This window comes from Hydra vulgaris, chromosome 01 (assembly GCF_038396675.1).
Source record: "Hydra vulgaris chromosome 01, alternate assembly HydraT2T_AEP".
NCBI classification, from domain to species: Eukaryota; Metazoa; Cnidaria; class Hydrozoa; order Anthoathecata; family Hydridae; genus Hydra; species Hydra vulgaris.
This window is the reverse complement of record NC_088920.1, coordinates 53,156,956-53,212,222: the sequence shown is the minus strand read 5'-3', so window position 1 is coordinate 53,212,222 and position 55,267 is coordinate 53,156,956. Positions and strand designations below refer to the sequence as shown.

At 28.1% G+C, this 55,267-nt stretch overlaps 1 protein-coding gene and 1 non-coding gene across 2 annotated transcripts; one reads left to right on the top strand and one right to left on the bottom strand.

Annotated features, from left to right (window-relative positions):
- Positions 1 to 2,453: 2,453 nt before the first annotated feature.
- Positions 2,454 to 11,495, bottom strand: LOC136074542 (uncharacterized). The gene is made up of 4 exons (XM_065786875.1): positions 11,320 to 11,495; positions 6,941 to 7,188; positions 6,661 to 6,835; positions 2,454 to 2,667 (listed from the first exon to the last, which is right to left on the bottom strand). The coding sequence occupies exons 1-4, from the start codon at positions 11,493 to 11,495 to the stop codon at positions 2,454 to 2,456; spliced, it is 813 nt and encodes a 270-aa protein (XP_065642947.1).
- Positions 11,496 to 39,475: 27,980 nt separating this feature from the next.
- trnas-aga (transfer RNA serine (anticodon AGA)) lies at positions 39,476 to 39,557 on the top strand. Its single transcript has one exon. It is a non-coding gene; the product is annotated as a tRNA-Ser (tRNA).
- The last annotated feature ends 15,710 nt before the right edge of the window (positions 39,558 to 55,267 follow it).

Genomic DNA, 55,267 nt, shown 5'->3' with positions numbered 1-55,267 from the left:
GAAATCTTTAAGAGAGTTCTCGTGACTTAGCGTGCTGTGTTTTGTGTCGTTTTGTGTGTGGTTGTGCCAAATTCTGTTTAAAATAAATTGGTTTTAAAATACTTGATTTCTTCCAGTGGCGTCTAAATTTTTTACGGAATCTATTTTATTTTTTGATTAAAATAGATCCAACTTAAATCTAAACAATTTATAAACAAACAACAATTCATTACGAAAACTATTGATTGGTTGGATCATTAACTTTAAGTAAATTAGCCTCTGTATATATCTCCATAAAGTACGTACGCAAAAAATTTAGAGACTTGACACCCCCATCGCCCTCCCCCTGTTGCTATGCGTACTTTTAACCACTGTAGTAGTACATTATAATGCAAATAATTTAACTTGCATTTATGAAGCAATTTGCTACATAATTTATGTAGCAATTTGCTACCCCCGTCCCGGCGATATTTAGCGGAAATATTGCCGAATATAAAAAACAATATTTGTTGTTAAAAAAAAAAAGGTCCTCAATTTTTATTTTAGGCGCCGCCCAATTCCGCGTCAATATATATATGTAAATAAATGGTTACCAGGATCAATGCCGATACATTGGTGCACCCCTACAAATTTTATGAATGAGGATAACAAAGATGAAGGGAGAGAACTCCAAAGAACTGATGTTTGAAGAGAAAAAATTAGACAAATAAGAATTTTTGGAGCACTTAGGAACAGTCAAATAAAAAGGATGACACTTTATTGATTGATGAGTAACACGAGAATGAAATTTTATAGATGGCAAAAGAGACGCTAGCTCTTTAGAACAGTGTCCATTGTAGTATTTATAGAAAAGAGTAAGAGAAGCAACATTTTGACGATGTGATAATGGGTGAAGACCTGCAAGAGCAGGTCCAACCATGTTTACAATACGTCTTTACACCTTTTCTAAAAGAAAAAAGGTATAACTTGAAGATTCGCCCCAGATATGGCAACAATATTCCATACAATGACGGATTTGAGATTTATAGAGATTTTTTTTTTAATTTAAAAACTTTATTTCATGCTGATTTTTACAAGATAGTTTTAGTTAACACTAAAACTAATTTAAACCAACACATTTAACTTTATAGACAGTAGACACACATATGAATGTCATAAAAAAAAAATGTCATGAAAATTTACAATTGTTTCAATTTTAAAAAAATTTATAGTAATACAATCTTAGCTAAAGATATAGGTCAGTATAAAATGCAACAAATTTTAAAAACGACAAATTTTGCAAACGCAATTAATACCATACCAATTCTTGATATGTTTTTTGAAAACTTCAAGACTTTTTGCGGACATGGTCTCACTATTTAGAGTGTTCCAGAGCGAGGTGGCTCTATATAACGTACAGCATGAATCATCATATATGGATCTTTTAGGAGGTACAATGAGTTTTTTGTTACAACGGATTTTATACGTAAGATTTTTTATAGTAAAAAGATTTTTCATAAGTATTGGATTTTGACAATTAATTAGATAAAGAATAGAATCCTGAGTGAGAAAGTGGTGAGCACAATTAAGAGATGCAACCTTGGCAGATTTAACTTTGCAATTTGGTATATATTTTTCAAGAAAGTATTGGATCAAGAGTTAATCCTAGAAGACAAAGGGTAGATGACTCATCAAGTACATTATTGTTCATAAATGTAGAAAGATCTAGATTATTGCGATAACAATTAGCTGCAAAAATTGAATTTTACCTAAGTTACAGTTCATCAGCCAATGAGAACCCCTGTTGCTGTGAGATTCATTTCAAGCCCAAATGCCCCCTCCAACTAACCAGAGGGTGTTGGCTTTTTATCAAGACAAGTGGTAATATTATCATATTATCAGCAAACAATGCCATCTTAGATGTGAGAATTTTGTGGAGATTGTTAATGTAAATTAAAAGAAGTATCGGACCAAGGATAGAACCTTAAGAAATCCCTAAAGTTACTGGATACAAAGAAGAGTGCTGGCCATCGATGACAACTTTTTATACTACGATTGGAAAAGAAAGGTTCAATAATCTTAAAGATTAATATCTTACTGATACATCGTAAGAAGAAAGCTTGTGGAGAAAACCAGCATGCCAAACTTTATTAAAGGCTTTAGAAACGTCGAGAGCAATAACCTTAACCTCTCCACATCTATCTAATGCAAGATAAAACCTATCGTTTATTACCGTAAACAGTAGAACGAGAATACCAAAACCCATATTGATGATTAGAAAGTAAGTTATTAGATTCCAGATGAGAGATTAAATGTTTGTTAATTAAAGACTCAAAATGCTTGCTTATGATAGTTAGAAGACTAATAGGAAGGTAGTTAGACGAGTTAGATCGCTCTCCAGAATTTTTGAAAACATGAATTACAGATGCTGCATTCCAGCAGGCTGGAAAACAAGACTCTGATAAGCGCAAGTTAAATATTTTTGAAAGTATAGACTACAGCTCCGGAGAGCATTTCTGCAAAACTATAACAGGTATATTATCCGAACCACAAGCTGTAGAAGAGTCTAAGCAGGAAATCACTATAACAGAAGCTGGAGTGATACGATGGTCAAGCAATGGATCAACTTGTTGATTGGTTATATCAGGTAGAATGCAACTTGTGGAATCAAGGATAATATTGATGAGAAGGATAATATTGATGAAAAATCTGAACCATAAAAGAAAGTTGGAATAAGAGATTTGCCCTCATTATAGTTACTGTTAAAGATTCTCCAAAAGAGAGCCTAATTTTTGGGATGAAATACGAGATTTCATGACCTAAGAATAGCGGGCTTTGGTATTAGACAAAACCTTTTTACAATGGTTTCTAACAATAGTAAATTGACGTCAGTTTTCTGGAGAATTATTTTGCTGGTAGATATGAAAATAATGGTTTTGATTAAAAATTGCAGCAGTACAACACAATGAGAGGAAAACCATGGATTGAGGTTTAACTTGGTATTGTCGAGAGGGAGTAAAATATTCTTTGCCTGCCGGAATCCAAGAAATTACATAAGAAGCACATTGTCAGCAGAAAAACGAAAAATTTCTACCCAAAAGCCATCACAAAGAAAATCACGGAAAGAGTTCCAGTCAACTTTAGGGTAATTATAAGAGGTACAATAATCACAGATTATGTTGATGAAAAACATAAGTTGAGTAAAGAAAGGTAAATGATTCAGATTGTCTGGAAAACGAGTTGGAAAGTTATCTATTTGTATTAGAGATGGAGAAAGGTAAAAGGTTTGGGCTCTAATTTCTGCATAGTCAATGACATTATTTAGTATGATGAGCATTAAATTTACTAACAACAACGATATTAGCTGAAGGATAAAGAAAGAGGGCTTGGTCAAAAAAGAAATAACATCGAAAAGAGTGCAGTCTTGAGATAGAGGACAGCGAATAGAACATAGAGAAAGGCAGTAGAGTGAAGTAATGCTAAACAAAACCACATAAAAGAATAGTCTGTAGATTTAAACCTAGTTTTCCTACAAATGGATAAGTTCTTACGAATGTAAATACCAAGGCTAGTGATCGACCGAGACCTGTTTTGGTATCGGTTTTGGCCAAAATTTCAATTAAAACTGATACCGAAATAAATTTATAAACTCGGTAAAAACTGAAACTTCGGTTGAAATCATACCGAAAACCGATATTTATCTAATTTAGAAAAACAGTTATTTTTTAGAATTTTCACAAAATCTTTTGAGAATTTTCTCAAAAATAGTGAGAATTTTCACCAAATACCTCGAAAAAATCTTATTTTGCGGAAAAAATCTGCCAAATTTGTTAAATTTCGCTATTAACTTATATCGTCGACTTATGTATTAAATCTCAATTTGGGATACATGTGTAATTAATTTTAACATAATACGAGTATAAAATAAACAAAAAATGTAAAATTGCATTTTTAAATAAATTTTTCTAATAAAATAAATTTTGACTAGCTGACCTATAGTTTTCTTAACTTAGGCCTATAGTTTTCTCAACTTAGACCTAAAGTTTTCTCAAATATAATTCACTATCAACTTAGATCTACAGTCTTAATACAGACCTATAATTCAGTGTATGAAAGACTTTGGTCTATTAAGTGTATGAAAAATACATCCTTGGTTAAACTCTTGCGACTAAGTATAGTTAGCGTGAAATTTCGGCATCGGTTTCTTTAAAATATTTGTCGAAATTTCTGTTTCGGTTTCGACACCAAATTTGAGTACCCGAAATTTCCTTTTCTTTCGGTTTCGGTTAACCCAGGACAAGCATGTGATAGCGTTTGCGGCACAGGTAAGACGTATTTTTTTGAGAATAACTTTGAGCAAGGCGTATTTTTTTGAGAATAACTTTATTTACAATAAAAATAGAAACAAATATTAAAAATATAGAAAAAATTATCACAAACAAACTGGAAGAACAAAAAAAGAGTATGCTAGGAGAAACGGATTGCTTAAAGATCATGAAAAAAACTTCACTTTAAGTTCAAACTTCAAAATAATAACAGCAAGACAGATTGAAACAGCAAGACAGACAAAATGCTAAAATAAACAATAACAAGTTAGATATCCGAATAATCGAAAATGAAGTCTTGAGAGAGCTTACAAAGGTGCATTCCCCGACCAATTAAAAATAGCTAAAACTACTTCAATTTACAAAGACGGAAAAAAATCAAATATTAGTAATTACCGCTCTATCTCAGTTCTTTTAACCTTCTCGAAAATTTTAGAAAGAATTATATACAATAGAACATACAATTACCTTAATCTAAATAAACGTCTATATAAAAATCAATTCGGTTTTAAAAATAAATGTTCAACTGAACAAGCTATTACACAGTTCATTCGTGAAATCTCCAATTCATTTGGTAGATCACAATATACACTAGGTATTTTCATTGATCTATTAAAAGCATACGACACGGTCAATCACAAAATTCTACTTAAAAAACTAAAATTTTATGGAATTAATGACAAATTAATAAAATGGCATAAAAGTTACTTGACAAATACAAAACAATTTGTTTACTATGGAGATTATTTTCAAAATGAAAAATTAATTGACATAAAATGTGTTCCACAGGGTTCTATTCCAGGCCCACTTTTGTTTTAGTCTATATAAATGATTTAAATAAAGCTTCTAACCTTATGAGTATCATGTTTGCGGACGATACTAATTTATTTCTGTCAAACAATAAAATTCATGAGCTTTTTTCAAATATAAATAAAGAACTCAATCACATCTCCAACTCGTTTTAGTGCAACAAGTTAACTTTAAACATTGATAAAACAAAATGGACCCTTTTCCACTCCCTCGCAAAAAAAGCATTTTTTACCAAATAATTTACCTAAACTTTTTATTGATAAAATTGAAATAAAAAAGGAGTTGGTCACAAAACTTTTAGGCATTTACATTGATGAAAATTCTACATGGAAGTATCATATCGACTTTATTTCTACTAAATTGGCTAAAAGTATTGGAATTCTATATGAGGTTAAATACTATCTAAGTAAGCAAAATTTAATTAAACTCTACTACTTGTTTATTCATAGATATGTAAATTATGCAAATATTGTTTGGAGAAGTACCTCTAAAAGATATGTAAATTATGCAAATATTGTTTGGAGAAGTACCTCTAAAAGATATGTAAATTATGCAAATATTGTTTGGAGAAGTACCTCTAAAAGATATGTAAATTATGCAAATATTGTTTGGAGAAGTACCTCTAAAAGATATGTAAGTTATGCAAATATTGTTTGGAGAAGTACCTCTAAAAGATATGTAAATTATGCAAATATTGTTTGGAGAAGTACCTCTAAAAGATATGTAAATTATGCAAATATTGTTTGGAGAAGTACCTCTAAAAGTAAGTTACGAAATCTCTACAATCGTCAAAAACACGAAATGCATTTAATTTGTTTTAAAAATTGTTTTTCTCATTCAAATATTTTATTTAAAAACATTAAAACACTTAACCCTTTAACAGCCCCGTGTATTTTTTAAAATACACGGGACTGTTAAAGGTACTAAAATACGGTTGCATTAGTCCAGCTTTTTTTTTCAAAATGGTCTCTAAATGCTCCGTGTTTTTAAAATAATCGTTTTTTTTTTACTAATAAAAAAAACAAAAAAAAAAGTTTTTTTTACTATTTTTAACATTATTGTTCAGATAAAGGGTAAAGAAACTTTCGTCTCAAAATTTTTAATTGTATAACTTTTTTTTAAATGATCCAAGCGTTTACACCGGTCAAGTCCATATTATTGAAAAAAACAGCTGTCGGCACCCAGATTTGTTGACATTTGTCTACACATTGAATCTAACATATCAACTTCACATTTATTCGCATAGTAACAAAGTATTCCCTCTGGTTTCTTGTTCCCATCATTTTGCTTAGTCGCCCCTCTTAGTCTTCCATTAGTGACATTTTGCTTAGTCGCCCCTCTTAGTCTTCCATTAGTGACATGACCTCATGAGTACCCAAATTTTCTATACGGATTTCATCTTTACCTAGGTGCGGTTTAATACTGAGACAATATTTAGTCTTTAGATCAGCTAAAATCCAGAATTTGATTCTAAACTTGTCCGGTTTATTGGTTAATTTGCACCCATGACTTAAGAGTAAATTTATCACTTTAGAGGAGCTCTCTACATTCTGAACGTATAGCAAACCTAATGTTTTTCATGATGTCTTCAAATCGAGAACGCAGCATAGTTTCGATAAAAGCTTTGTTATCATACTTTTCAGACCATAGGAATTTAACTGGAAAATTTCTTGCGTTCATGCATCCGCAAAGATATATTAAGCTTATGAAAGCATCAAGCTCAATGTCGCTTATATTCCATCCTTAATTTGATAAATTGGCAGATAAAACAGTACATTTTTTGATAAAGCCTGTAAATCCTTTATCCATAATTATTCTAAATGCATCAATATGTGTCAAAATATTACGACAGCAAGAAGTTGTTCCGCTTTTGGCAGTAAACACATTCTGAGTTTGAAATTGTCTAGTTACCTCAACTTTTGACACAATAGTCCATTTTACATCATCTCTACGAGTTTTAACAGTTAAATCATTACTCCCACCACATGAATTTTCTTTTACGTCATCATTGCTACTACTTTCTAAATTGTAAATAAAAGTATTACTTTCATCGTCATCAGAAAGATTATCTTCAACAACATCTGCCTCGTCTTTTCTTTTGTTGAATCTGATTTATCACTACTGTCAATTTCCAAGAGCTCTTGTAATATTTTAAACTTTTAGAGAGAGTAATATACAATAAACTGTATAAATATCTAACAAATAACAAAATCCTAAATGAAAAACAGTTTGGCTTCCAAAAGCAACATTCAACCGAACACGCAATCCTTGATCTTATAAATAATATAAATGACTCCTTTGAAAAAAAAAAAAACGTCCTTGGAGTCTTTGTTGATTTATCTAAGGCATTTGACACGGTAGATCACGCTATCTTAATTAGGAAAATGGAAAAATATGGGATAAAAGGTGTTGCACTAAACTGGTTCAAAAATTTTTTACTAGACAGAAAACAATGCGTTATTGCTCATAGAAAAAAATTTTCAAAATTACTCAAAATAAAATTCGGTGTCCCCCAAGGTTCCATTCTTGCACCTCTTTTGTTTTTAATATACATAAACGATCTTCCTGAAGCCTCAAGTAAATTAGATTTCATAATGTTCGCGGACGACACCAATTTATTTTATGCATCCTCATCAATTACAGAACTTTATGAAACTACAAATACTGAACTTGAAAAAATAAACAGTTGGTTAAAATCTAACAAATTATCGTTAAACACAGAAAAAACCAAATACATTCTTTTTCATTCTAACCTTAAAAAAATACCACCCGATTTACCTTCGCTAAATATAGATACTAAAGAAATAGAGAGAACCCAAGCAACTAAATTTCTTGGGATACTTATTGATGAGAACATCTCATGGAAATCACATATAGATATATTAAATACCAAAATATCAAAAAACATTGGTATCCTCTACAAAGCTAGTTCTATTCTGTCTCCTGATAATTTAAAGTTTCTATACTTCTCGTTTATACAAAGCTACTATATATACGGTAATGTTGCATGGGCGAGCACTCATAGATCCAAACTAACTACACTATATCGAAAGCAAAAACATGCTGCAAGAATAGTTTTTAATAAGGATAGACTCTCGCATGCTGAGCCACTTTTAAAAAATTTGAAAGCATTAAATGTATATCAAATCAATATATTCCAAAATTTGTTATTTATGCTCAAATATAAACTTGGACTTGTTCCTCCTTACTTTTCAAAGAATTTTTTCCAAAATAGCAAAAATAGATACCATACCAGAGGAACGGGAAACTTCAACGTACCTTTTAAAAAAACAAATCTCTCGCACTTTTCCATTTCGTACCGTGGTCCTTATCTATATAATAAATTAATATCAAAAAATACTCAACCGGAAAAATCGAATAACTTAAATACTCTGAAAACGTTATTAAAAGATCTCATTTTAAACACTAACAACTTTATGAACTTTTATTAACCCAAAAACATTTAAAACTATGTATAAATCTAACTTTGTTCCGAAACTAATGTAAACTCTAATAACTCAAAAAACTCTAAATAACCCAAAAAACTCTAAATAACTCAAAAACAACAGCAATAACAAAAACACAAAAGCAAATAATAGGCTTATTTATCAACACTCGAACGACTATATATTACTTATTTAGCAATTTACCTATTTAGCAAATCGTGTACCTAGTTATATTAATGTGTATTGAAATAAAATCAAAAAATTAAAAACTTCTTTTGTCTGCATTCTTTGTTTTTTTGCATTTTGGATTTTTATTCTCATTCTGCCGAAAACCGATAACATTTTTTTTTTCTTTTTTATAACTTATTTAAAAAAAAAGTATCCAAAAATATTAGTAACGCATAGCGGTTTCTTGATGACAAGACCGTTGGTCTTCTGCAAGTTTTCCGTTTTTTTAATTTTATTTACTCTGTAAAGATTCTATTATATTTTACGAATTTGTAAGGATTAAAGAACAAAAAAAATTTGAATAAAAAAAAAAAAAAAAAAAATATGAACAAACACTGTTGCGCTGACACACGTTTTGGACATTGTTATGTAACTGATTGGTCAATTGAAAGCGGATGTGCTGCGACAGAGGTTTTTGATGAATGAGCACTATCAGCGTTTGCTGAACTTAAGCGTTTCAATATAGTATCAATAGCTTTTATAGTATTTTTCCACAGGCCACTATGGTATCAAGTTTCATAGTGTAAACCAGTAACATTAATGTACTTGTGGTGGCAGAATATTTATATCAAATATGCGGAAACAATATTTTATTTTATTCGCTAATACTTTTATTTCATTTCTTTTTTTTCGGTTTAAATAATCTGTATAAATATGCTGGTAATCCAGATTTAGGCAAATCGTGCTACTAAACTTCTACTTAGTAGAACGCGCCGTAATTTGGGCTTAAAACCTATGTATATATATATGTAGGGTGAAAGAAATTTATATATTTTATATAATTTAAATCAAAATTAACAGTTTTAACGATTAGTTTTTTATCTATTTATTTAACTATAAAATATGAAAATTTACAATAATATTTTATAAACTTACATAAATAAGGTTAGGTGTCACTCATATAGTTAAAAACTAGTCTAGTTTCATACATTTAAACAAGAAAATAAGTCTAAATACATATAAATATTAAGTTGGATCAATTGATCCACTTTGGAGTTTCTAGGTATATAAAAAACCTGGGGCTTCTAGTGTTTAACACTACAAAACGTCATTATTTAATTTTAAGAATATATATAAATATATAAATATATAATCATAAAGACAAAAATAATTAGAATATTTTAACTATATTTTGACATTGAAGTCAAAAAAAGGTGAAGGGGTACTTACAGAACCTTTTTTTTCTAATCAACATCAAAGACAAATCCCAATATTCATGAATCCCAGACTCATGATCTGTGTATGGTGGAGCCTTGGGCGTGTATTCATCAAACTTTTTTTATTGCATAAGTTTGACTGTGTTGTAAGTTGCGTAAGTTTGACTGTTGTAAGTTCAAAACTTTGAAATTTGTTTTCCCGAAACTTGCGCGGTTGCATTTACCAAAACTTACACAAGTTTTTTTATAAGTTCAGCGCTTAAAAATTAGTATTTCACCAAGCTAAAACATTTTAAAAACTTGCTCAGCTCAATTTAAACAAGAAAAGTTACTTTAGCTGTGAGCTGCCTTAACTTTGACGTAACGTTAAAATTACTAAAGATTAGAAATGGTGAAATATTATTATGATTCATATATAGCTATACTGTCAGATTGATATAGAATCTTATTATAATATATACAATTTATTTATATAAATTGTATATATTATAATAAAGTTAACAATAATCATAGATATTAACACAAATATAAATGCATCATAATAATTTAACATCTTATAAAACATCGTATAATATAATATTGTTATATTTTTGTATAACATTATCAATTTATTATGTTATAATAGTAATATAAAAACATAAAATAGGATCTTAATATATTTAAATTGTTTGCATTATGTGATATTAAATATTGATATAACATCTTAATGACAACCATTAAGATGTTATATGATTAATTAAGTCAAAATTAATGTATTCAGTTTATATATATTAAGATGTTATTATATTATTAATATAACACAACATCATATAAAATAGTAGTATATTATATACTATTTATAGTATAAAAACATATATTATATAATTTAAAAGATGCTATATTCAGTGGCGGATTTACCATATGCGAGGCCATAGGCAAGTTTTCTATTATATTAGTTGAGTTTTTAATTCTTGTGTTCTATTGTGTTTTGGATATTTATTAGAACGTAACGAAGCAAAAAACGCACATAGGTTTTAAATGTACATTAAGTATTTTTTTTATTTTGGATGAAGACTAATAAGACTACTCAAAATGCGATACCATTTATTTTTTTCGCAGATTTTAGGAGGATCGATTACATTGACTTAAAACTTAACCTTTCTGACTTTTAAAGACGCAAACTCATCAATTAAATCAGAACAGTCCAAGGACCGACTTATTTTATTTTCAATGGAATTTAAAGCTAATGCAGATAAGCGGTCTTGACCCATAGTGGAACGTAAATAGTTTTTTATGAGTTTTAATTTGGAAAATGACCTCTCTGCGCTTGCCACTGAAATATGGGAAGTTAGTAAAATTCGTAGGGCAATAAATAAATTTGGAAAAATTTCGATTAAAGAATTTGCCGTTATATACTTCAAAATTTCCAGTGCATCTTTCGATTCCGCCGAAGCTTCCATTCTTAAAAATGTATTTATTTCCGAGTATAACTCTTCATGGTTCACGTCCGATTCTTCTGTACTAGGATTTCTCAGTGATATTTTTAAATTTTTACAATCATTCAACAATTCATTTGCATCTAAACTTCGCATTTTTTCGGTACTAGTTAAAAAACCTAATATTTTGTTGTATGAATCAAGCATTTTGAGAAAAGCAAAAATCGCAACTAAACGTTGAAAAAGCGTTACATAAAAAGCGTTGTATAAACGTCGCAACTTAACGTTGAAAAAACGTTACTTAAAAAGCGTTGCATAAACGCTGTTAAAGCAGTCTATTTTGCAAGGATTTGTAACGTTGTTAGTAAAACGTCGATTTAACGTGACTCAAAGACGTCGAGTAAAGGTTGAAATATAACGTTGAATCAACGCTTAAATGCGCTGTATAAAATATCGCAAAATATTATTAAACGTAATTAAACGTGGCTATAATATATATTGATTTAGCAAATAAAGCTAAATTGTAATTTGAACTCTGCCCTCGCAATATTTCCAAAATCAATTTTTAATACAAATAGTAATATACAATGATAAATATAAAAAAGCTTAAAATATACAATTTATTGATATATATATATAAAAATATAAATATTTTCTTTAAAATTTTTGTGTGTGAGTGTTTGCATATATATTTATGCAATATATAAAAATACAATTAACAGGATATCGTATGGATAGATCAGGATATCATTGAGATGCAGAATCTAAATCAAAAAACAAAACTTGTACCATTAGTAGTCTGAAAGCAAATGTAAAAAAAAATTGTTATTAAATTAGTATAATTATTATAAAATTTAAAAAGTAAAAATAAATATATATATATATATATATATATATATATATATATATATATATATATATACATATATACATATACATATACATATATATATATATATATATATATATATATATATATATATATATATATATATATATATATATATTTATATATATATAACTTATTTATATATATAATTTATAATTATAGGTTCAGGTATCACTCCATTGACTAGTTTTTAACTATATGAGTGACACCTAACCTTATTTATGTGAGTTTATAAATATTATTGTAAATTTTATATTTTATTTTTAAATAAATTGATTATTATTATTATTATTAAATATAAAATATATAGATAAATTAATTACATATATATATATATATATATATATATATATATATATATATAAATTGTATATATATATATGATTTATATATGTATATAAATTATATAAATATATATATATATATATATATATATATATATATATATATATATATATATATATATATGTATATATATATATATATAAATGTTCGAAATTTCGGTTATTCGAAACAATTTTTGCTCCCCTTGACTATTAAAAAAACACATTTAAGGAACAAACAAAAAAAAAATGGACTATATTTTCAATGAATTGTAAAATGTTTATTATTTTACAAGGATAAAACTGAAGTAGCACCAAATTCCAAGGGTCTTTTTCTTTTTTACTTTCTACTTTTATTAAAATTTGAAAGAAACTTAAAGTAGGTCATTTTAAAGAGCATATTCAGTTATTCGAGTTTTGGGTTATTCGAAATAAATTCTTATACCCCTTGGAGGTTCGAATAACCGGGAGTTTACTGTATATATATATATATATATATATATATATTATATATATATATATATATATATATATATATATATATATATATATTTATATACAAAAATAATTTTGTATATATATATATATATATACATATATATATATATATATATATATATATATATATTCATAATTACATGCATTAATACATAATATTAAAATAAATAAAAATACATATCAAAGGTATGTGATAAATAATAAATGTTAGAATTATATATACAACACCAACTCTAAAATTAGGACTAGAAATATAAACATTATATATACATATATAAAATGTATATATTTCTTTTATATATATTCTTAAATTTACCCATATATACATGCATAAATACATATTATTAAAATAAATAAAAATATATGATAAAGAATAAATGTTAGAATTAAATATACAACACCAACTCTATAATTAGAACTTAAAATTAAAAGTTTTTCAAAAAAATTGAAATAAAGTTTCTTATCCAAACGTGTTTTTATATTAAAAAAACTTAATAATGCATACTTTCATTATTGGTCGAAGATTTTATACTGAAGTATTTGCTTGATAATTAGGGTAAGGTGATTAAAGTTTTTCAAATAATTAAAAAAATTAGTCTGTTAACAGACTAAATTTAGTCTGACTTATAATGTTTTATTAATTTTGATATTACTTAAAACATCTGAATTTTATCAAAACTAAGTGCTATTTCTAACTTAGAAATAACATATTTAATACAACTTTGCAATTTATTAAAATGGTCATTTTAAAATAAATAAATCATCAACAAAAATAATCTGAATAAACCAAATATACTCTGAGATTTATGTTCATTATATACAATTTGATGCAAAATCTAAAAGTTTTAAATTAGCCGCAATAAAAAGTAGTTATAAAACATAACTTTATTAAAATATTTTTTTTATACCATCTGCATGCAATCTCTTAAGTTTTCATTGCCTTTTCTTTACGACAAATTATTTTTGTAATGGCTAGTTAATGAGACAATAATTTTCAATGTGTCACTTCCTCAACGTTGTCAAAACAACGTTTAATTAACGTTGCCAAAATAACACTTTTTCAACGTTTTTTAACTACCACATTTTCAACGTTGGTATATGTAACGTTGAATAAGCGTTGTTTCATAAATAGCTTAAATAAGTTGAAAAAGCAGCTAACGTCTAACGTTGATAAACCTTCAACTTTGCGACGTTTTTACAGTGATTATTTGCGTACTTTTATTCAACGTTGAATAAACGCGATTTTTTGAGAAGATAATAAAAGTTGATATTTATACGCTTATTCAACGTTGAAAATGTGACGTTTAAAAAACGGTTTATTTTTAACGTTGATAAAGCGTAGATTTTGAATCGTCTTTAAACTGGCTTTTTGCGTAAGTAGATTCCACGTTGAATAAACGTCTTTTTTTGAGAAGCTAAATTACGTTACAATTTCAACGCTTATTCAACGTTTCAATTTACCGCGATTTAGTATACAAAAACAAACATTGATTCAACGTTGAAAGCGCGTTGTTTTTGTGACTGCAACGCTTTTTCTACGCTGCGACCGGTTTTCAACGTTGATTCAACGCTGACATGTTTGCTGGGATAGCAATATAACAAACTATAACAAACGAGAAACTAAAAACAAAATTGTTGTCAGGAAAAATAAAAAGATCGTTAATGAAGACATTAAAGTGCTCACAAAAACAAAAATGGCATAGCGACGTCAAACAAATATAATACTACAGAAACCACAAATCTTTTCAATATAAAACCAAAAACGTACCAGGATTTTGTATATTAAAATGTACATAAAGAACTCAACTCATAAAATGCATAAAGACTCAAAGTCAGAAGGAAGGAACAAGCGTCCTCATGAAAACATTAATGTAAAATAATAAAAATAGTATGTAAATGTGATAAATTAGTAAAAGAAAAATCAGTCTTTGTTGTAAGTTCTGTAACGTCGAGTCTAATCAAAAGCCAGCGTAAGGAGTGATTATAAAAGCCACAACAATAATAAGGAAAGTGCCAGTCGTAAATCAAAGAACCCAAGATGGCTTTAACAGCAATGCAAGGAGAGTCTCCAACTTTAGACTTCACCAACTCACCAAGGATGTTCCCAGGGAGGGGGCAGCCCCGCTTATGGGACTATTGTCAATAACTGTTAGCAAATGTAGCCATACTTCATCGAATCCACAATGGATAAAACACCTATACATGGAATAAACACTGATCTATGGCTCAAAGAGAAACCGCTACAACAAATACCCGGAACCAGCATAACATCCCATCACTGCTCAGACTATGTCTTGTGCAACAGTAAAAATGTAAAGACAATATTATATAAAATAAATAAACAAACAAACAAAAAGTCATTCAGTTAGGAGGATGGAAAAACAGAAAAAGCCTTTGAGACGTGTAGGTGTATATGGGCAAAGATATATTTGTCACAGTCATTGTCAATGTATATGAGACTAGAAACCGCATACTCTTTCATATGGTTGCCAGGCATTATGTATAACGCAAAAAAAAATTTGCTACATACATAATAACAGATGTATATGTAAAGTTGAATATTTTATAAAAATACTGTTTATAAAAATACTGTACGCATACATTATATTGAATTTTAATAAATGAGTTTCGTTGTTTATATTTATTGTACTAAGAAAAAAATTTTATATTACTTGTACTAAGAAAAAAAAATGCGAGGCCACCTGAGCGCGAAGGAAGTTTTATTTAAATAGCTAATTATTTTCTGTTTCTTGTATAGTTTTAAAAGTAGAAACTTTCTATTTCAAACATTAAACCAACGATTATTTCAAACATTAAACCAAAAATTTAATTAAAAAAAAAAATGTTTAATTCTGTTGAAAGAAAGTTTTTTCCAAAAATATAATTTAGGTAGATACTTAAAGAAATATAATTCGATTTATTAAACTAAGTTTTTTCTTTCGCTTTTTATAAAGAAAACAATTCGAACGAAAAAATTGAATGAAAAATTCAACTTAAAAACCGTTTGAATGAGAAAATTAATTATACTTAAATTTTTAATAGTATGCTATTTACAAGAAGCAATAAGTTATAAAAAACGTGGTATCTCAAGTTGATCTTACTCATTTGGACTATAGATATAGTTTTTGCGCAAATATTAAGTTTGAAGTTTTAGATGATTAATTAGAAAAATCCTATTTATTTACTTCGTTTATTATAAACGTGTTTTTGTTATTAACCTTATAAATTGCATAAAACAAGCGTCAAAGTTGTTTTAGATCAACACAACTTGTGTGAATCTAAAACAATATAAAGAGCATGTGTCACAAGGTCGTTATATTGTCAAAACAACATTGCAGTATTGTTTTTTTGCTGTCTTACAATAACAATTTAATAAAAAATATGTTTTATTATAAAAGTTTAAGTATAAACCTTTACTTTTTTTTAACCCTTTAAGTAATAACAACTACTAAAAGCAATATTGTAATTGTAATAAATATGTTACTTGCTTATTACATTATAACTTGATCATTCCACTATGACTGCAACTTAAACATTAAATTATAACAGTAAACTTATGTTATTTTAAACTCAATAAGAAAATTATAAGATAAGCCCAATGAGAAAATTGTAAGATAATTTTTAAATAGGAAAGATATCATATTAAAAAAATTACAATTACAAGCTAATTTTAATGTTAATGGAGGTTTGATTAGTATACAAAAAATACCTTTTTAAACTAACCAAACCCCCTCCTCTCCCCTTACCGCTAAGCAGCGCCGGAGATGAGGAAGGGGGCAATTCGAAAAAAACAAAAAAGAAATCATAAATGAAAAAACTACAGAAAATTTTAATTATAAACAAAAAAAAGCAATTGTCCAATGAGTGGAAGTTGTTTATCAAAAAATGTGGTATATAAATGTGTTGTTTCCTCGAAGAATGTACCTGATAAACAATATATTGGCATAACAGAAGGTGAATGGAAAAAACGTTTTGCCAATCATAAACAATCTTTTAAAAACAAAAAGTATTCAAAAGACACCATGCTGTCATAATATAGATGGGAATTTAAACGTAAAAATATTGATGATTTTATACTGAATTGGTCCATCCTTAAAACAACGCCTGTATATAACAATATTTCCAAAAAATGCATACTATGCCTACAAGAAAAATTTGAAATAATTACACATGCAAAGTGAAGTGAAAAAAGGCTTTAGCCAAATACATAATGATTGCATAAAAACATATTTTAATATACTGAGACGTTTTCCTTTTTATTATCTTAATTTTATTATCAATTAACTGATTAATCCCAATAATAATTTTATTCAAAGAATAAAATTCAGATATTTGTTCATACCTAAAATTATAAGTATATGGTTGTTATTAAATAAATATTTTTGTACCTAAAGACCGTAGCTATCTTTAAAATCTAAACTTTTGAAAGTTTTAATGCAAAATTTTGAATGTTTTAATTTTGAATGTTTTAATGCGCTTGCGTATAATAAATTGCCGCTCTTAAACGACCGTGTTTAGTGATTAGATTATTTTTTTAAATCTGTTACTTTCAAAATCTGGCTGGATCATGATCTCTTGGTTCTGATCTGTAAAACTAGACACTTCAACATTTTTAAAAAAAATGTAAAAAGAAAAAAAAAACCAATACCATAATTTAGAGATAAATATTGACGTTTAAAAAATACCAAACTTAAAGCTATATTATTATTAGCTGAAAACTAATACAACCTTTATACCAAAAACTTCATGATTTTTTTTTTGTATGACTTTTGACGTTTTTAGCGACTTAAAGTTTTAACGAAACGCATCAACGTTTACATCACATCCGTTCTTTTACAAAAGTAACAATTAGGTATGGCTCTTTTACTTTTTTTTGTTTACTTACACGAGTAAGTTAGTTTTTATCAAAAAGTAAATTACATAAGCAGGCCCGTAGGAACAAAAACTATATGAAGGGGGAGGGAGCAATACTACTGGGTAAGTCAAACAGTAGAAGGTCAAAATTTTTTGTCATAGGAACTTACACCAAGAATACGGATAACAAATTAGATCCTTTCTATGCTCTTTTTTTATTTCTTTCTTAATTTGTGATTGTTTGCTTTTTTCTAAAATCTTCAAAATTATTTGAAACGACTTTTACTTTATAATGTAAGTTTTTTTACTTTCAAAAGTAAGTTATATAAAGTCACATGAAAAAGCTGATTATTTGTACATTTAAAACTTAATTACTTTTGAAAATTACATTACATTAGGGATGGCTCTTTCACTTACTGTACTCGATACTTGTATTTAAATCAATTTACAATTAAATCTTATATTTCGTTAAATTTATGTTTTCATGGATAATATTTTTTGAACCATTTTATTATATCTTAAAAAAATAAAATTATTCAAAATTTCTGTTATTTATGCAATATTACTTCTGTTTTAGTATGTTATTTTAGAAAAAGATTTCTTTTTTTTCTAAATATAACATACTAAAACAGGAGAATTTGGTATTTCAACTACATATTTATTCATTTTTTAGATATATTCCCAAAAAATACAAAACTATAATGGTCAACTAAAATAAACTTATTAAACTCAAACTTCAGAAAAACACATGATCATCAACTTTTAATGACAAGTTTTAAATGACTTTTATATCTGGTGTTTAAATATATGATTTGCACTTTTGTTAACTTTTTTACTTTAAATTTTAAAAAGTTTAAAATAAATAAAGCAACAAAAATTTACTGAAAAAAAAAAAGAACTTGATATTTTTTATCTGTATGATGAAATAACATCAAGACAGATTTTTTCACAATCGACCATTTAAATTTAAATTCAAAAGTGTGTTTTTTTGAACCACTCCACAGTGGGCCAGGTGGTGGACAAAACCTAAAAAATAAATGTTTATTATATTCAAAACCATATAATAAAACATATTTGTAATACTCTCGTTTAAAATTTTAAAAATTGTTTTGAGTATAATAGTATCTTTTAAAACCACAAAAATCAATTGCGGTTTCATGTTTCATGTTTCATGTTTTTTTTAAAAAGCGTGAAATTTTTATTTTTTATGCATAGCTATAGTAAACAGTAAGTTTTAAAATTTTATGAGCTTACGGGATTAGTTTATATATTTAAAATATTTAACAGTAAGGCTTTTTGAAAACAAATATAAAGTAAAGATCAGCCTTTATAATACACTTACAATCTGGCTTTAAAATAACGTGGTAAATTTTTAACATTTAATACTTTTTTTTTGTACAAAAAGTGTCACATAATTGAGGGAACCTACGAGAACTTATATTGAATGCTCGAACTTGTAAATGTAATATGTGTACAACCTATTTGAACTATATACATTGCCCCTAATTTTTTTTTTTATTCTTTAACATTTTATTATAATGACTTGTAGATTATGTTATTTGCTTAAAATCAACTTTTATTTCTCGTAAACAAAAATACATATTATTTTGTTTGTAACTTTATTCAATACAAATTGCACTGTTAACCTAACATTTTTTTTGTTTTTTTATATAGCAATAATATAACAATTGGTGACATTTACGGACTTACACAACAAAATAAACTAGTTTTTATGATATACCATTCTTTTCATTAAAATTAACTGTTCTAGTTTCTGAAGATATTAAACTAGAGGATTCTGAGTGAAAAACTTTATAAAATTACAATGTAAAAAGTTGATAGCTGCAAAAAATAATAATACTCATTTTGAGAGAAGTAATGAAAACTGGCTAGCTCCAGATTTTCAATACACCTACAGTTCATTAAACGCTACATCATCAGTTAATGAAGTTGGGAAATCATGTTGCTCTTTTAAAAAAGCTTGTAACAAAACAAAAAGAATAAGCTTAACAATATTTCTAATATTTTATTTAGCCATAAATTACTTCAACTTGCAACATGCAATATGCAGCATGCAACAAAATTGAAACTAAGAAGTGAGTTTAAGTACAAAACTGGCACAACAGTTTCTATTATTTAAAATAAATACCCATTAAACCTGCTTAGATATATTCATTTAATGAAGCTTTAGCATTCATACTTAATGGTGGTATACTAAAATCAACATACCAGCTTCTAAGAAATGGTGCTGAAAAAACGGCTGCAACATATATCCTTTGTATAATAGTATAGGATCTTCAAAAGCTAAATGCTATTCCAAGAACATTCAAATGGATGGCTATTCAGTACAAATACCGTTAAAAGACTTTCTAAACACTCTTAAAAATTATTATTAGAATTAACTAAACTGACGTTTAGATGTAAGGCTGGTTTTAATGGTACTACAGGATATAGTGTTTACAAACAGGTAAGTTAAAATAAAAATAGTGACGAATGAAGAGTGCCTATTGATTATTTGCATAGTTCCTTTAGAACTCAGAAGACTTTATAATAATAAAAACGTTGTAATATTATTCATCCAGAATGTGCGGCTAATAGATTAAAAATAAAAAAATACATTTTTATATACAAAGATGATAAATAATCTACAGTCTTATTCAAAACGTTGTGGGCATATAATAATATCAATAATAGAATTTCAAACCTATATATTCATTTATATTCTCTATATATTTCTATAAATTTATCTATATATTTCAAATCTATTATACAATATCGATAATAGAGTTTCAAATCTAGTGATAAATTTTCATTTTTTCTGAAGTGCGCATTTTTATTTTTAAAGTTTGTTGCATCAATTTTTTTTTAGTTTATTCTACCAGAAGAGTTTGTTATTTAGTTCCACAATATTAAGAAATTATAGGATTTGAGACTAAAATATTGCAAATCCGCGTTTTAAAGTTTTATCAAGTTTTTTAAATAATTTTTAGAATTAGCAACTATTTAACTAAAATTTATAATAAAAGTAAATATATCTTAATACAAAGTGATTCTTTAGACATATAAAGGGTTTTAGTAAAAAAAAAAATATCAAAATAATTTTGTCCACCATATGTCTAATATCCGGCCCACTGTGCACTCTACTAAATTCGTTATATTAAATTAATTAAAATAAGCGCCTGTTGTGGTAATAAAAAGTGATAGAATTTTTTAAGTTAATTAAATTTACTTTTTTAACTTTAATGTTTTTTTGTTTTTGTTTTTTTAACTAATCTTGATGTTATTTAAATCAGTTATTTAAAAGTATTTTTTATAGGACTGTCTGGTTTGTTGTTTTTGCTTTGGAAATGGCCCCACATTTTACAATTTTATTCTAAGTTTTGTATTTTGGTTTTTTTTATTAAGCGTGTTTGTTGTTAAAAACCAATCTAACCAAAATGAAAGTTATTTCTGGAAGTGACTAACTAGAATAATTGTTGTCTTGAATAGACTGATTGAAACAAATTCATTCCAGACATTAATAGCTATTAACAAATAAACAAAAAAAAAAATATTTTTAATATCTGTTGGAGTGGTTGTTACGACCAGGGCTGACCAGGGCCAACCCAAACGAGGGGTGTAGGGGGTATCCCCTCCCCTCAAGCTGTTATATATGCATTTGAGTTAGCACATTTGAACATTTAGCATTTCAATTGGCAAGTTTTTAAGTATAGTAGGCAAATGTCAAATATTGAGGACCTTTTTCTTTTTGTTTGTGTGTCTCAAGTTGGCAAAAAACACATGCGATACCCCCTCCCCCCATAAGAGATTTCTTCGGGACGGCCCTGACAACGACTACACTGAATAAGAGAAGCGAAAAGCAGCAGTTTAGCTACAAATACGCCCGGCACCTTTACAGTAAACTTTCATTAGGTCCTCTAACCTATTTCCTCACATTAAAAAAATTATTATTAAAACAAATAAATCAAAAAAAATTTTTTTCGGTTTATATGTTTTAGTATAAATTTTTGAAAAAAAGCTTCGAAAAGGCATTTCAAATCTTTTTTGAAATGCCTTTTCGAAGGCATTTCAAAAGAGAAAAAGTTGTACCCTTATTTTTTTTGAAGAGAAAAAAAATAAGGGTACGACCCGCCTTGCCCAGGAAACAAATTTAACATGCATCTTCATTGAGACTACATAAATGCTATCAAGATAAAGTAAAATCAAAGTTAAGCCTAAAAGATAAATTAAAATCAAAAAAAAAAAAAAAGAGATTCAAAAAAGTGCGATTCTCCAGTTGGCTCTGAAAACAACTTTAAGATGTACTTTTATTAAATTTTCACAAATGCTGGAAGTTTCAGAGCTCTAGCTAATTTGGAAGGTAGTGAAAAATCAATCGCAAGAATCCGAGACAACTGATAGACGACAAATAACTTGTGTTTGAACGTTTGAAAAAAAATTACAAGTTTGTTCAAGAGCGCTATTTAAATTAAATAATATTTCATTTTTCTAATCATTCTTGTGTGGGTTGGTCGCCAAGGCAAAAAAAAGGATGTCTTTTTTCAAATAGATTATATATGATAAAACGCAAAAAAAGATTATACCTAATAAACACACCTATAATCATATAAATTATATCAGATAGTTTAAATGACTTATAATTTTTTGAAAATTGTTTTAGCAATCAATGTCCTTGCGGATACCAAAAATATTATATTGCGTCATATTACTATAACAAAAATAAAATAATAAGGTTAAATTAATAAGGTTGTATTGTATTATTTTATAACGTTGTAATGTATAATACTATTTTGGTAACGTAAATTTATTACAATTTTGATTTAAAAAATTTTTATTTTTTATTTTTATTGGGAAGGGGCAAACACCAAAGGGTGTTTGCCCCAAAATGAAATGAACGCAACATAGATGAATACGTAATTTTTAGCATATTTTTAATAATAATTTTTTAAAATTTTATAACGATACAAATAATTATGTAATTGCATCATTCTTTTATTTTAGTTTAAAGAAATATGTATTTTCGGATAGTAAAGATGGCGGATAATGCTATGTCGCTTGGTATAACCCACTCTGGTTATACCAAGCGACATAGCATTTAAATTTTGCTTTGGAAACTTTGGCGCACAGTAAAAGCAATTAGAAAATTTTTTTTATTTTTGTTTAGATCAAAGGCGGAGGGGGGATGATTATACACCCCTCTCTCCCTCCCCCCCCTCCCCCCTCCTCTCGATATGTCAACCTATGCGCCACTGGTATATGTTGTAATCAAGTAGAATATAAATTTAATTTATATTCTACTTGATTAATACTTTTTTTATACTAGGGTATATTAAACCATCACCACCACATCTACCCTAACTATAAGATACACGTCTAATATTTCTTTGGGATGTAAAATGAAATAATAACAACTTTTTTTATAAAAAAACAATTACTTTATTTAAATACACGCTTTTATGGACGAAATTTGCATTTACTGGATGGTTAACGCGGTGGTTTAGTACCCCCTCTAAATCCCTGGAAACACTCATTGACTAGTGACCAACGTAAACACATAGTCCTTTTATACACCTATCTTTTGATACCAAGATATAATATTTTAGATAAGTATTGATTAAGTTGTAACAGTTTTACTGAAGGAAAATTAAATTTTAACCACAGTTTCTTCAACAAATCCATAAATCGAAAAATCGGTACTTAATATGTCATAACTTTTGGTTTATGTATATGTATACGTTTTGGTATACGTATATTTGGTATGGTATACGTCATAACTTTTGGTAGGATTTTGATAATTTTTTAACCTTAAAAATACTGTATTGAAACCTTTTCTAATGATATATAACAATCTAGTATATAATCAATTTAAATTTTTATGTCACATACCTAGTTGAGCTAATAAATGCTTGGTTAGTTTACCACATAATATGGCGCACTATGCGTCGCTCTAATAAGAAATGAGGAAATAGGCTTATAAATAGGGATGTACCGGAATTCCGGCCGGAATTTGTGTCTTTTAGTACAATTCGCTTCTGGCTGGAATTAATTTTTTTTTTTACTTATTAATTACATTTGATACAGACTGTGTAAATAAATCAAAAATTCATTATCCTAATGAAGAACTATAGGTAAACCTAGGTAAAAACCACAAATGTAATTTTATTTGCAGAAATAGTAGAAAATAATTACTGCAAATACATTTGCAAAAACTTGTATTTTTTACCTAGGTTTACCTATAGTTCTTTATTGCTCTGTAGGATAATGTTTTTTGGATTTATTTACACAGCCTGTGTTACATGTCATTAAAAAAAAAGTAAAAGAAAAAAATTTAATTCCAGCCAGAAGCGAATTGATCTAAAAGACACAAATTCCGTCCGGAATTTTGGTAGATCTCTACTTATAAATAAGCATTTAACATTTTGAAATGATTATTTTAACAAGACATTGCATTTTTGTTTATACTTCTATATTTAAAATAAAAATGTTTAGTCATAAAAAAAATAGTCTATTGTGTTTTTTTCGGTTCACCTGGACTAATTCCAGACCTTAAACTACGTAAGTCTGGATAATTTTATTCAAATAACAGAAAAAAGCGCCAATATTTTACCAAATTTTACAAACTATATCATGAACACGATTTAATAATAAGAAATATAATTGAATATAAATTTTAAACAAATCTGCTTTCATCTGATTCTTCGCTCTATAGTTTCTTACAAAGTTCCTCAACATTCTATTCTAATAGATGTTTTTAATAACTTGTGGTTATAAAAATTTTTGAAAAACTCAACGCAAAGCAGCTCACATTTTAGTTCATGGTATATATCATGAACTAAAATGTTTTAGTTCATGATATATATATCATCTAAACTAAAATGTGAGCTGCTTTGCGTTTTTTAAATTTAAGAAATAATTTAATAAATTTTAACTAGCTGTTAACTAGGAAGACCTATAGGTCTTCCTAGTTAACAGCTAGTTGGCTGAATGGTATGAATGGTATATAATAATAAGTCAAAGTTTTGTTGTTTTTTGTTTATAAAAAAAGTTTTAAAAATAATTTAATAAACTTTAACTAGTATTTGACTAGGAAGACCTATAGGTCTTCCTAGTCAATAGTAATTGACTAGTAAATAGTAATTGACTAGGAAGACCTATAGGTCTTCCTAGTCAATTACTAGTTAAAATTATTTAAATTATTTTTAAAACTTTTTTTAAAAACAAAAAACAACAAAACTTTGACTTATTATTATATACGATTCATACCATTCAGCACAACATTCAAAAAAACACTCGGCATTCTCTTTATTTTGCCATTATTTTAAACAGTTATCAGAAGAACTGTCACTTTTCTTTTTTAAACTGTTTTGCCTTTAATCATTTTTTATTCAATTTTTTAGAAGTACAAATCCGATGTCATAAACAAATAATTAGCAATATCCCTAGTGTTTTCTACCAAGAAAATTAGACATGCATGACCAACTCGTGAAGTTTTGTTTTCCTTTTTTCTGGCTTCAATAAGACTCTCAGACAAAGAACCTTTTAAAGGGTAATTAAAATATTCAATAAAAGAAGCACCATGAAATGTCGTTCAATGCACAGTTTGTGACAAAGGCATGGTTTTTTTTAATGTATAATTATTAATGAGCGCAAATAGATATTCAGATTTCTGATTGAAAATCGACACACATTTAGTTTTTAATCGTGCTGTTTATATCAAATAGTAAGTCTCATAACAACTTATTCATTTACTCGTCTTGAAACAACTTTTTTATATTATCACTGATTTAGGTGCTCTCCGCTTTAAGAAAGAAGTGTGTGTCTGTGTGTGTGTGTGTGTGTGTGTGTGTGTGTGTGTGTGTGTGTGTGTGTGTGTGTGTGTGTGTTTATATATATGGACAACAATTTAATGGATCATATAATTTAATATTTAAAAATTACAGCATAGAGGTCTTCAACTTTTTTCAAAAATTACCTCCACGTGGCGTGATGATCATATCGCTTACTTTTTACCACTTCTGAACAAAACAACTTTGACAGACATAATGCGGCAGACGACATGGTAAAAAAAAATCATTTGGTGTGTGTATTTAGCACATATTTATGCCATTATATGCTGAATTTCTTAGTTTTTACCTGAAGTTTTACAAGTAATTTTATGCTTTTTCTGTCGTTAAGGTTGTAACCGTGACGGTCCTAACAAAAGATCCAATGTTTAAAAACAACAATAAAACGACGCAAATACAAACAGGTTAAAGTTCTCAATTATGGATATATGATACGATTTTTAACGCTACGCAAGAGGACTGTAAATAAGCGTCAAAACACGTTTATTCAACCCTTACAATATTAAAACCATGCTATGGTATGATAAAATGATTTTTTTAAATAACTTTTTGCTTAAAAGTATTTTTAAATAGTTTAAAAAAAGAGTTATGGATTTTAGTAAGTGCTTTCATAACTTTTTTGCTTTTTTTTCTTCCTCTTTTTCGCAAAATTGCCCATATATATATATAGGCAGTCTCAAGTGGCGGCCATATTGAACAACCGACTAAATTTTTGTCGCCTTTAAAATTTGGAAGCTTAACTTGCGTTTTTGCGGCCTACACACAGGACCCATGAAAAATAAGTTTAATTAAGTATATAGATAAGTGACTGTATAAATTTTTTTTTAAGTTTAAGAACAAAAATCAGACAGTTTTCATGACCTGTTTTTATAAAAATTTGAAAGGTATTCTTACAGTTTATAGAGCTGAAATAAACAAGTTTCATAAACACAATACTTATATTTGCAATAAAATAATTTTTTCATATATCGAAAGAATTATGTAACATTTATCCAATAACATAAAAAAAAAACAACCATAACAAGTTAGGCTAATTAGCAATAATAAAATTTTACTAGGCCAATATTCCACCGCAAGCCTTCGCATACATGTTGGTCGATATATCTTATTTTCGATAGTTTCTAACTTTTTGAAATTAGTTTCTAACGCGTCAGAATCTAACGGTTGGAATCTTACTCGATCAACATTTTCTGATAATTTATTTTATTTTAGTCTATTAAAAAAAGTAATTCTATAAAGAAATATGAACAAAATAGTGATTTATGCAAATAATGTTAAACATAATGAGCATTTTTTACTATATAGTATGTTATAGGTTTTACTTAATTTTGAAACTGCAAATACAGGCCCGTATATATATATATATATATATATATATATATATATATATATATATATATATATATATATATATATATATATATATATATATATATATATATATATATATATATATATGTATATATACTTATTTCAACCCCTGTATGTATGAATATATAGATATATATATACATATATGTATATATTTATATATATATTATATATATATGTATATATATATATATATATATATATATATATATATATATATGCTTATATATATATATATATATGCTTATATATATATATATATGCTTATATATATATATATAAATGTATATATATATATATATATATATATATATATATATATATATATATATATACATACATATATATACATACATATATATATATACATTTTCAGTTAGTTATTATATTATAATATAATATGATATTAAAAATGATATCTAATATCATATTATGTAATATATTACATAATATGATATTAAATATCATTTTTAATGATGATTTACTGAAAATGTTTAACAAGAAAATAAAAATAAATTTTTTTTAAAAATATCTATAACTGAAACTATGTTTTATTTAGCAAAGGTACTTGTTTTTCTTTTTCTTCTTTAATTTCAACAACTCTTATAGTGCTCTGCAAGTTACAAATTTTTTACCACTAATATATACATAGCTCCCACTAATATATACATAGCTCCCAACTTTTTAAAAGTCACTAGAGGGTTGTGCGTTTTGTGGCAAAATTTTAAATTTAATATACATCAGATTCAAAGAATTTATCTGTAATGTAGTGAATTTAATAGCCTATAACTAATTCTAAGCCAACATAGAATGCTTTATTCTTCATATAATAATATGTAAATTAAAAAAGTTTTAGTATACACATAATTAAACTCAACTCAAGGATTATAATAATTATAAGAATCAGCCCATTCTACCATACTAAATAAACAAAATAAGTAAACAAGTTCAAATTGTTCAAATATAGTCATTTAAATATTTAGGGGGATTTCGGGATCTTCCTGAACAACGAGGGACTGGTTTTTCAATAGAAATACTATTAGGATTTGTTTGGAGAATAGAGAAGTTTAGAGATCTTTTCGGATGGAGAGGCTTAGGTGAAGGGATTGTATCAGATTCATTGGAGTTATCTTTGTAGTTATTATTTCCATCATTATCACTGATTATATCAGCCATTGGTGCGAGATGTCTTGTAGCAAAAGTAATCTCACGTCCATCAGGCATTCTTACATAAGAATATTTACTATTAGCCTCTAAAAGCTCAATCTTTTCAACCAGAGGTTCATATTTGCAGTTTTGAACATACCTTTTAAGCAACACAGAACCCGAATTAGTTAACCATGTAGGAATAGAGTGTCCATTAGAAGAACGTCGACTGAATCCGAATAATCGTTTGTGAGGTGTAGCGTTAGTAGAAGCGCAAAGTAAGGAACGCATTGAATGAAGGACATCGAGCAAAAGATGTTCCTAGTTTATGGTAGGTAAATTCTTTGATTTGAGAGCAAGCAAAATTCCTTTTCAAATTATGCCATTGTATCTTTCACACTGACCATTTCCCTGAGGATTATAATGAGTAGTTCTGCTCAGGTTAACACCTTGAGAATTAAGAAAATTGCGGAGCTCTGTAGACATGAAGCAAGTACCTCAATCTAAATATAAATAAGCTGGCATACCAAATATAGTAAAAAGTTGAGTTAAACATTTAATTATGGTTGAAGTAGAGATATCATGACAAGGAAGTACGAAAGGAAATCTTGAAAACTCATCAACAACTGTTAAAAAAAATTTGTTGCTAGATGAAGACGGAATAGGTCCTTTAAAATCCATGCTTAGTCGCTCAAAAGGTTGAGTGGATTTTATTAAGGTTTGGTTAAAATTGCTTACATAGTTTTTAGGTATTAATTTAACACAAATTTGACACGAAGAAATGGTTGTTTTTACATTATCAATTAAAAAAGGCAGATTTTTCGATTTAAAAAATGATGCATTCTGGTGATTTCAGGGTGGCAAAGAGTTTCATGTAGTTCCTTAAGAGAGGTTCCGTTCATAGTATTAGAGCAACAAGATCTAGAGAGGGCATCAGCAACAAAATTGTTACGCCCTGGGCAATAAACTACATCATACGAACTACATGTACGAAGAAAGTTCTATCCTCTATCTCAGAATCTTGTCATTCTTAATTTTTTCCACTCTTTTTATTGTAAAACATGAAAGAGACAGAGCGCTGGTCGTTGACTAGAATAAAATGCCAACCAACAAGGTAGTGTTTCCATTTTCGAAGTGATTCGACAATAGCATAAGCTTCCTTCTAAACAGAAGAATGTTTTTTTTTCAATAGGTGAAAGTTTACGAGAAAAGAATGTAACTAGTCTTCCAGCCTGATTAAGGGAAGCAGCTATGGAAAAATCGGAGGCATCTGTTTTCCACCTCAAATGTTATACTTTTGTCAATAGCTTATAGAGCTGTTTGATAGATTAATTCTTTCATTTCATTAAAACATTTGATAGCATCAGCTGAAAGTGGAAAGACAGAAGTAAGAGATGAAGGATGAATTTTGTCAGAAAAATGTTTGATATATTAGGAGTAGTGTGAAAGTATACCAAGGACTCGACGGAGAGAAACACTATCAGTGGAGCAGGCATTTCAATTAATGGCTTTAAGCAATCTGGATCATGGAAAAAAGAGCCACTTTTTATAATAAAACCTTTTCTTCATTGAACGTAAACATTGCTTTCTTAGAAGCTTCAAGAAATTTTTCTAAATTGAAATCATGTTTATTTTTAGATGCACCACACAGGTGTCTTCTAATTTTTTTTTTGAATAAACTTATCCATGATTCTTTGAAATCGTGCAACAGCATTAGTGAGGCCAATAGGAATTCTTTCAAATTTGAAAATATGTCCATTGGACTTAAAAGCAGTATAATACTTGTCAGTTTTTAGGAGAGGTATTCGGTGATAAACACTTTTTAAATCAAATGTGCTAAATAATGAATATTTTGCAACAAAGTTAACTAATTCATTGATGTTAGGTAAAGGATAAGCGTCAAGTAGTGTAAAGCAATTTATTATTTGTGAGTAATCAATAACCTTGCGTTTTTTATGTCTCTCATTCCTGGTAACAACTATTTGTGATCGCTAAGGAGAGTTACTAGGTTTCAATTATATCTAGTTTTAAAAGTTTTTTAGTTTCTTGCTCAATAAATGCTTTGTTCTCTGAGTTATATTGTCTAGAAGGTGAAGCAATCGGTCTACATTCTGGAGATAGAAAAGGGAAAAGAGTGTTAGCTTTCATTGTAATACTATTTAGAGAACAGATGGGTATTCGCAAGAGTTGGGTATAACCAAAAAGTTAATATTAGAGTACTTCATACCAAATAAAGTGAAGTTAGTTGAAACTTTGCCAATAATTTGACAAGGTAAGGAAAAATCAGCCATAGAGACTCTTTTATTAGAAGGGAGTATATTAAGTTTTAAAGAGTCGCATAATGATAAATGTGTCAGAGCTTCCAGTGTCAAAAAGAGCTCTTACCTTGGCCCTAGCAATAAAGACAAGCAATAGAGTTGAGTGAGTTGATAGAAGAGCAAGTGATCCAGGCTAAACTTGGTGCATGGAAGTTAGCAGCAGCAAACGTGACAAAGTTCTTTGATGATTTGCATACTTTCTTGAAATGTCCTTTCTTACCACAATTGTTACATTCTGTGTGTCTGGCAGGACATGATTGTCGAGGGTGACGTTTACTTCCATAGAATTAACAAAGTCCACTAGACTCAGTAGAAACTGAAGCAAGCTCAGTAATACATTCAGAATGTTTATTAATTGTAGCAACATTACTATACTCTGTATGTGAATACATTTCGTAATTTCTTTGAGCGTTTTTCAATGAACGAGCTTGATTATAGGCCTCAGTAAGTTTAAGAGTAGAATTTTCTAGTAGTCGTTGGCTAATATGATGAGAGCTAAGACCACTTATAAATGAATCGCGAATGTATTCTTCACAATGTTCTGAAGCAAAATCCTGTTTAAAGTTGCAATCTTTACGTGAGGCCTGCAAAAACTCATTAATAGATTCTCCGGATGATTGCTTACGCGAAGCTAACTGGTGTCTGAAAAATAATTCTTTTTTAGGTTTTAAAAATAAGTTTTCCAGGATTTCTATAGTGCCATCAAATGATTCATTGTCAGCAATATACTTGAACACGGAAGGAGATAAATAATTAATGAGGACATCTAATTTATCTTCTGTTTGTATAGTTTTCATGAAGTTTGTAAATGTTCTAAACCAGTTTGTCCATTCTCTAGAAGCTGATGCAGAGTTGAGATTGCTGTCAAATAATTTTCAAGAAAAATTAGAATCGTATATTGAAAAAATAGTTTAAATTTAAACAACAAACTTTTTTCAAAAACTAAATAAAAGAACTTTTAAAACGTTTAAGTTTTAAACTCACAAACATAGATTTGTAAAGAGTTGAAAACCATTGTTTTTAAGAATTCAATTGATATTAAAAAGCCGCAACCAAGGGTTTGCAACTTTATTTTAATAATAAAGAACAAGCCGCTGTCAACGACGTGCGGTAGCAAGATTTAAATAAATAAAAACACATGCTAAAGAATAAGATCTTTGATTTAAACTCTAATTTAATATGCCAGTATGGATAATTATAAAATAACAGAAATAATCCACGAGCGATAATAGAAGGAATATAATTGGTGTCTTAAAACAAAAACGTTCCAACAAACCCCCATTAAACCAGTGCATTCTTAAACAATTTAGTTAAGGTATCCCAAGAACTGATCTCATCTCTGTTATTTTCATAAATCTCCACAACAAGTGGGTACATGCTTTCAGTATCTGTATCACTGCTTCCATCACCAAGAAGGCTAAATGGTTCAGCTTTGAGAAGGTTCACAATACAAGAATGTAATGACGGAGCAATAAAACTAGTAAATAAAACTTCTACATTTGTATCAGATTTAACTTCAGTTGTGCCTCTTGCAAAGAAAGAATTGATTTGTTTAGTTGATGCAACATCTTTAGCTGCCTTCTTATGCTAAGGACCATATCTGAACTAAAAAAATAACTATCAATTATTCTGTTACCAGCCTAAAGTTAATATTTAATTTCTGTCAAAAATTTATTGTGACAAGTTAAAAAGCACCTAAATTTAACTTCATTAATAAAAAATCGTAGTAAAACTTTTGTTTTTTTATCATTATCTATATTGAAATTTCTATATATCAAAAATAATGCTTGACAATAAAAAACGTTAGCAAAACTGAAATTACATTATTATACTTACTCTGCAGTTAGCTTTGAATTCATTACCATTTATAGGCTGAATAAAAAGAAATTGTGTGCTCCAAGCACGTTTAAAAGAACAACACGAATGCTTTCTTTTCTTTGATTAATTCAATGCCATTGATATAAGAAATTTTCAAATAAGTACAACCGAAACCAAAATAAACTTTTATTTTTAAAGCTCTTAAAAACAAACAAATTAATTATTTAATTATATAATTAATTTTATAAATAAATAATTTACTGTATTTTCTGTGAACTATTATTTATTATTAATTAAAACGCCTAGAAAATTTTTTTACATAATCAGTTGTTGTTGTTTTTTGCGGGATTTTTATCTATGCCGGTCACTTGGGAGCTATGAGTATAATATTCAGCAACTTTTTTTTCTCACCTAAAATCCACAAAATCTAAATAATAATATTAAGAAAAAATCTAAAATTGTTTATTAATTTACTTTGGATAATTGTCCAGGGTTTTAAAGTTGTATATTTTTTAAGCATTGCCCAAAAAAATCCTACCACAATAAGTCAGATTTTGGAGTTAAAGATATCGTACAACAAGAAGGAGCATTTTAGAGATTGTTAACATAAAAAATAGCTCTCCCAAGATGTGAATTTTCTTGAAATCACATCATCATTGTCATCTTAAAACATCATCAATTCATCTATAAACAGAAATAGGCCCACTATTCCAAAACAAGATATAGAAAAAACTGCTGCACTCCAAAAAATTTTTTTATCTGTTGAGCAAAAGCAGAACTACTTCGACATACGTGGACATACGATAGTGGTGAACGTGATACGAGTGTTGGAGTGGACATACGATAGTGGTGAACGTGATACGAGTGTTGGAGTAGAAGACATTCAGTTTATGTCATTAATAGAAAAGTTTAATATCGTGGAAGTATAACTTTAAAATAAAACCTATTGCGATAAAAAGGTAATTGAAATTGTATTATTATATGAAACAAATACCTTTTTTAAATAACTCTGAGAATAAATACCTTCATATTTAATCTACATTTTCTATGTTAATTTATGTTGTTGACATTAGTATTCTAAGAGGTCTAAGAGTTGGCTGTGGTAAGGGTAAATATTTGCAGACTATTTTAATGCATAGAAGGAGAAACCTAAAAACCATATATTATTTTTTAATTCTATTCTTTATTTACCATTCTATAATGCTTTTTTAGAGGGCTATATATAACCATATTCACCATATATATTCATCATCATGTAACAAATGGTTTAAATTTTATAATCTAGAACTTGAAAATTTGTTGGACGAATTAAAAAATCTTTTTATTAAAAAGAAAAAACCTTTATAAACTAAATTAGAAATTAAAAAACAAAAAAAACGTTTTGATGGCAGCAATAATACCTTACATAGTTGTAAACTTACTTAACAATGGCTTAGATGGTTGTAAGATTTTTTTACATACTATTTAAAAATACTTTTCTTAATATATTTCAGATATTTTTGCCTCCATCTATACTTTTTTTCTGTATATTTTTAACTTCCAATTTAGTTTAAAAAGGTCACACATACTTTTTGCAGACATCTGAATTCCCTGACTGCTCCTTGTTTTTAATTGCTATTCTCTTTTCACAAAAAAAAAGTTTTTTTGCAACAACAAAAAATCTCAATAAGTGCAGTGTTGATAAACGTTACCACAAGCCAAGAACGGCTTGTGACAGCCAGAGTCTTACCTTTTGAAAAATACAACTTTTCGCCCCTTTTAAGTAATTTTGTTTTTTATTTTTATGGTGAATTTATTAGCGAATTTTGAATGGAATGTTTTCCCTGATCAAAATAAATTTTTATAACATTTCTTAAATAGAAAATGGCTATAAAGACCCTTGGAGGAAATCATGTTCGGGCAACTGTAAGGCTTGGATTAGATGCGTTGATGGTTAGTAATGTTCAAGATTTATTTTTTAAAGATTGAATACCTAAAAGAGCTTTTTTAAAGACGATGCATTATTACTGCAATGCTAGGTATGTAATTTCAATATTTATTTCTGGTCCGTAAGATTTAAGGTACATAGTAATTATTTTATGAATAATGGCAATGTCTGAAGAAACTGGAGTCCATTTCTTCATGCTAAAAAGCTTCATGCTACTGTGCTTTTAAAGCTTACTGAGCTTCTAAATTTAGCAAGAAACATTGTTTCTTGTTAAATTTTCTTTCTTCAGCCATTACTTCTAATCTTTCATACAAATAAATGCTACTAACACGGTTACTAATAAGTATTAATAGTTATTGATATTACTGATACTAATTATTACTAATGGCCTCTAAAATGTTAAGTGAAATAACTCTTTGATACCTTAATAAAGTAAAATTGGAAATTCAAATCAAAAACTTGTAAGTAAAAAGTAGATGTATTTAAATAACATAAATGATATGAAAATTGCATAAGCATATTTAAAAATATACAATTTTATTTACCATTTGATTATGTAAAAGTTAAAGTTAATAATATATTTTTATGCAAAAGTTTCTAATTTTTATTTTTAGAAGCGTTTCTAATATTTTAATTTTGGTAACTCAAAAGAGCTATTTGAAATTTGAAATATTTGAAATTTGAAATATTTGAAATATTTGAAATATTTAAAATAGAGAAGTTTAAACAAAGTGAAGAACAAAGAACAAAACAAAGTGGCAACGAATGAACGAACAAAGAACAAAACAAAGTGAAGATAATTAATATTTTTACTTATTTTGCCTTTTACATGTTTTCGGAAAATTTATTTTCGCAAATAAATTTTATTAGATTATTAATTATTGTCTTTTTTTTATAATTATTTTTCTCTGTAGCAAGAGAGAATTCTAACTTGATTAGTTATTAGTAAGCATTATTAATGGAAACTAGTATGACATAAAACACGGATGTTAACCCTAATTAAAAAATCAAAACCTAAAATAAGACGTCCCAAGGATGCCCCAGTGAAGAGGAGTTGTCCTAAGGACGTCCATAAGATGTCGGGCGTGCTTCCATAGGAAGTCTTGTTTGACGTCCAGAAGAAGTCTCAATTAGACGTCCCTTAGACGTCTCTGCTTCGTCCAATTGAGGCGAAAGCAAAAACCTGGTCCAAAACGGATGTCTTCAGGAAGTCTCATGGACGCCCCTTTTGCCCATTGGAATATTAGTACGTAAAACCTTCATAAAAAATAACAAAAATGAAAACTTGTTGTTCTGGAGATATGACCCTACAAAGAAATAAAAGTTTATGGTGTTGGATTTGTGACGCTATTTTTTGAATCATCGACTAAATTCTAGGCATAATTTAAAAACTGTATTAAATAATTTGCAATCTGCACTTTCGGTTTACTAAGAACTTACGTTTTTAAGATATATTACCCTTTCATTGCAAAAATATAAGATCCCGAAAATACGATTTTTAGCTACTGACTGGTATTGAAAATTGGGTAAGCCTTACAAAAAGTACCAAAAAATCCAAAATAACAAACATTTTTGTATTTATATTAGATTTTATTACCCATATATTTTGCTTCTGTATTTTATGGTATTTTCATATGATATTATCTTATATATTAAGTTTATAAAAAATCTTTTTCAAACTGAATTTAAACATTAAAAGTGAATGCAAATTGTAGATTTGAGCGACCAACAAGAAAGAGAACACATAGTATTATAACTAGACATCAAAGTAAAATGTATGCTGGGCAACCAATAAACTACCTGTTAGTGAACTCTCAAAATATAAACAGATTATTCAATATGCCTATAAGATCAAAAAAGAAATGATTGCAACTGAAAAAATTGATTTTCCTGCCATAGTTTTTAAAGTGAGTAAATAATTTTAAAAACCCGGAAAAACGTAAATCCAAATCTTCCACTAATTAACGAAGTGACTACAGCTGAACGATCTAAAGCTTCAAAACATAAAAACAGTGTTTGTTGCTTGAAAAGTAACTTTTTAAAGTTTTTTGATATATCAGCATGCAGATGTGAACTTCCTCTTTTAATTTGCGATGACAAGTTTGATACATTTTCGAAAAGTAGAAAATGCATCCCATACTCCCAAAAAAAAGAGAAGAAATAAAAAACTGTACAGCTGTACAGTTTTTTATTTCTTATAAAATTATGGTATTATATTTTAATGTACAAGTTACCTTTTAGAAATGTTTGATGCAAGGGTTGCTCTAACAAGCACAATATATGTCTCTGTAAAGAAACCAATCAGGTAACTTTTAATTTTTTTTCGTATCTTCTTTTTTTTTATGCTTGTTATTTTTTAAAATACTTTTTATAGGCTAAAAAAAGATTTTTTTGAATTAAAGGTTCCAGTTTTAGAACAAGAGTATTTAAAGGATCAGAAAGTTAAGCAAGAGTCCTTTGGAACCTGGCACATAGGCCAAATTGAAAAGAAAAAGAAGTAGTAAGCGTTGATGCAATGGCAGCGCACTTGTTTCAGAAACAAAAGATCCCTGGTTCAAACCCCACCTCTGGGCAAGTTTTGCGACATCGGTTAGAAAGGAGACGTGAACTTCCAATTAAATGCTCATCCGCGGTGCTCAGTGATAAGACCGTAAGGACTTCTTGGGGCACCTAAATAAAATTATATAAAAAAAAAAGTAAGAAGAAAATTAATATGACAAGTGATACGACACTCCATTCAGATAATGATTTTATAAGCGAAACCTATGACGTAGAAATAGGTAACAATGATGGTTACAAAAATCAGAATCATGATTCTTTTGCAAAACCACTGTGTGAAAAAAAAATTACACAGATTTAACTAACATTACAAAGCTGCTATAAGGTTCGAAGTTAGTGACGCTGCAACATCTGCAAAAGCAACTGCTACCTTGATAGACTATCAAGTCATAACTCAGAATAAAAGATCACAAATTATCACCGAAAAAAAGATATTTGACACTAAAAAGCGTGTTTCAACTATGATTAGTGAAAAACACAGTTTAGAAGTTTTTCATTAGAAAGTCATTGGAGTAGATGTTAAAAAAGACAAAATTAATTAGCTCATATATTAAGATATGATCATTATTCTGAACCTATTATTAATAGAACAGTAAAGGATGAACATCACCTAACTTTTATGCAGAAAGTGGACCTTTTTCTAAGAAATATTTAAATCATATTGAAATAAAAAATAGAACAGGAATTACAATGGCAATCGAGACACTAAAAAGACTCAAAAAATATAACAGCATTAGTAGTTTGGAAGCCATTGTTCTTGATAATACTTCCGCTAATACTGGTGCAGTTAATGGCTTAGTTGTAACATTAAAAAGCCTTTTAAACCGAAGAATCCATTTAATAGGATGTATACTTCACCAAAATGAGTTACTACTTTCCCATTTCATATCGGAAGTAGATGGTAATAGTAACGATCCAAAGAAATAGAAGGGGCCTTTTGGTCAAAAAGCTTCCGCAGGTGATTTGCATGATTTACCAATAGTTGATTTTCTTCCAATTCATTTAGAGTTTGACTCCTACATAAACTCTAATATTTTATCTGATCTTAGTACAGATCAACTTAAACTTTACGAATACTGTATTGGAATATCTAAAGGTTTTATATCCCCAAAATGTTAAATTAAAAAACCAGGAGCTGTTTACTATGCCAGACGGTTAACTCTAGTTTTAAGAATAACGATGGTTTATGCGAGAGTGAAGAACCCTACAGCTGAGTTGTGCGTAATTACAAAGTATATAGTCCAAGTATACTATCCCATGTGGTTTGCCCATAAAAATTCTTGTCTATATAAAGATGCTCCTAGACTTCTTCATAGGACAATAGAGCTTGTTAAAAATCAGACAGACAATATACGACAAATTGCTTATCAAAATCTTCAAAAAAACTCATTACTTTCTTCAAGAAAACTTTTTATATTCAATGTTGCAAGTTGATGAAAAAGATATAAGGGCTCAAGCTATTAAGCAAGTTTTGCACATAAGTTAATCAAGAGAAGGAAATCCTGAAGTCAAACCATAAATTAAAGCAAAATTAATTATGACTATTAACTTTAACGCAGATACATGGAGTGGTTCAGTAGATGTTTCTGTAATTGAGGTCGAACCTCTAACTTCTATCCTAATTTCATTATTTGAGTTAGAGAATGCTTTGCAAACTTCTAAAAAATCTATTCTTACGGATTTACGGATTTAAGGCAGCTAGAATTAAAACTTGAATGGAAAAACAGGTTTTGAAAACCTGGGAAGGATGAGGGAGAGGGGAGGGGGGGGAGCGGTGAGGCTATGGCTCCTCCGCCCCCTGTTTCTACGCCCGTGTTTGAGATTATGTGGAAAAAATTCATTCCGTAATATTCAAATATTCTAGTGGAAAGAATATTTGTATCAAAGTTTGTACTAAAGTATATATATATTTAGAATAATAAAAATGAAAAATTCATTGAAAACAAAAAAATACTTAAAAGCTTTAAAGCTATTACCCAAAATTGCCCTTACTCCAATCGGTCTGAAACTTTTAGGATAGTCTTATATATCTTAAGCTATCCATAAGAAATCTAGATTAGTATGTACAACAAATTCCAAAGTGAGCCAATATGTTCTGAGAAAAAAACTATATTTTGGTTGTGGCTTAAGGCACAATCGTCAATTTCTAAAAAAAAATTCTCTATATCTAAAAACTTCAAACAAACAAAAAACGATCCTTTAAAAAAAAAGTGGGGGCGAGTCCCCCACTTACCCCTGGTGTACCAGGCTGCATTAAATGTAAAAAATAAATGCTAACAATAACAACTTAAATAAAAATAAATAAAAAAATAAATAACTAAACTAAAAAAAAAAAGATAAATATTGTTAACAAATAGACTATACATAGTAAAATATTACTGAACATGACTGTTTAGTAATATTTACTACTTACTGAATTATATTTGCTTATTACTGAATATTTACTACTTACTGAATTATAATTATATGAGTAATATTTACTACTTACATTACTTACTGAACAGTACTGTTTAGTAATATTTACTGAACAGTTCTGTTTTTGTAAATAATAAACTAATATTAACCTAAAAAATATTTTGCTGAATAGTAGCTGTGATGGCCGAGTGGTTAAGGCGTTTGACTAGAAATCAAATGGGATCTACCCGCGTAGGTTCAAATCCTACTCACAGCGATTATCTTTTTAAATAAGTTTGTTGTTGTTTGTACGTTTTTACGCCTAAGTTCAAAAAATCAAAACTATCACATTTTTAAAACTAAATTATTATTATTTGTACATTATCACATATCTAAATTTTTTTAATAAAGTTATTATTACTTGTACTAAACATTTTATTTATATTAAATTTTTTATTTTACTACTTCAAGTAACTTTTTTTTTAGTTCATTTTTTAGCTTTTTTTTTTTTTAAATAACAAAATAAAAATAATAAGAATTAAAAAAAATATTTTTATAGTAACTAAGGTGTTCTGGGACCTAACAATGTTATCACAGGGTACCGCAAATTTTACTTACAACTAAATGCGACATATTGCGGCTTTTCTGTTAAATTTTTTTTTTTTTTTTTTGCTTTTGAATTTTGTATAGAAATCCTTAATTATGTGTCTAATTACGTAAAGATAATCTCTATTGAAAAATATTTTTTTAAACTCGTGATATACTAAAATTGCCGAGTTAATTTAATAATGGCAGCAGCTCATAGAGAAAGTCGATCGTCTTTTGATATAAGCATTGACTTACGAAATCGGTTTGATCTCGTACCTTATGGTGAAATTACATGTACCGTTCGTCACGAAAACTCTCAAGAACAAGCAGCAATTATAGAAAAAACTGGGAACCGATCGCGCGAAATAAAATTTTTTCCGAAGCTTAAAGGAAAATATTTTATATTTATATTTTACGATGGAAAGCTTCTAGAAGGATGTCCTTACACTCACACGGTTGTATAAAGACATTATAACGTACAAATATAACAACTTTAGTAGATAAATAATCAACAAATCATAAATATTTTTAATGTTTTTAATTTTTTATTATATATGCGTTTTTATTGTTTATTTATGATGGATATAACGTGATACATAAATTTGTGTGTGTGTGTGTGTGTGTGTGTGTGGTGTGTGTGTGTGTGTGTGTGTGTGTGTGTGTGTGTGTGTGTGTGTGTGTGTATAAATATATATATATATATATATATATATATAATAATAATAATAATAATAATAATAATAATATTAATAATAACAATAATTATAATAATAATAATAATAATAAAAATAATAATAATAGAAACTAAATAATTATAACACTCGATTTATTTAAAACATCACTCAGAGTTTCACGCAAATAGCGATCATCAGATGTTACAAATCTCAAAAAAGCACGATTAAATTTCGATAAAAACTTCCCAAAATCTCATAAATTCCATAAACTGTTTAATCGAAACAACCTGAAGGTTAGCTATAGCTGTCTTCCAAATATTCGCGACATCATCACTTCGCATAACAATTGAATTTTATCAAAATCTTCAAACCTTAATGCTCTAACGTGCAATTGCCGACAGATTAATTTATGTTCACTTAATAGAAAATGTTTAATTAAAAATGTCATCTATTTATGCAATGTTAAGACAAATCCGCAAGATGAAGGTAGATATTATATTGGGCTTACAGAAAAAACTTTTAAAGATCGCCTTTACAAGCATAATAATTCTTTTCGTTATTAAAGTGGGTCAAACTCTACCGAACTTTCTAAATTTGTGTGGAGTGTTAAAAAGAAAGGTTTAAATCCTGTCCTTTCCTGGAAAATTTTAGACCAGGCTGAACCGTTTAAACCTGGTGGTAAGTCATGCAATTTATGCTTGATGGAAAAATATCATATAATTTCATCCCCATTGCCTTTACTAAATAAGCGAAATGAACTTGCGTCTAAGTGTCGCCATGAAAACAAATATATGACGAATAACTTTAATGTCATCAAAGAAGACTCTCCACAGTATTTTTAACATTTTTTTTTTTTGTCGTTGTTTTTTTGATATTTGTAACTTCTGATGATCGTTATTTGCGTGAAACTCTGAGTGATATTTTTAATAAATCGAGTGTTATAATTATTTAGTTTTTATTATTATATATTGCTCTACTTTGGTATTGAGCACTCTTTAACAAGAAATATTTACACAATTACTACAATATATATATATATATATATATATATATATATATATATATATATATATATATATATATATATATATATATATATATATATATATATATATATATATATATATATATATATCAATATTCGACTTTGCCTGTTATTAATTAGAATATCTATAGCATTTTGTTTTAAATATGAAGTTTCATTTAAAAGTGAGAAAATAGTAAGTGAACTTTTATTATTTTTGTATTTATATGTCAGAGCCATAGTATTGCCAGCATTATTAGTATTGCCAGATTTTTTTGATGCTTGGTAAAGGAAACTACGAACTTGTGTACGTTTCTGTGGCACGCACATCTTTGATACACATAAAATCTTTGTCACACTTTCTAATTCAATCAAATGGTGATTTTTATAAATTAATTAACTTAAATAGATAATTAAAATTGAAGCGAAATAATGCTGGGGAGGTTTTTTTACCATAAGATAGCATATTTTAATTAGGAAAGAAATAAAGGTCGCAGTTATAAAGAAAGAGAAATAAATGGGTAATTTATACCAAAAATGTAGTTTTAAGCACACTACCCAGCAACAGGGGCGGGTCTAGACCAGCTACCTGTTGCTGGGTACCAGACCACTAAGAAGAGGGGGGGGGGAAGCAATTTTTAGATTTTTTATTTATTTAGTGGACTATTAAGGAAGACAAAAATGGAAACGTCAAAGGTAACGAAATTATTAAATCATCTAGAAAAGCCAAAACGACGCAAAGTATTATCAACATCTCCGACGACAGTGGTTTAAAAGAGGAGTGCTTTGACAACCTTAATAGCACTGAAAAATGCAAAATTATGGAAGTAGATATATCGGTAATTTTAATCAATTTTATATTAGCTTTGTTAAATTATTTAAAAAAAGAATAAACAATAATGGTATTAGGAACCTTTTATTTTCAATACAGAATTACAAAGAGGGTTCGGACCCCTACCATGTCATATAGAGTAGATTAGGGTAATATGAGCACTTTAAGCGAAAATTAGAATATTTTCAAAAGTAATGATGTTGTATCCAAAATTTTTGCGAATAAATAAATTTTAGGGATCCCTACTCGGGATCCACTTAAATATTTGGGCACCCAAGTTTTTTTTTAAGAACGCGGGTGCCCAAATATTTAGAACTACTTTTTTTTAAAACGAGGTTTTAAAAAAAAAGTAGCAAAAGTGCTCATATTACCCAGACCACTTGGTAATATGAGCACTTTATATTAGCTTTAAAAAATAACATTAATTAAGTAAAAAAATACCAACCTGACAGTTAGAACTAATTTTTGGAATGTAATGATGCGTTATTAACAAAACCTATCATTAAAAGATAGAATTTCAAGTCACTTTTTGTTGAAGCAATACTACTATGTTTTCCGTGAAAAAAAAAAAATTGTTCGTTATTTTTTCCATTTTATTAAATCAAACCTTTTAACGATAAAAATCCAAATTTTTTGAATTTTAAATTACAGAAAAACATTTAGTATTGATAAAATATTGAAATTTTTTACTATGTTTTGTTTTTATTCAAAAAGCAATTAAAACCACTGCTATTTTAGGACTTTAAACTAGTTAATTTCAAAGAAAAACACTAGGTAATTTCAGCATGCTCATACTACACAAAAATGGCATCTTTAAATAAATTAAAAACTAAATATTTCTTTGCATTGTTTTTCTTTATGAAAAAATTAATTTAATTATTTTAGCACCAAAATTTTGCGCCACAGATTTATTCATGCGTAAAAACATTATTTTAACAACGCGAAAAGTTTAACAGCATTTTAATTTAATGATAGCCGCTAATTACTGCATATAAATTTACGCTAATTGTACTGATTTCTGTTATTACCACATAAAGTCGATTCAAAAAATACAAAGCAACTTTATCTTCACTGCTAACATCTAAGAAATCTTTAAGTATGCTCATATTACCATTGTGCTCATATTACCCTAATCTACCCTACACTGGGAAACCAAACGCAAGGTTTTGTTAAATACCAAAGGAGAGAAGTGTGACTACGCAGTCACATCAAATGCAAATACTTCTACGGAAAAGCGAGCCTCCACGATGACAAACTTCATGCACATGAAATATTGGCCTACTACAGTTTCACCCGTAGACAGCGAAGTACCGATACCAATTCACTTGGCATGCAAAGAAACTTCTTTCTAGCTAGAATGTTCACATTTAACGGATATGCTAGCACCCACGCGAAATACTACGGCAAGCAATGTTTCAAATGCGGAAATTTCATTGAAACTAAATATCTTAATAGGGCTGCTTACTACAAGAACTGCGTTAACTATGTGCAGAACATTATTTAAATATTTGTCTGCCCATTTGCAGTTTAAAACAAATGATATTAAAGACCAGGTAAAAATATGCATTAATAAATCAAAAAGATACAAAACAAAGATAAATTTCAGTGAATATATATTTAAACACAAAATAATGAATTCAAGATAGTACGAAACACATCTCGTTGAATCAGAGGAGTTACGGAACTTGCAATTACAGATATATCCGACTTGGAAAATGGTAAGAAAACTATTTTCAGACAAGTATACATACAATACAGAGACATAGATGTCCTCACGCCAAGGGTTCAAAAATGCAAAGACGCGTTTAAATTAGATGCATTAACCTATTGTTAATGAACTTAGCATTGCAGAACGAAATGTCCATCTACCGATGTACATATTGTTCAACTGCAGGAAAATAGCGAAACGGATGCAAATTGTTGAATAGACCTTTAAAACTGACGCGATAACTTTTCCAGCCAAAGTAGTCTTTTTTGCCTTCTTCGAAGCCAATTCTCCCCTATTGGTCCATTGTTTCGACTGCTCTTTTGTTTCAGGAGTGAAGTAATGACCCCATGTTTCATCCATAGTTATAAATTGACGCAAAAACTCGGCCTTATTTTGTGAAACATCGTCAAACAATTTATCGAAACATCCTCACAACGTTGTTTTTGGTCCATTGTGAGTAAAAGTGACATCCATCGTGCACACAGTTTTTCATGTCCGAATTGTCAGTCAATATGGAATGTACACCACTTTTGATATGCCTGCCATATTAGCTAACTCGCGCACTTTCAATCGACGATTGTCCAACCAATTGTTTCATTTTTTTTGGATGTATAAGTTGTCTTCTATGAATGCATACCATCAGAAACAGTGACTTCAAATAAATAGTCACCCCAAAACTTCTTTATTATACATAAAAACTCCTTTGCAAATTTACACTTGGTGGCGATTTTAGGTAATTCATCATAAAAATTAGAATAAACATAAGGTTTAGGAATTTGAAACGGTTTTAATTGCTTAACTATTTTGGTCTCTTTCATATATGGAAACTCTTTAGATTCAAATGGAGGCTCATATTTGACACGCCTCAATCTCATATAATCAGGTATATCGGTAGAAGGAACAGATTGATAATCATTATCATAATTAATCATTCCATCTATCAAAAGATTCAGATACTGTACTCATATCAGTAATAATAATACTCTGAGTACTATTACTGGGAACTGAATTAGATTCAGATGTACTGCTACGAGTCCAGTCAGAATCAGACATAAACATATCCTCAAAATATATTCAGTAGCAGACATTTTTTAGGTAGCAATGCATTTTTACTTTTTACTTTTTCTAGGTAACAATACATTTTTAAATATTTTCCTAATGTTAGGCATACCAATATAAGGTATTGTTTCTTTCACTAAACCAACAACTGCTTTGACATTTTTCACGGCATTGACAACAGTTTTCGGATTCAAAGCACCGTATGATCACTAGCAACAGATTAGCAGCATTTTTATTTCTAAAATTCTTTTCATTGACACCAAATATTTGAAATGTCTTCTTTGGGATGACTTTATACTGTTTAAATTGCCAACGATTAGGGTTAAAGTTCTGTGGTATTTAAAAATAAAGATCTTCACCCATGTAAAACTGAATCAGTGTTGCTACACATGCATATATTCCATAAATCACAACCAAATAAATTGTAATAAACACATTCATTGTATATACTATGAGAGGATGTTTTTCTGCACCAATCACAGTGCGTAACAGATGTGACCACCAACAACATCAAAAGCATATTAAATAATAAATAAACTATGTTCGCGCCTTATGTACCTTTAATCCTGTTACCTACACCATTAATGATACGAAACATTTATAAATTCACTTCTAACTAACCATTCGTTGATCGACTGCGGATACTCGCAGAAGATCATAAGATCTTGTCATCGAGAACCGCCTAAACAGATTTTAAATAATAAACAATCCTTTAATAATTCATAGACAAATATTCACACATAAATACAAATATAATTATTTATACATATTTAAACATACAAACATGTAAATAAATATACTTACACATCAATATATATATATATATATATATATATATATATATATATATATATATATATATATACACATACAAATAATACGCACAAATACACATACACATATACGTATATATATATATATATATATATATATACGTATATATATATATATATATATATATATATATATATATATATATATATATATATATATATATATATATATATATATATATATATATATACATACATATATATATTTATAAGTTAAGATAAAAGATTTCGTATATATAAATTACGATAAAATATTTCCTAAGAGTATTAATAAAAAACAAAACAAACTTAAAAATATATCAGAATGTTTTCAACTGAGAAAAGAATTTCTTTCAATTTTCTTTTAAATAAGAAAAAGTTCCATTCATGAGAGAAATCAAAAAGTTTTATCACTATTTTGTTCCATAAAAATGCTCCTCTAAATGAAATACAAAATTTACCAAAATTAGTTTTGAAAACTGGTTGAAGAATAAAATTTTCATTACGCAAATTGTATTTATTTTTAACTTTTAAAGAATATAAATTGTGAAAAGAAATTGGAGATGTGCGAGACTTACATTTAAACATAAAACACAATACATTAAAAATATTAAGTTGATATATATTAAGAATATTCATTTCGTTTAAAAGAGGCTTAGCATGATAACATCGATGTTTAAAATTAATAAGTCGTGCAACATGTTTCTGTTGGCGATAAAGTGGTTCTAATTTAGTTTTACTTACACTACCCCAAGCCGCATTAGCATAGTTTAGATGGCAATGAATAAAAGAGTGGTAAAGCTGAATTAAAGTATGTTTATTTAGCATGCTTCTTATTTTAAATAGTATTCCTATACTTTTGGAAATTTTAGAGGATAAGTTTTCAATGTGTTTTTTCCATGTCAGATTTTCATCAATAAAAACCCCTAAAAAATTTGTAGCCGTTACTCTTTTAATTTGAATGTCATCTATAAAAAGAGCAGGCAATTCACTTGGTAGAAGATGTTTTTTGTAGTATGGATGAAAAAAAGACCATTTTGTTTTTTCAATGTTAAGAGAAAGCTTATTTAATTTAAACCATTCTGAAATTTTAATTAATTCTATGTTCATACTTTGAAATAGGGTAATTATGTTAATATGAGATAGAAAAAAATTCGTGTCATCAGCAAACATAATTGTCATTAAATTAGATGCTTCATAAAGATCGTTTATGTAAATGAGAAATAGGAGAGGTCCTAGGACAGACCCTTGAGGAACTCCGCATGTTACATCTAACAAGTTTGATTTCGATGATGCGTCATAGTGAACAAATTGCTTTCTATTACTTAAATAACTTTTTAAAAGCTTCAAAACATTGCCAGAGATTCCATATTATTTAAGTTTTTTAAAAAGAATTTTATGATCTATCGTATCAAAGGCTTTAGACAAGTCAATAAAAATGCCTAAAGTAAATTTGGAACTTTCAAATGATTCAGTAATATATTGTGTTATTTGAAGTATAGGGTGTTCAGTGGAGTTATTTTTTTTAAACCCATATTGATTTTTGTATTTAAACCCATATTGATTTTTGTATTATTTTGAGAAAGATGATTAAAAATTTTATTATAAAGAATTCTCTCTATAATCTTTGAGAAAACAGAGAGAACAGATTGGACGGTAATTACTAACATTAAGTAAGTCTCCACCTTTAAATATTGGTGAAACTCTAGCTATTTTTAATTCATCAGAAAAAATTCCTTGTTGAATTGAACATTTAAATATTTTAAAAAGGATATTTTTTATGATATCATATGAATCAATGACAATGTTTCCATTGATATCATCAGGACCGACTGCTCTATTTAACTTTAGCATTTTAAAAGCTGTATCAAATTCATCAAAAGAAAATTCAAAAGAATTTAGATAAGATATTAAAGGAAAACTACATCTGTTTATTGTTTTGTTTATGTTTGAAATTTTTTTTGCTAAATTTGGTCCAACTGAAGTAAAGAATTCATTCATTTTATTAGCTACCACTCCTGGATCATCAAATATTTTATTATCAATTTTAATAGCTTTAGGTAAAGAGCTAACTTTCAATTTCTTACTGCCTGTAATTTTTCTTAAAACTTGCCATGTTTGCTTTAAATTATCTTTATATTTTTCTAGTAAATATATGTAGTATCTTTTTTTTATATTTTTTCTTTGCATTTCAAATTTTTTAGCGTAATTCTTATAAATTGTTTTACTTTCTAATGTTCTCGTTTTTAAATACTTTATATACAACTTTTGCTTAACTTTAGAACTTTTTCTGAGATCTTTTGTAATCCATGGTGACGTTAAATTTTTTTTTTTTTTTAGTATTTTATGTTTGGGAAAATTAATATCATAAATTTCAAAAAAAGTTTTTAAAAACGAATTATAAGTTAAATTAGCATCATTAGAATCTATGTTTCTAATGAAGTAAAGATAATTGTTCCTTAAAAGCAGAGCAATTCGCTTCCGTAAAAAAACGTTTGATGAAAGGTTTATTATGGTGTAGAATTTTTTTGATGTTTGTGTTTATGGAGAAAAAAATGGGAAAGTGATCAGAGACGTCACTTTTAATAATACCTTTTTTTAAAGATAAGTTAAAAACGTCAGTTGTAATTATATTTTCTAATATAGAGGCTTATTTATTAACGGTATCGCTCCAATTTCGAAAATGTCATTGTAAAACTTTTTAACGTTAGTATTAGTGTGGTATTCAAAACAGTTTAAATTAAAATCACCAATTATGTAGTTTAATTTCTTTTCATGTGAACTTTTTTTAATTATATCATTATGTAAAAAGGCATTAAAATCCTCAATTACGCCATTTGGTGGGCGATAACAACAACTTAAAATTATATTTTTGGCATTTTTAGTTAAAATTTCAATACTTAAAACCTCTTTATCGCCATCAGAAATGCTTAAGTCTGGCCTGTTAATAAACCGCAAGTATTCATTCACGTAAAAAAGAATACCACCACCTTGCTTTTTATTTTTACGCGCTAAAGAAATTAAATTAAAACCTGGAAGGTGGAGATTTGAGTTTTTAACATCATCAGAACTGCACCATGTCTCTGTAATGCATATTATGTTAAAAATATTAGAAGTTTCTTCTATATTACTATGAAAAGTATCAAAGTTTTTTTTTAAACTTCTTATATTAAAATGAATAACATTAAGAAAATCCCTATTAAGATAATCTTCCAATTCATTGTTATAAAAAATAAGAGCAGTTTTGCAGAGCACTTGCTTCACTAATATAATTTATGTCAGGATCGGATTCATTATCAAGTAAAAAATCATTAATTTGAAAAAAGTTAAATGAGTTTGACTCAAAATTTAGTTGGTTTGAATCCATTTCAGAATTTAAATAATTTTATAACTATGAATTGAAAAAAAAAAAAAAAAAAAATTTACTTAAAATCGCGTGTGAATAATTTGTTATAACTATATACTTGCTTTTTTTTTTAAATAAAATGCTGCGTTAAATAAATTGTTATACAAAAAATATATAGTTTGTTTTTTGTATGACTGAAATAAATTTAAAAATTCTAAAAGTTGTCGCCCCAACTGCCCCTATGGATCCGCCACTGCTAAGCTAGCACATTACGTTAGATCAACTACCAAAGAACGTTGATCCAATGTTTCTGATATTATTTAAACGTTGGCATAATGTAGTGTGCTGGCTGAGTAATAATCTATTTTTTGACATTACAAAAAATATTTTCCAATACATTAAATAGAAACAAAAACCAAATATTTAAAATGTCCGTAGATTACAAGCGAAATAAGAAAATGTTCAGAAGCAAAATGAAAATAATAAATAAAATATTTCAAAAATTGAAACTAAGCAAACTTAACATTATATAAGGAATGTAAAAACATTAAAACAAAAAGAACGGTTAACTAGGAGTTTGAAAAAGTAAAAAATAAATCTCAACCTATTACAAAAAAATAATGGGAACATAAAGAAATTGTGCGAAATTAGGGAAGAAGTTATCATAAATTATAAAATATTTTTAGACATTTTACCAAACAAAACAACGGAAAACCGTATAAGCATAAAATATATCAGAAAGGTTCAATCCTTACCTGATAAACAATCGTCCAAATTTGGCTATAAAAATAAATAACCTTGTAAAACCATTTCAGAATTATTTTTCTTTCGTAGTTCGTTGTCTAATCTAAAATTAGAAAAGTTAGAAGCAACAGTAAAAATTAATTAAAGATAAAAAGCTCTTGGATTAATTCCAGGCTGGATTGAGTCCAGGCTCGTGGATTGACAATCCTTCCTGTGAAATTGCACTTATTGCTTTTGCCTCTTTGAAAAAGTCGATTGTAAATATTTTTGAATCGTCAATAAAAATAGGGATTGCCCCAAATTAAAAATATTACTTTTTTTTTTTTAACAGTTCATTCATTTATTTAACCAAGTTTTAAAAGCTACAAATTTAATTATAATTTTACAAATCAGGTTACGTGTCACTTATATATTTAAAAACTAGTCAAAGTAGTGACACCTAAATAAACTATTCAATTTCTTTTACATTATCATATTATTTTTCTTTTTTAAAAATTTCTTTTGAACCGTTGAAAAAAAGCGCCTGCCATTTGCGATGTCATTGTATTTATGAATAGAAAAAATTGTAGTTTATTTAAAGTTGGAGAGACACCTGTTTTTCGCAATTATATTTCTATCTCAATTTTTTGTAAAGTATCTAAGCTCTTTGAAAAAATAACCTTAAAAATTGTAGAACTATACAACATACTGTATAAGCATTTGACACATTACAAAATCGTAAGTAAAAACTAATTTAATATTCAATGAAACATGTCAAGACCTTAGTTATAGAATTAGCTCATCCTTTGATTGTAAAAAATTTATATTAAGATTATTAGAATAGATTTTTAGGGAACACCACAAATCGAATGTGGTGTTCCTCAAGAACTTATTCTAATTCCTCTTCTAAAAAATTGAAAAAAGTGTAATCTTGAGAAAAAAGTTAACAATAAAAAACAAATAGAAAGGTGATAAAGAGGTGCTAAATGAAGCTAATGAAAGGATGATCACAGGGCTTAAACCTGATTTTAAGATAAAGTTGTGAGTTGACTTGTAAGTATATGCCCAGGCCAAGTATGTCACTATTAAAGTCATTGCGAATCAAGAGATAATAGCCATCAACACTAAAATGTGAAGATGAAACAACCAAGTTCAAACTAGTCTTACAAAAAGAAAGTACATCTAGAGAATTTTGTAGGAGGTTAGGTTCAATTTATGAAAAGTTACTTTGAAGACCGCGAATGTTTGTAAAAGATTAGGTGTGTGATAATTTTTAATGTTTTTTAAGAATTTTAGGTTTTACAATGAAATTTTAAATTATTAGAGAATTTGAATCAATCTTAGATAGTACATGGCACCCAAAATAATAAGCTATGAAGTTGCCTGAGTCCTGCTAATTTTTTTTTTTTTTTAATTTTTATTTTAGGTGCCCCAAGAAGTCTTAACGGTCTTGTCACAGAGCACCGCGGAAGTGCATTTAACCAGGAAGTTCACGCCTCCTTCCTTACCGTGACGCGAAAATTTGTCCAGAGCTCGTTTCGAACCTGGATCTCCTGCTTATAAAGCAAGCGCTCTAACCACTGCGCCACGGCCGCATAATTAAGCTTAAGTGTAACATAGAGCTTTGTATATGACCTTGACAATGCTATCCAAAAGTACTAACAAGAAGACTATCTGTGCACTTGGCACTTTTAATACTCTCTTATTTTACAGCTTTTGATGGAATCAGCCTCTTTGAAAGCTACCAAAGAAGTTAGGAAACCTTACTACTAACCGGAAAAGGAAACCTTACCACCAACTTATTTGGTGAAAATAGGAAGAGTTGTACAACTCTTATTATGGGACACAAGCAAAATCCTATGAGTTAAGTCAAGAAGATACACACCTACGTCAGTTTAATAGATAGTGAAGGGGTAAGAGGCTGGTCAACTGCATTTTTTTCCTTCCCCATAAATTCTTTGCCTGGTAGACTTTCTACAAGACAGTAGCTGGATGCAGTTAACATAATAAAATAAGTATTTTAATTGATAAACTATTTCTAGCCTTTTCTCAACCAAGAGCTCCAAATCAGGGGTATTTTCGTCAAAAGCATATACAAACAGTTAAATATTTTCATAGTTTTCTTTAAAAAACTAAACTCATTTAAAATTTTATCATTTAAAAATTTTTTTATTATAGTTGCAAACAGTCTAAGAACAGAAAAAGCTCTGTCAGCTTCTGCTGATGTAGTAAATTGTTTGAAGAGGTTTAAAAAGCAGGTCTAAATATTTGAGTCTTGCTTTTCTAGCTTCAAAAATAGACACCTTTTTTTCTTAAAAGTTTGATCCAATTTCCTGATGGCCAAGTTCCAATGTCTGATTGTTTGATAAAAAGTTTGAGTTGTTGAGCTGAACTCAATTTAGCTTTGTTACTTCTCACGTTATCATTTTTGCCATCAATGTTTACTTGCTTGTAATTATCATAGCTATTGTCAGATATCTGAAATAATCGCTGAATAAGATTAGTGACAAGGTTAGTAATCTTCAATTCTTATTCTTGTTCCCAAGTTGGTCATCTTTATTAAAGATAATCAAATTTGACAAATATTTTACGAGATGAATTAAAACAATGTTTCTTTTTTCAAATATTTTCTTTTCAAATAGCTGTTTAACAATGTTGTTTTTTCTCGTAATCAACAAATCAATAAACAGATAAATTAAATCAATAAACGATAATCTTTTCTCCTAACTAAAACTCTGCTATTTACAAATTTTTCCTCAATATATATACTCTATGCTTTTCCTAAAATATCCTTCAAAACACCGTCATAAATCACCGCAAAAACATATTTACAATTATTATTGGTAAAAACTATTAAAGCTATTAAATCTCTAACGTCATTAAATGTTCTAGAACTTTCCGGAATTACAAGTTGGCATATAAGCTAATATGGTCAAGCTAATGCGTTTGCTGAATAAGTTAATATGATAATGAAGAAGCTAATATACTAGCTGCATCAAGTTTTTTTCTTGTAAATTCAATCATAGTGTCAGAGTACAAAATATCAGCATTTTCTTTTGAAAAAACATTTATAGCTAATTTTGATGGTTTTAAAGCAACACAAAGTTCATTGTGTCATGTCATCATGCTCATTTTATCAGTTTTTCTCTTACTATATTTTAGTAATAGAAAAACCAATATTCGTACCAATCAGAGTTAATTTTACTCCTGCTTGCACCTACAAAATCTTTCAAGCACATCAATATTACTGTTTCATCTTGTTCTTGAATTATAAACAAAACTTTTTTTTAAAAACTTTGCAGTTATATTTAGTTAAATTCATATTTACTACTCACTAGTGAACTACAATGTTTTTTAACCAACTTTCTTATTTTTGCAGCAGTTGGTTAATATTCAAGTTTCAGTAATGGAATAGAATCTTCATTAACTGCACGAACAGTTAAAGTATCATTATTAACTTTAATCACATCTTCATTATCACCGTAATCTTTATCAGAATCTACAGCTTCCATATCAACAGGGTTATAATTATAACTATGTGCATCTTTGTCATCACACTTTGTTTTTTGTAAAAAGCACATCAATCACACATAGATGAACAGTGTGGTTGTTACACATTTGATGTTCAGGTTTAGTACCTTAATTAATTTTTTTCATCAAGCTATTTTATCAATCAAGTAACATAGTCTGCAATGTCCATGTCTAAATCAAATGATTAAAGCTTACTACTGATCTATTTAATGGCTTTTATTGCTATTGTTGTACCTTGGTTTCTTAACATAACAAGTGATTGAAATTCTTTGTTATACTGAAGATTTAAGTTCATATGCATTCTGTTATTTACAGAAGTATACTCATTAAATGTAAGACTAAATTTGCTTTTATCTTGAAGTTTTACTTTTAACTTTTAACCTGTTTACTGACGAACCTGAAGTATTTAAAGTAAATACTTAGTCAAAAAACAAGTTTCATTAAATTAATGTTCTTGTCATTAAAATTTAATGTCATCAAATCCTAATGACAAGATTAAAAACGGTTTGAGGATTTTAAGGTATTTTTTTATCATTGAACATAAAATACTAATTGAGAAGTTTCACTTTTGGTATAAAAGCTGATTTTACCATTAGCTGTTAGCCATCTCAAAATTTCAGAGTTTTATGGTCATCTTTAAAAAACTTTAAATTTGTGGTATTTTGGCAGAGAGATGTTTCTCGCAGCCCATGACGCCAAGTTGTTGTATTTAAGAATTTCAACTTTGCGTTATTGTTAAATACGTTTTAACAGCTGCTATTGTTAAGCCAGGTGTTTTTAGAATTTTTTTTGAAAATATGCCCACATAAAGCATAAATTATCTATAATTCCGTCACTTAATTACAATCTTATTTTCGTGGCAATGAGCTCCGCAGCAGAGAAAGCACGTTCTGCTTCAACACTTGTTGGACAAACGGTCAAGAGATGATCGTATACAATTTTTAAATATTTGTTAGAAATATTTTCTTCAAATATTTCTAATAAATATTTAAAAATTTTTATGCAAATAAATTATTTCTTTTATTCAAAATACTTTTCAATATTTTTCCTGTTTTTCTTCTTAGTTGCTTTTTCTAGACTATAAGTTTTTTTTTAATTTCTAATTGAAGCTTTATTTTAACAATATATTCATTTCAGTATTTAATTTTGGGAGTAGCGATGAAGCTGAAGGTAAATCGACTACTATAGTTTCATTAAAACGATCATCATTATCACTGACAACAATTTTATTTCAATAGTTAGAAATATGCTCAAATAACTCAATAATTGAGTTAGTAATTGCAGTTTTACTGATTTTTTTAAATATTTCATAATCGTCAACGTGACTGCTACTCTTGACATCTGACACGTTGCCTTTCCTTTATTCATAATACTAATTCATTTTTAAGTTTGTTGCTTAATAAAATGTTTTGCTGAGTTCGTTCGTTTAACATAAACTGTTATGTTATATCAGCTGTGTAAAGATTACCATCTTCGCAACACAATGCTTCTATAGCAACACAATGCTTCTATAGCAACACAATGCTTCTATAGCAAATTTTAAAGGCTGCAAGTCTGATATTATTTTTGATAATAAGCCAATATCGTTTTTGTCGAATATGATTGTAGACTCTTTATCAATAAGAATTTTTCCTATAGGTTTTCTAACTTTGAAAAAACTATCGAACATAGTTAGTAGGCTACTCTTACG

Coding starts and splice junctions, on each gene's coding strand:
- LOC136074542 (XM_065786875.1), bottom strand. CDS start 11,495: ATGCGAAGTTTAGATGCAAATGAATTGTTGAATGATTGTAAAAATTTA. Junction 7,189..11,319: donor GATGCACTGGAAATTTTGAA/GTATATAACGGC, acceptor ATTCAACAAAAG/AAAAGACGAGGCAGATGTTG. Junction 2,668..6,660: donor GACATCATGAAAAACATTAG/GTTTGCTATACG, acceptor TTTATGGTTCAG/ATTTTTCATCAATATTATCC.